The following is a 72,089-nucleotide window of genomic DNA, read 5'->3' on the forward strand; positions in this document are numbered from 1 at the left end:
TCAAAGTGATATTTTAACAGAAACATAAGTTAACGATGTATCTTAATAGACTTTACACAAAGCACAATATAAACTTTAGCTCAAATACAACCTCATTCAAACGGTTTTAGATGAATAAAAATATGGGTTTTCAAAACATACATTGCACATATTGTTACAAAATATATGCCAAATTGTCCCTTAAACCTGACTCCATTTGCACTAGTGAAGCCCATATGGGCATATTATTTTGACAGGTATAAGCATTCTGGGTAAAACTCCACCTTGCCTCCTTAGGTAAAGATACATCCAGATAGCTTGCACCTAACTACAAATAATCTCAGAAATCCACTAGTGCATATGAAGTAAGTTTTAAAACAAAGCTGTTTTTTAACCAGGAATTGACAATGTCTCTTCAGACTTCACCTGACAAAGAGCATCATGTAAATTGTAGCTCCTATACCATCTAGCAAGTACCTTTTCAGCTTACTGAGTAGGGTGTAGACCACAGTTTGAGTGGCCCTTTGAGAGTTCTCATAGATATCTTTAGATATCTCTGAAAACAAGTAACTTCATCTTTAGAGCTTGGACCCGTGGGGAGGTCCAGAGATCATCAAGTTCCAAGAATACTTTTTGGAACACCTCAAAGGTATATGTCAGTTCTAGATGAGGCCCAAAAGCAAGGTACATGACTGTAACACTGCAAATACCAGCCAGGACCTCTGCTCCTTCGATGCAGATCCCATGCTCTATATTCTGGTGCAGATCCTTCACAATGAACACTTGAACGAGGTTCTGAAGCTCGTTCTGAACGAGGTCCTCAAGCTCGTTCTGAACGAGGTCCTCTCGGATCAAGGTGTCGTCGGCATCCTGAGTGAAAAAATTAAGAAATAACAGACTAGGCTATTACATTAGTGCAACTTGAGGAGGAGAGGGAAACAAATGAAGATACCTCATTTAGAGATACATGAGGATACAAAAATAAAAATGTTTACCTTGTATTCTGTAATAAGGTCTTCAACCCTCTCACCAAGGTATAATCAGGCCACGGATCACACCGTCTCTTCTTTCCTGGATGGTGTTGCACTGTAATATGTTATACAAATAATTGCATTTAATACTAGCAACTAAATACATACAGTGTAAACGATATACTATTGTGAAGGTGTTACTCTTCATACCCCGTACAGAACTTCGAAGATTTTCTGCATTCCCACCTTTAAAGCACCTCCTTATGACTTAAACAATTCCAATAGTTTTGGTGTATATTAGTCCCGCTTCTGGATAAAGGTGGACTCAAGAGCAACAGTTGTAATTCTTCTGAATTCTTCCTTAATCTGAGAGAGAAGGGGGAGGAAACATCTTCTGAACAGATACATCGTGACGTGTCATGTGGTAACGTACAGCACGCATAAAGCAACTATTTCTGTCTTACAATCTCTCTCCACCAGGTGTAGCACTTCTATCATCCTTTAAAAACAAGAAATGGACAGTGACGGGGGTAAGGGGGGGATACCTCGTCATTTTTTGCGTCATCATTGCATGCGATCATCATTCTCAAAGCCGCTGTTTTACTTCTAAGATCACTTTAGCACCTCCCTAAAAACCCAATTAAAATTTGGTACAAACCTTCAAAAAGGTATGTAATGACACATTATATAAACTCTTTATAGTGTTTTATTTACATTTTAGAGGCAATAAGGTGATTAGTTGGACAGATCGAGTGAAAAAAAGCAATTTTCCCACACAACATCTCTCCTTCTCACTATCACACATTAGTTTCGCTTCCCCACCCGCCATTTTTAAAAAGACCCGACAGGGCTCATTGCCTGCTTGAATTATGTAGAAACGGGCAGCGTTTAGGTCATGTAATTGATTCTATTGGAAAGGGAAGTGCTTTACAATAGTATTGACATTACAGTTGATCTGGAAGTATTACATTTTTGGGGCGCTAAAATAAGGGCAATTGTACGGACCAAGGTGATGTACGAGTTCACGTCAGTTTACATTAGTTAGATACCTAGGTGTAGTTAGCTAGCTAGCTACATATTGTTCCTACCTTTCTCTTCCTGGGTAGCTTGCCTAGCAGGCAAACATTACCTTGCAGGGGCACATGTGTTCAGTTCTACTGTAATGTTTGCTGACAATGCATTTTTTTGGTAAGCTAGGTAGCTATTTCGGTCAATATAAAACTTACACAAAAATGACAAAGGTTATAAACAGCGCTGAGGCGAGTAAATGCACTGCTAACTTACTAGCTAGTAGCATGCCCACCACTAGCTAACTATACAGACATCATGGCCGTTAACTAGCTAGCTTATCAACGTGCAAATATATAACATACTCTGGCAAAGAGTTTTATTTGCAAATGCCAGTCTTTTCAACACATAAAAATTAAGTATTATTTTCAAAATTGTAAGTAAAACCAGAAACCTATTATTTTAAGTCATTGATTCATTGATTTTCTTTTGCAATATTTACTAAGCCCTTGGGTAATTTTTTACAGTGTGTGAACCTTTTCAAGGAAAGACACTTATGCTTTTGGGGCAAGTTAAAGCAAAATAGAGAGCGACCCCTTACTAGAAAGGAAGTGGTGGAGTCCATTTCTTTCAATGTCTTGCTGACAACTGGCTATTGAATGCTGGTGTCCTGGCTAAATTTCTAACCTGTGGCCCCTCATAGAACTAAGTGAAGTACTAAATCAACTTGTATTGTGACCTCAGGTGAGAGGCGGGTCCGGGAAGTCATCGGATGGTGGTCAGCCCAGGGTGACCAACTTCCTGGACAGCATGAAGTCGTCCAGCAAGAAGCCCACTGCCCCGTGGAGTAGGAAAACACAGTAAAACCCCTCTCCTCAAGCCTCTGGCTTCCAGACCCAAGACCAAGGTACAACACACTGGTCAGATGGAAGCTTAAGAAATGTCAGGATAGTGACTGTGAGTAAGCTAATGTCACCAACCCAATAAATGGATCTGAGTATGACAGCATTGACATGTGGTGCACTGCATTGGACGTTTGGTGATTTTAACACGCTGTTGTCTTTTTCAGACCCAGTAGCAGCCAATAGGAAACCAGCGGAGCACCGGGAGCCGGCAGCGAATAGGCTGAAACAGGCAGATGCACTGCCTCCAGCCTCTCCAGCAGACAACGTTGAGAACAAGAAGTGAGTAAATTAGCACTGTACAAAATTACAATCACAGATGAAAATCCATGAAAATCGTGGTGAGGCCATACAAAGTTAATTTACTGTTTAACTGATGCTCCTCTTCACATTTCTCCAAAGGAAATAAGAATTTGAACAGTTAATTTGATTCATATAATTGTTTTTTTACTAAATTTTACTAAACAATTCACTCCGACGTTTTAGTAGTTGGGAACAGTAATTTTAGGAACAAATATTTTGCTTTAGCCTTACTTTTAGATTGTGCGGTTGCAAAACCTGTTTTGTAGATACTTCAAGTTGACTTGGGCACACAATTTATGGGACATTGCAACGCAATAGATGAGTCAGCCTGCAAAGTAAATACTTCTAAGGTAAGATAAATAGGGGAGAGTAGGTTAAGTTGAGACACCCTTGTTTCTGGAAAACCACACACAAAATGTATAATTTGACAACATATTTAGGAAGGTGTCATCATTTCATGGAGCCTATAAAGGAAGAAGCCAAGTTGGGTCAAAAAATGTCAAATTAATTTAGCTGGACAGGCTTTCAATAATGCTATATAACTCCTGACACCAATGTAGTTAATTAGGGGGTACCCTGACCAGGACTCAGACGGTGGTCCCTTTGACTGTCATTCCAAAACCATTATTAGGGTGTTAGGTGTCAAAATTAAACTTTAGTTCTGATGTTATATTTTGTATTCCATCTCATGAAACAGCTTCTCATGAACACAGAACACTTAATTTCATTAGGATAGTACTTACTATTGCTTAGATCTTATTTTCAAGTGATCAGAAAAGGTCAAAAAGGTTGAGGACAGCTCAATGGTAATCCCTTGTCAATAAGGCACCAAATCACTTGCTTGGGAGAATAATAGGACCCGCATTTAAGAATAATAGTGAAGACATCAGAACTATGAAATAACACATGGAATCATGTCGTAAACAAAAAAGTGTTGGCAAAGTAGCCACCCTTTGCCTTGATGACAAGGCAGCTTCATGAGTTAGTCACCTGGAATGCATTTCAATTAACAGGTGTGCCTTATTAAAAGATAATTTCTTAATGAAGGAAATAACCTACCTTGTCACAACACAACTGAGACAATCAGCTAGAAAGATGTGTCGGCATCAAGTAATTGTCTCTGGCCCCCTCCCAGTTAGGGGGAGTGATGAGCTCTACAGCAGAGTCTCATAACTTAATAGCTGGTTGAAAACTGCTTTCTGCCCCTCCCAAAAGATAGAATTTGTTGATATTTGGCCCTCTTTCTGGGACTCACCCACAAACAGGACCAAGCCTGGCCTGTTGAGGAGTGACGGACTCCATCCTAGCTGGAGGGGTGCTCTCATCTTATCTACGAACATAGACAGGGCTCTAACTCCCCTAGCTCCACAATGAGAGAGTGTGCAGGCCAGGCAGCAGGCTGTTAGCCAGCTTAGTGGAGCCTGCCACTAGCACAGTCAGTGTAGTCAGCTCAGCTATCCCCATTGAGAACGTGTCTGGGCCTCGATCTAGGTTGGGCAAAACTAAACATGGTGGTGTTCACCTTAGCAATCTCATTGGAGTAAAGAACTCCTCCATTCCTGAAAGAGATTGTGATATCTGACATCTGAAAATATGGCTACTTAATGTTAGATCCCTCACTTTCAGGGCAGTTATAGTCAATGAAATAAATCACTGATCACAATCTTGATGTGATTGGCCTGACTGAAACATGGCTTAAGCTGATGAATTTACTGTGTTAAATGAGGCCTCACCTCCTGGTTACACTTTTTGACCATATCCCCCGCGCATCCCGCAAAAGGCGGAGGTGTTGCTAACATTTACGATAGCAAATTTCAATTTACAAAAAACCCCAGACGTTTCTGTCTTTTGAGCTTCTAGTCATGAAATCTATGCAACCTACTGAATCAGCATCTGCGTCATCTGACCACTTCTTTATTGACCGAGTCACTGGTGCTTCCTGCTTTAGTTCTGTCTTCTAAGCAGAAATCAGGAGGATAAAATTATGGTCAGATTTGCCAAATGGAGGGTGAGGGAGAGCTTTGTACGCGACTCTGTGTGTGGAGTAAAGGTGGCCTAGAGTTTTTTTCCCTCTGGTTTCACATTTAACATGCTGGTAGAAATTAGGTCAAATGGATTTGAGTTTCCCTGCATTACCCGGCTACTAGGAGCGTCGCCTCTGGATAGGCATTTTCCTGTTTGCTTATGGCCTTATACAGTTCATTGAGTGCAGACTCAGTGCCAGCATGGTTCTGTGGTGGTAAATAGACAGCTACGAAAAATATAGATGAAAACTCTCTTGGTATATCGTGTAGTCTACAGTTTATCATGAGATACTATACCTCAGGCGAGCAGAACCTTGAGACTTCCTTAATATTAGATTTTGTGCACCAACTGTTGTTTACAAATATACATAGACTGACACCCCTTGTCTTACTGGAGGCAGCTGTTCTATCTTGCCGATGCAGCGTAAAACCCACCAGCTGGATTTGATCCATGTCGTCATTCAGCCACAACGGTGAAACACTAGATATTACCATTTTTAATGTCCCGTTGGTCGGATATTTGTGATCGTAGCTCGTGTCTTTTGTCATCCAATGATTGTACGTTGGTTAATAGGACTGATGGTAGAGCAAGGGTGGGCAATTCCATTCCTTGAGGGTCTGATTGGTGACACAGTTTTGCCCCAGCCCCAGCTAACACATCTGACTCCAATAATCACCTAATTATGATCTTCAGTTTAGAATGCAATTTGATTAGTCAGCTGTGTTTGCAACGGATGGGGGAAAAGTGACACCAGTCAAGCCAATTGAGGACTGGAGTTGTCCACCCCTGTGGTAGAGGCAGATTACCCACTCGCCGTTGGATCCTTACAAGGCACCCCGACCTACGTCCACGATATCTCCTTCAAATGACGGGGATGTTGGCCTTGTCGGGTGTCAGAAGTAAACCCTTTGCGTCCGACTCATTAAACAAAAATCTTTCTTTAGTACGAGGGGAGTAATCACTGTCCTGATATCCAGAAGATCTTTTCGGTCATAATCTCTTATAATAATCTCTCTCTTGGTGGTTACAAATAATGCAACAAACAAAAAAACACACAATAGCACAATTGGTTAAGAGCCTGTAAAACGGCAGCCATCTCCTCCGGCGCCATCTGATGTTTAGCAACATGCACAACCATGAAGCAAAACAGATGGAGTTGGCTTTGAATCAAAGAATTGTTTACAACATGTTAACTTTATTTCCTCTCCAAATCTATTGAAAACATAAATACCTTTGCATCATGAGCACTTGTTGCCTCTCATGCATCGTTAGTTGTTGATTAGCTAGCTAGCAAATTTTTGCATCGACATGACACCTCAAAACAAGACATGTTATCAATAACAAGCTATAACGAGCTGAAATAAAGCCAACGTCGATTCCCCACATGGCTGCTTCTTGTCATTTTTGCTAGCTATCTGACCGTCCAGAATCATAACACACGGATGCGTGGGCTTTGTTTTTGTGACCTTGTCAGCTAACCCATCTTTTGGACGCCTCAGTAAAGCTGAGGGCCAGTGCTATTTTTACCTTCTGCAAGTCCATGCAGAGATATTTTGTTTGTGTTGGCCAACGGTCTCTTCCTCTTATGTGCAATAAGTCAAAAGATATTCACCGGGATATATTTTTGTGGTAGATCTGACTGGCTATTGCCTAGTTTGCCTTCAATTTTGGATTCTGCCCTGCCCAACTGCCCTCCTGACATTATCCCTGATATATAAAATCTAAAAGATAATGATATTTCTAGAGGCACTTTCACAGGCCAGCACTTGGGCACCAGCAGCCATCCCCATCTCCCCTTGCCCCCTGGCCACATACCCGAACCTCTGAAACCCCAGTATATTCTAAACTGATATTATATGACTTGCCTTTACCTTTGTGATAGAGTAACCTGCGAAAACACACTCTGCATTCACATCTGTGTTTGTGCCCCTGTGTTGAGCTCCCGTTCGTGACCCTGCACACACCAAGCCACTTAGCGGAAGGGTGGATGACACTCCACACAGCCTAAAGGAGGGGAAGAAGGGATGAGACAGAAAGGGAGGCTTTATTTGTCTGTTGCTTGGGAACCCAGTGTGTTGTGTTGTGGGCACAGTGCCTTGATCTTATGATAATGATCACTTAAGGGGGTGTGTGTGTGTGTGTGTTTGTGTGTGGTCGTAAATTAGCTAGTAAATATACAGCGGGCGACCTGGGGCACATTTTAAGGCTCGTATTCACTATTCAGTGAGTCGGGTGAAGAATAGTAATTGTAGGTTGTGAGAATGGGGAGATTGGGTCCTACCGCTCCGCTTGATGACTCATTATGGCTCCATTTACGTCCAGGGCTAGGTCTCAAATGGCACCCTTTGTCTCTGCCCAGAGAGCAACACAAGGAGAAAAAGGCTGCTGAACGAGAAGTGGTCCTGTCTGTCAATAGTGATTACACATAACAGGATGCAATTTAAAACTGCATGGCTGACCCGTGTGTTTCTGTCTGCGCTTGGTTGTCTTGCTGTGTACAAAACAAATGTCACATTTGGTTTGGAATTAAGTGCCATTTAATATGGTTTTGTGAAGAGGAATATTTTAAAAAATTCTATTGCATCTGTATTATGATTTTCAGATGTTTCCTCCCTCTTTTTTGTTTAGTCCTGGACAGAGTGGGCGAAAGGACAGTCTGGAGACATGGCAGATCTGAAGAAAGGAAAGAGTGGAGAAGCGGAGGACAGCGGACACGAGAACGGACCTTGCGAGGCAGAGAACAGTGCCAAAAAGAAAAAGCCTCTAGACACCTCAGCCAACCTCTCATCATTCGCCTTCAACACAAATGAAATATAAGGCTATATCATGGACCGATTTATACATTTTGCTCCCTATGTCTGTTTAGTTAGGGTCATAGGTCACAGTGAAATAATTCTAATTTGTGAGGTGTTTTCACGTTGTCATTGTGGGGTGTTGTGTGTGGATTGATGAGGAAGGTTTTTTATTTGGTCTGTTTTGGAGTGGGGGGTGCTTTCCGAGTGCATAGCATTATATTCATGTCTGTCAAGTTATTGTTTAATGCCAAATGTAATTCAATTGCTTTGTTATATCGTGACAGGAAACAATAAAAGCTATAATTACTCACAAAAATAGAATTTGTGGACTGGTGCTGAGTATGAGAACTTTTAAGATGTATTTGGTATAATATGTTATCATAATATATAGTCTCACAGGTGTCTAGAAATGCTCATTAGAACTGTTTTTTATGCCTGTTATGCAGCCATCGTCGATGTATAATTCTTTTTCCGATATATTCCCTGGGGTTGGAGGAATTTCATAGATGACATCAAAGCGAAATATCTCGAGCACTTGAAATAGCTGTGAAAATGTCATCGTTTTTAGCTTGTATTGTTTTTGTCAACAAAAAAATATGATATATTTACTGTGCTTGTATTGTACATAAAACCAGTCATAAAACCTTTGAGTGTTAGTTTCAGTATCATAACAACCTTCATAATGCATTATTCATAATTGTTTTATAAATAAAAGTCCTTTCAAAACAGAGGTGAAGCAAGGCCATTCCAGATTGAATATTGGCCCACCCAATCAGGCTAGCTGTAACATGTGCGCTGGGAGTTGGGAACCAAGTTCAGGGAGTGAATCATTTAATAAATAAATGAAAACATAATACAAAACAAGAAACACAAACAACGCACAGACATGAAACTGAAACAGTCAGTCAATAACACCTAAGGAAAGAACCAAGGGGAGTGACCGATATAGGGAAGATAATCAAGGAGGTGATGGTGTCCAGGTGAGTGTCATGAGGCACAGGTGCGCGAGACGAGGGTGACAGGTGTGCGGGATAATCAGCAGCCTGATGACCTAGTGGCCAGAGAGGGAGTATACGTGACAGTACCCCCTCCCCGACACGCAGCTCCAGCCGCAGGACGCCGTCAAAAGGGACAAACCCAGGGATCAGGAGCAGACCGGTCCCCCCCTGCTGATGCGCGAGAACCTGTCATGCCAGCTGAGGTACAGGAACCTGTCGAGTCAGCTGAGGCGTGGGAACCTGGCAGATCGGTTGAGGCAGGGGAGCCTGGCAATCTGACTGAGGCAGGAGAACCTGGCGAGCCAGTGGAAGCAGGGGAGCCTGGCAATCCGGCTGAGGCATGAAAGCCTGGCGATCCGGCTGAGGCATGAGAGCCTGTAGCAGTTCCCGGACAAGACGTCATTACTCTAAAATTTAAAAAAAAAAACACTCCCTGATGCTTCCCTTAGGTGAGGTGTAATTCTGTAATTCTGCTAGGAGTCGGGAAGCAAGTACAGGGAGTAAATCATTTAATTAATAAATGAAAACATAATATAAAACAAGAAACACGAACAACGCACAGACATGAAACTGAAACAGAGTCAGATGCTGACCTAGAGGCTGGAGACAGAGTATACGTGACACTGGCTGTTGTTTGTATTGTCTCTGACTAATCATAAATGTTCATAACTTCAATAGGAGGTTCCTGGGATCTAATTGGTTATATCGCAATATGGTCCCCACTTCCCCACACACATACAGTACCTCAAATTGTATTTGTCACATGCTACAAATACAACAGGTTGTAGACTTTACCATGAAATGCTTACTTCTGAGCTCTTTTAGAGTTAAAACGTTTTTAAAAATGGTTAATTTTTTTTTTTAAATAGTAACAAAATAACATGCAATATACATGTTACTGGAGCATTATTTCAGTGATGCTTGTAGTCATGGTAATAAAACAGAACAAATGACCAATTTGTATTTATTTAATCCTATTTATTCAATTGTTTTCTTGCGCTGCTTCTTTAAAATCAGCCATTTTACTGTTTTAAGCCATTCCCACTTCCCCCACCTGGGAAGTGCTTCATGACAGCATCTGTTGGGGGAAAGCAGCAAATATTTACATTTTAGTAATTTAGCAGACAGTCTTGTCCAGAGCGACTGACAAATGAAAATGTAAGCAGTCACTACTGTAAGATAAAGGGCAGTTAGGGGTTGGGTTTGGGGTCATAAATAAAAAATAAATTATGGAAGAACTTGTGAAAATTCAGATTCAATTTATTAAGAAATCCTTGACCTTTAATTCCCTATTTGCAATGATTGATTTGTAAATTCAATTAAGGGATAGTTAACTTTTTAAAGCTTATAGCCAGTCTGCTGGTTCCTTGCTCTGAAAGTAGTCTATGGGCCAGGAGAAACTGCAATCCATGGTTTAGGGTTGCTAAAAATAGCCACTATTAACTTGAGGGGATTTTGCCACTAACATTGAACTTTGTCTAATTGCCCCTACCACCCACAGTGGTTTTGTTAGCCATCTGACTATACGTTTTTAAAAAAGTGAACTAACCCTGTTATGGGGTATTCATTTTTAAAGGGATACTGAGAGTCAGATGAACTCACGAATACCATTTGAATGAATACCAGTCTCAGCGTGCAGTTTGGAGATGAATGAAGTCAACATGCCATGAGTCATAATATTATTTTTTAAATATCATGTCAAATGCTCATTTACAATCGGTGAACAAAAACCTACTCACCAGTTATTGCGGCCACTTTTTCAGGATCCAATCTTTATTTTTTCTCCCTATCATCTCCCCTTTTAGCTTTGCCACCTAGAATTGTTTAAATTAATTAAGTGTCATAAATACTTATCCAAAGTCATAATGACACAGCCAGATATTTACAATTTAGTTAGGTCTGAAGATATGCAAATCTTTCATCAAGGCAAAGGGTGGCTACTTTGAAGAATCTCAAATAACATTGATTTGTTTAACACTTCTTTTTTTGTCTCCACTATTATTCTACAATGTAGAAAATAGTCAAAATAAAGAAAAATCCTGTAATGAGTAAGTGTCCAATCTTTTGACTGGTACAGTACCACAGCCATTGTCGCATAGAATTAGAATGAGAAGAACGGACATTTCCATCCGAAACAGTGTACCAGCAAGTAACCTCTTTTCACAGGCAACGCATCTCCGACACAACGCCTGTTATCCTTATAGTATGTGCATTCTGAGATGAGACCTCCCAAAAATTATCCAGTGTTATTGGATCTTCTTCGAACTATTGAGCCTGAGAACGCTCCTCACACCCAAGGCAGAGCCCCATACTAGCCATGATCTAAGGGCCTATACCCCTTCTAGTAATTCTAAGGTCTATACGAATCTCTGTATATACACCAATCAGATTGTTTTTCAGCAACGTCGACATCTAAAGCATGGTTTTGCAAACTCGGTTCTGGGGCCCCCTCGCTGGGTGCACCTCCCAAGACAATTCTCTTCGGTTATAGTCACAGCCGACTATATTCCGCCTCAAGCCGATACCACGACGGACCTCAAGGAACTACACTGGACTTTGTGCAAACTGGAAACCACATCTCCTGAGGCCGCATTGATTGTAGCTGGGGATTTTAACAAAACAGATTTGAGGAAAATGCTTCCGAAGTTCTTTCAGATTGCCTGCAGTACTCACGCTTCATAAACTCTCGATCATTGTCACTCTCCTTTCTGGAATGGCTACAAGGCACTCCCCCACCCTCCCTTTCATAAATTCATGTCACGATTCCATCCTGCACCTCCCTTCCCATAGGCAGAAACTTAAAAAAACAGGAAGTACCCATCAGGAGGTGTATAGGAGATGTTCTAACTGACTGTTAAAACTTGCCCAAACCAAAAACCATGGCAACCTTCAGCAAACCTGAGAGTGCAAACCATCGCATTTAACCACAGCAAGGTGACGCAGAATAGGGTCGAATTCAAACAGTGTAGTCATTCACTCCGTAAGGCAATCAAACAGGCAAAGCATTAGTACAGAGACTAAGTGGTTTTGACCATTGCTTTGAGGATAACACAGTGCCACCGGCGCAGCCCACTCCCAAGGACTGTGGGCTCTCATTCTCCGTGGCCGACATGACTGTCATACAGAAAATGTCCCTGGTGGACGGAGCCGACATGACGGCTGGTTACACAAAGGGAAGAGGGTTGGGTTTGAGTGAAAGAGTGGGAAGACTAAGGAACAAAGGGAGAGGCTATGCTATCGTAAATACAGTATCTTATGCATTCTAAATTACTGCCCATTCGGAAAAGGAAAATGCAATAAATATTTACTCTGAGCTGCGCTTCGGTAGGTTGGTCATAGATGCTGGCCAACAGAGATCTTCCTGTCCTCGGAAGAATGTCTCTGGTGGTACATTGGATACATTGTAATATCGTCGTCGTGTGTTAGACTGGATACGTTGTCTGTCGTTTCCTAGCCCACGTTTACAGTGGCCGCTGCTAACTCAACGGCTAGGAGGTATCACTTCTGTAGTGAATAAGAGTTCAATGTTCATACCATTCGCAACCAAAGCTCACGCTGAGGTTGGCTTAGTTCTGTAGTTATCTGAATCCTGACATCGGATGGTCGCCCTAATGTACCTGGAACAGAAAGTTATTTGCCCTTTTAACGCAGAGGCTGCAGACCTTGCATACTTGGAACAGAAGGTTACATTTTCATCAAGGGCTTATATAGTGGAGGGAGAGAAGGGTGTGAAGGGTGGGTTTCATAGTTTATAACCCATGTCTCTACACATGGGCTGGCCACTGATTGAGCAGAGCTCTAACCTTACGAAAACCCAATTCTCTCATTTGGAAGCTAAAATTACATTTAATATTTTCACAAATGGTTTCATATTCAAACGTTTAAATTGCCCAACAATTCCATGTGAATCTGATAACTGGAATGTGTAGACTTTCCCCAGATACAGCTTATGTCATCCTGTCATCAGTCATAATGTCTCAGATGACAACCGAACTGACATCATATTCATTAAGTACCAACGCATATTTTCAACTGGTTCTATTACCGAAATATGGAAGCATTTGTAAATTGGGATGAAATGCATGCCCAAATTAAACTGCCTGCTACTCAGGCCCAGAAGCTAGGATATGCATATAATTGGTAGATATGGATAGAAAATGCAAAAGTTTCCAAAACCATTAAAGTAATGTCTGTGAGTATAACAGAATGGATATGGCAGGGAAAAACCTGAGGAAAATCCATCCAGGAAGTACTATTATTTTGAAAGGCTGTTTTTCCATTGAAAGCCTATCCACCATACAACGACTTAGGACCCAGTTGACAGTCTCTATGGCTTCTTCTACATGTGACAAGTCTTTAGGCATTGTTTCAGGCTTTTACTCTGAAAAATGAGGGAGAGAGCACTTTCAATGAGTGGACAGTGGAAATTTCCAGACATGAGCCCAGCGTGGGATCGGGAGCACGCCTTTCTTGGTTTCTCCTTTTCTATTGACAAAGCTTTTGTCCGGTTGAAATTTTAATCATTTATGACAAACTACCTAAGGATTGATTTAAACAGTTTGACATGTTTCTACAAACTTTTACTGTACTTTTTTGACTTTGGATGTTGAGAGCGCGCTTTGTGCCTTTGGATTACTGAACTAAACGCACCAACAAAAGAGGTTTTTGGACAGAGGGACATTATCATACATTTATTGTGTAACATGGAGTCCTGGGAGTTCCATCAGATGAAGATCAAAGGTAAGTGATTACTTTAATCACCATTTCTGACTTTTGTGAGTCCTCCTTGGCTGGAAAATGTCTGTATGGTGTTTTGAGGCTAGGCGCTGTCCTAACATAATCGCATGGTGTGCTTTCACTGTAAAGCCTTTTTGAAATCCGACAGTGGTTGGATTACCAAGAAGTTTCTTTAAAATTGTGTATAACTTATGTTTATGTTTGAGGAATTTTAATTACGGGATTTCTGTTTAAATTTGGCGCCCTGCAATGTCACTGGCTGTTGTCGAGGTGGGATGCTAGCGTCCCAATGATACCAGAGAGGTTAAAGAGCAACCAGGCATCCTCTGACGGGATGATGTCAATATCTTTCCAGGACACCTGGGCCAGGTCGATTAGAAAGGCCTGCTCGCTGAAGTGTTTTAGGGAGCATTTGACAGTGATGAGGGGTGGTCGTTTGATCGCGGACCCATTACGGATGCAGGCAATGATCGCTGATATCCTGGTTGAAGACAGCAGAGGTGTATTTAGAAGGCAAGTTGGTCAGGATGATATCTAAGCGGGTGCCCATGGTTACAGATTTGGGGTTGTACCTGGTAGGTTCCTTGATAATTTGTGAGATTGAGGGCATCTAGTTTAGATTGTAGGGTGGATGGGGTGTTAAGCAGGGGGGGGTCAATCAATTCACATATGGTGTCCATGGCACAGCTGGGGGTTGGGAGGGGGGGGGTCTATAACAAGCGGCAACGGTATCACGTCGAGACCCAAATGCAGACACAGGAGGCAGAAGTTTAGAGTCTTACGATGTTTATTAATCGAAAGGGGTAGGTAAGAGAATGGTCGTGGACAGGCCATCTGATCTGGTCAAAAGCAGATCAGAGTCCACTAGGTACAGAGTGGCAGACAGGCTCATGGTCAAGGCAGGTAAAGTCCAGAAACGGGCAATGGTCAAAACCAGGAGGACTAGAAAAAGGAGAACGCAAACAGCAGGAGAACGGGATAACCACTGGTTGACTTGGAAACATGCAGGACGAACTGGCACAGAGAGACAGGAAACATAAATACACTGGGGAAACATTAGCAACACCTGGAGGGGGTGGAGACAATCACAAGGACAGGTGAAACAGATCAGGGCATGACAAACAGTGAGATACTGGTTTCTGGAAAGGTGGATTGTTAAAAGTAGAAGCTCAAATTGTTTGGGCACAGACCTGGATTGGACAGAACTCTGCAGGCTCTCTGCAGTAGATTGCAACTCCGCCCCCTTTGGGCAGTTCTATCTTGTCGGAAAATGTTGTAGCTGGGGATGGAAATGTCAGAATTTTTGGTGGCCTTCCTAAGGCAGGGTTCAGAAACTCCGTGGGATGTTCAAAGTTTCAGATATTTTTTTACATCCCAACCCTGATTTGTACTTCTCCACAACTTCGTCCCTGACCTGTTTGGAGGGCTCCTTGGTCTTCATGCCGCTCGTGCCGCTTGCTTGGTGGTGCCTCTCGCTTAGAGGTGTTGCAGACTCTGGGGCCTTTTAGAACAGGTGTATATATATACTGAGATCATGTGACATATCATTTGACACTTAGATTGCACACAGGTGGACTTTATTTAACTAATTATGTGACTTCTGAAGGTAATTGGTTGTACCAGATCTTATTTAGGGGCTTCATAGCAAAGGGTGTGAATACATATGCACTCACCACTTTTCCATTTTTTGTTTTGTAGAATTTTTAGAAACAAGTTATTTTTTTCATTTCACTTCACCAATTTGGATTATTTTGTGTATGTCCATTACATGAAATCGAAATAAAAATCAATTTAAATTACAGGTTGTAAAGCAACAAAATAGGAAAAACTCCAAGGGGGATGAATACTTTTGCAAGGCACTGTATATGTTTTCTGATTCAAGTGAGCTAGTGTATTCAAAACCGCTTTGGTATTATTTATGATTTCAAGACTTCACACCTGAATGCCTATACATTAATTAACTTGTAGAAAAAAAGAGGATGAAGTGAAGGCTGCTAAGGTACACAATAGTAGATTTGGGGAAACAGAAGGTGCTCTTTGGTAAAATGGGTACATTTGTCATCAAAAAGAAAGGAGGACCAATGCACTCCTAATATGATTAATTAAAATGTCTTTATTTGTATGGCATGTTCAATGGAAACAAAGTTTTAAAACTTGCGCGTTTTGCCTGCATGGCTTTTGTCAGGGAGTACAAAGAAATTATAATGCAATATCCTCTTTTGAACAGCTTTTTCCAATCAGACCTGATTTGAAGAGGGAGTGGTTACAGAAGTCATTGGACAATACCTAGGAAGCGATACTATACACATTAAAAAGTGAAGTACTGTAGATATGTTATCAAAAAAGTCAACTCAAAGATAGAAGCATCAGAACACCTAGAAAGGTAGTTCTAACCTTAAATATGACTGGGAAAAGTGCCAAGAATGAGAAAGCAATCTATTCCATAGTACACTAGAACACAACAAACATGGACAACAACAGTCCAAACATAGCTGAGGCAATAGAGCAAAATGTCCACTAGATGACAGCAAATTGACCTATCGCGATCCCTAAACCAGGGTACTTAGTAACCTGTAGTTTGTAAATCCAAAAACGTTCCCTTTGGTTTAGCTGTTGAAGATGGTCCCCTTTTCTAATTGAGGCTGGAACATGATCAATAACCATAGCTTGTAGGGAGGCAGGGTTGTCATAGTGTAAGAACTTGTAGTGCCTTGCCATGGGGTAGTCTTCATTGCCTACCTGTATGGCGTACTTGTGTTCTGCTAAGCGGTCTTGAAGGCATCTCTTTGTCCGTCCAATGTAGAACACCTTGCACTGTGGACATTCCATGTGACGTACTGACTTCAAACAAGGTTCAGAATGTACACTCAGTTGACCTACACATTGCACACCCTTTAGTTTGTCCATTTTCATCTTACGTGTTTTTATATGAATGTTTCTAACTTTCTCATTTCAAAAGGTCCTTGGTCATGTGACCTACTGACTTCAAACAAGGTTCAAATTGTACACTCAGTGGGCCTACACATCACACACCCCTTTGTTTGTCCATTTTCATCTCACACAATTTTACAAGAATTTTCTATATTTTTCAATAGCTCCTTGGTCATGTGACCTACTGACCTCAAGGGTCCGAATGTCCACTGACTACCCTTCTATATTGCATACCCTTTAGTTTGTCCCCTTCCCCCGGGATCTGTCGCGTTACCACACTGGATGCCTCGCAGCGCCCGTCTCCAGTCCGTGGACATTCTGAAATGAGAAAATTAGAAAAATTAATGTAAAAATGTGTGAGATGAAAATGGACAAACTAAAGTGTGTGCAATGTGTAAGCCCTCTGATTGTACATTCTGAACCTTGTTTGAGGTCAGTATGTCACATGACCAAGGAGCTATTGAAATTGGATTGTATTTTTTTTTTTTAAATACAAAATTCTGCTCACATTTACACATGTTTATTAGCTTTGCAAAGCAAAATAATGTCCAAATCATGAAAATAAGTCCTGTGCATGCAATGTTGTGCGCAATTTTTCCAACATCATCACACTTATTTGGAGTCTGTGGCTCAAGTGGTTTGAAAGCTATTTGCGGTTTGAAAGTGCGAATATCCGTTGAATATCCAACCTGAAACTGTTTTTACCTCAGTGTTGGTCAGAGGAGCTAGTCAACAACACAACTAAGACAATAACTTCAAACTGAAGCAGGAAAGACTGTAAACTAGCTGCACTTCGGTTCATTTGACCTTTTTTCAATTGACATTTCTTTATATATATCCATAAAAATGATGCCAGTTGATTCATGATTTTGACTGGCTAAGAAATGTTACCTACCTGTCTGTCTAGTCCCGACTCCCGACCCCTACAAGTTGAGAACATATCTAGATGCTTTTTACAGTGGAGATGAAGTTTATGAATTGCCTGGCTGGGCTGATGAGAGTGGATTGTGCAGTCAGATGGAACAGAGTAAATAGATTTAGCTGGTGGTAACTTGTGGAATAGACACTGGCTGGAATGTACTTTAACCAATCAGCATTCAGGATTAGACCCACCCCTTGTATAATTGGCATTAGAAACTGTGTGGTTCGAGCCCTGAATGATGATTGGCTGCAACATTGTTTTTACTGTTCTAATAATGTTGGTAACCAGTTTATAATAACAATAAGGCACCTTGGGGGTTTGTGGTATATGGCCAATATACCACGACTAAGGGCTGTATCCAGGCATTGCGTCGTGCATAAGAACATCCCTTAGCCATGGTATATTGGCCATATACCACACCCACTCGTACCTTATTACATAAATAATAACAGGCTTGTTTTTCAATGGAAATTGGTGGTGTTTTTTGGTCAAATTTGTCCTGTGTTATGTGTTAAATGATGCAATGTGATTGTACACATTTTCATTTAAACATGTCGGTATTTTTGCTGGAAAATGTTGGCCCAGTCACTTTTACTTATTCCCAACAATACAGCAATTTCTTCCTACACCTCTGCCTTCGTAAATATATTTATTGATCTGTTGTACAACAGAGCTGTTTGTCACCCTAAAAACACAAATTCGTTTGCACCTTTTGTCAGAGTGCAACAACTAAAGTGTGTGGTAGCCTGTGATTCACTGTGGTCAATTCTGATTATTTTTAGAAAAACACACTGCAATATTGAAATATACACAATTTCCAAAGATTGACGTGTGAATCGTTGACAGTGTTGTTTATTATATGAATACATGATGGCTTATATTTTACTTTGTGAATATCATGGCTACCTGTGGCATGGGAATATGGGAATATTCGGATCCATACAGAATTAGAGCAGTGCATGTTCTCCATCTGTTTACCACTGACAGAACGTGACGTACTTAAAATGCTCGACCAATAGAAATGCACAAGGATTATATATTTATTAAGCCAGTGGGTACTACCAACGCGTGCTTGTTTCAAATAATTTTACACGTTCAGCTGCCGGCAGGGTACTCGGTAGGTGCGCCCTAAACAAAGCTGAGTTTGCGAAGCGAGAACACTGGAAAGCGCATCTTCCAATACGGAGAAAAGGTGAACGTGAAAAGACCTCTCGTCAATTCTGAACTATGGAGCGCTCAAAACAGAGTCACGACCATCAAGCTGACAGTAGACCGACTACAAACGAAAGTTCTCTAAACGGACACTTTGAAGGCTTGGTAAAAAAAGACACCCGGAATGTGGGATGTCAAGGGACGGGGACCGCCGGTGAGTCGAGTTCGCACACAGGGTCGTCAGTCGTGGAAAACTGGAAGCATGAGCGCACCCGAAGTATAGAAGACAACGAGATGAGCTTGCCTAGTCTGGCAGCTGCTTATACCACTATTATCCGGGGACTCGGCGAAGACCCGCAAAGACAGGGACTTCTCAAAACTCCTTGGAGAGCCGCAACTGCGATGCAGTTCTTCACCAAGGGATACCAGGAGAAAATAATAGGTGAGTCAGTTCGGAATGCCCTTTGTCTAAACTAAAATATTGTCAACAATCTTCTATGTTGTCAAAAAAGTGACAACTCACCTTTTAATTTACCTGAGATTTACATGTGGTATTTAGATTTGGTTATATCTAACTCTCATCTAAGACCTATGCAATATGCAAATATGACATTTATGGTGCTGATCTGACCATTACCCATCTATATACAGTACCAGACAAAAGTATGGACACACCTTCTCATTCCTGTGTTTTTCTGTATTTGTACTATTTTCTACATTGTAGAATAATAGTGAAGACATCAAAACTAGGAAATAACACATATGGAATCATGTCGTAACCAATTTTTTTTTAAACAAATCAAAATATATTTGAGATTCGTCAAAGTAGCCACCCTTTGCCTTGATGACAGATTCTCTCAACCAGCTTCATGAATGCATTTCAATTAACAGATGTGCCAAGTTAATTTGTGGAATTTCTTTCCTTCTTAATGCGTTTGAGCCAATCAGTTAGGGAGGGGTATTATACAGAAGGGAGGGTTATTATACAAAAGATAGCCCTATTTGGTAAAAAACCAAGTCCATATTATGGCAAGAACAGCTTAAATAAGCAAAGAGAATCGACAATCCCATCATTACTTTAAGACATGAAGGTCAGTCAATCCGGAAAATGTCAAGAACTTTGTTTTTGCGACTGCACTTGAAGAAATGTTCAGTCAAGTGCTATGATGAAACTGTCTCTCATGAGGACCGCCACAGGAAAGGAAGACCCAGAGTTACCTCTGCTGCAGAGGATAAGTTCATTAGAGTTACCAGCCTCAGAAATTGCAGCCCAAATAAATGCTTCAAAGAGTTCAAGTAACAACACATCTCAACATCAACTGTTCAGAGGAGACTGCGTGAATCAGGCCTTCATGGTCGAATTGCTGCAAAGAACCCACTACTAAAAGACACCAATAATAATAAGAAGTCACTTGCTTGGACCAAGAAACACGAGCAATGGACATTAGACCGGTGGAAATCTGTCCTTAGGTCCAAATTTGAGATTTTTGGTTCGAACCACCATGTCTTTGTGAGGCGCGGAGTAGGTGAACGGATAATCTCCGCATGTGTGGTTCCCACCGTGAAGTATGGAGGAGCAGGTGTGATGGTGTAGAGTAGAGGTCGACCAATTAATCGGAATGGCTGATTAATTAGGGCCGATTTCAAGTTTTCATAACAATCGGAAATCGGTATTTTTGGACTCCGATTTTGCCGATAAAAAAAAATAGAGGCAAGTCAGTTAAGAACATATTCTTATTTTCAATGATGGCCTAGGAACGGTGAGTTAACTGCCTGTTCAGGGGCAGAACGACAGATTTTTACCTTGTCAGCTCAGGGATTCAATCTTGCAACCTTATGGTTAGCTAGTCAAACGCTCTAACCACCTGCCTCACGAGGAGCCTGCCTGTTACGCGAATGCAGTAAGAAGCCAAGGTAAGTTGCTAGCTAGCATTAAACTTATCTTATAAAAAAAATCTATCAATCATAATCACTAGTTATAACTACACATGGTTGATGATATTACTAGTTTATCTAGCGTGTCCTGCGTTGCATATAATCAATGCGGTGCGTATTCGCGAAAAAGGACTGTCGTTGCTCCAACGTGTACCTAACCCTAAACAATCAATGCCTTTCTTAAAATCAATACACAGAAGTATACATTTTTACACCTGCATATTTAGCGAAAAGAAAGGTTAGCAGGCAATATTAACCAGGTGAAATTGTATCACTTCTCTTTCTTTCTTTGCACGCAGAGTCAGGGTATATGCAACAGTTTGGGCCGCCTGGCTCATTGCGAACTAATTTGCCAGAATTTTACGTAATTATGACATAACATTGAAGGTTGTGCAATGTAACAGCAATATTTAGACTTAGGGATGCCACCCGTTAGATAAAATACGGAACGGTTCCATATTTCACTGAAAGAATAAACGTTTTGTTTAGGAAATGATAGTTTCCGGATTCGACCATATTAATGACCTAAGGCTCGTATTTCTGTGTGTTATTATGTGGAGGGTGCTTTGCTGGTGACACTGTCAGTGATTTATTTAGAGTTCAAGGCACAGTTAACCAGCATGGCTACCACAGCATTCTGCAGTGATATGCCATCCCATCTTGGGATAGCTTAGTGAGACGATCACTAACAATGACCCAAAACACCTCCAGGCTGTGTAAGTGCTATTTGACCAAGAAGGAGAGTGATGGAGTGCTGAATATAGATGACCTGGCCTCCACAATCACCCTACCTCAACCCAATTGAGATGGTTTTGGATGAGTCAGACTGCAGAATGAAGGAAAAGCAGCCAACAAGTGCTCAGCATATGTTGGAACTCCTTCAAGATGATTGGAAAAGCATTCCAGGTGAAGCTGGTTGAGAGAATGCCAAGAGTGTGTAAAGCTGTCATCAAGGCAAAGGGTTTCTACTTTGAAGAATCTAAATTATATTTAGATTTATTTAACACTTTTTTGGTTACTACTTGATTCCTTATGTGTTATTTCATGGTGTTGATGCCTTCGCAATTATTCTACCATGTGGAAAATAGTAAATATAAAGAAAAACCCTTGAATGAGTAGGTGTGTCCAAACTTTTCGCTGGTACCTTATATAAACACTCACAGGACAAAACTTTATACATTCAATTAAATGTGTTGTTTTTGTGAAGCTATACAATAATCAGTATTAGAGCTACAGATTCATATTTAGTGCTGAGCTGTACAAAATAGTAAATCATTATTGCCACTGGAGAGACCGCATTCACTCAAATAATAATAATAATAAATATTAAATTGACCAATGTCAATTTGACCAATTCAAGTAGAAAAAGAGTACATCAAGAAGGAAGGATGCACAATGTATTATGTTCATCATACATTTATAGACAAGTAACCTAACCCTACTAGAAATATGGTGTTGTATCTCAGATTCTCAATTGATGTACTTTCCCCCGATCCATCTGTGAAATCCCCCTTTCTACACAATACCACCATCCCTCCATAAATCACATGCACATCCAGGCTCAACAAATCCCCTGACCAGACCATATTGGTTCTCTTTTCCACAGTTGGGACTGTTTTAGTGGTGGAGCCGGGGAGCTGCCCCTCACAATATTAGCACCCCTCACCCTACCCTCCTCCTCCTCCTCCCCCTCTCATCTGGAATTGGTTTCATGTGGAGCACTTTGAGGCTCTGTGTATTACATTTTGAGAGAGAGAGACACACACAAGGAATGTGTTAGTTGCTCTCTCTGGCTCTCCGGAGCATACAAACATGCATCTGGAATAGCTTGAGAATGCTTGGAACCTGCCTGGTTTGTATGTATGTACTCAATGCTCTTTCCCCCCTGTTTGAGGTATGTGTGGTTTGGGAACATGAGGGGACGAACCAAACTGTAAACCCTGCAAAAAGTGAAGAGTCATGATGATATAATGTGTGTGTTCAGCACAGACCTCAGTGGTGGTCTTCTCTCCCTTTTTGGATTGGCTCTTATTTTGCATCACCCCTTTGTTTAAACGCGCAATGCGGGACTAGCACATGCCGTGTGTGTGTGCCGTCCGTGTGTATCTGTGTGTGCATATGTGTCTTCAATAGGGACAGGACTATACCAGTATAGCGATACGGGTTAGTATCGTGGCAGGGAAACAGAACAGTGTAATGGGGAAACAAACCTCATTATCTTGTCATCCAGAGTCACATTTATTTATTTTCCAAGCACTCAATATTTTACATATAGCAGGTTTTTAAAGGAGCGAAGACTTTGGTCTGCTTCTTGTCATTGAATTTTTTTTGCGATACTGGTATCGTCCCGGCCCTAGTCTTCATGTGTGTCTTTGTGTGTGCTCATATGAGTGACTCATTGAGTGCCCAGGGAATATAGGAAGTGAGTTTGAATGATGCAGGACTGGATCTTTTACTCCAACAGTGGACTCTCACTTAGTCACAGAATTTTCATTAAAATCCCTTTTTGCTGACCAAGACTTTGTCATTTCCATGTGCTAATAAAAACATTCACTCATGTTTGATGTGCAAGACAGACTGTGCCAAAAAGGGTGTGTAAAGGAATGAAAATCAATCCCTATGATGCTCTCTGTTCTTATTATTTTCATATAGTGCATTATACAGTTTGGTTTATAAGGTCTGGTCATAATGCCCTATGAATCTAGTTGCTAATTCATTGTTTATTTATATGCTATTGGGCAGTTATTAGCACCTATGTCATGCATGAAGACTAGCTCGTAAGGTGTTATAAATGTGCTTATAATACATTGTGAAGTGGGTATTCATAGGAAGTGTTACTGTTCATATTTGTATATGATCCTATGCGCTTATAATGCATTATGAAGATGGTATTCATGTGTTAGGGTTAATGTTTATGTATGATGCTATGCGCTTATAAAGCATTATTTAGGAATTATTTGTAGGAAGTGTTACCGTTCGTGTATGATGCTATCAACACACATGACCTTCCAAGAAAAATCTGAATGACAGATCCTTCAGAACTGCATTTGAACAGAGGCCTGTAAGCAATATGCATGGTCTCTCCTTTCACCAAATTAGGTATCCTTCCATGTCGACTCCTCTTTTATAAAGAAAGAAAAGCCCACACTAGGAGCCATTCATTGAGATTGATGGAGGAGTGGGAGGATGTAATACTGTCATTATCCTTGTCACTTGGGAAGACTGGCCTCAGGCTTTAATGTCGTCATTAGGTGTTGAAGGAGCAGGGGGAGGACATCACTCCTTCAGGGGGTTGAGAGAGAGTGGGAGACGAGGGAGAGAAAGGGATAGAGAGGAGAGGGCAAAGACTGGGAAAGGGAGAGACTGTGAAATGGGTAGGGAGAGGAGAGAAGAGGATGAGAGGGAAAGGGAGAGCGTGAGAGCACTGAGTATGAGCCAACACGGCCACCAGCCCTCTCAATCCCTCTGCTTGACATTGAACAATTTGAGGTGTAACCATAGAGACTCATTGTGTGTATGAGGTTGTTTGTGTTGGTGTCATAATGTTTGTGATTGTGTGTTTGTCTGCGATGACTTGGGGAGATGCTGATTTGGTTTTCTGTTCTTTTCCTGTGTGTGTGTGTGTGTGCATCAGAATAGCGGTGGCTGCGTCATGTTATGGGTATGCTTATAATTGTTAAGGACTGGAGAGTTTTTCAGGATACAAAATCAATATAATGGAGCTAAGCACAGGCAAAATCCTAGAGGAAAACCTGGTTCAATCTGGTTTCCACCAGACACTGGGAGAGGAATTCACCTTTCAGCAGGACTATAACTGAAAGGCCAAATCTACACTGGAGTTGCTTACAAAGAAGACAGTGAACGATCCTGACTGGCCGAGTTAGAATTTTGACATAAATCTACTTGAAAATCTATGGCAAGACCTGAAAATGGTTGTCTAGCAATCATCAACAACACATTTGACAGAGCTTGAAGAATTGTAATAAAATAATCAGCATATGTTCCACAATCCAGGTGTAGAAAGCTCTTTGAGACTTAGAGAAAGACTCACAGCTGTCATTGCTGCCAAAGGTGCTTCTACACAGTATTGACGGGGGTATGAATACTTATGTAAATGAGAAATTTCTGTATTTCATGTTCAATAAATTTGCAAAAATGTTAAAAAATATATAGATTTTCACTTTGTCGTTATGGGGTAATTGTGTGTAGATGGGTGAGATTTTTATTTATTTAAACCATTTTGAATTCAGAATGTAGCACAAAAAAATGTAAAATAAGTCAAGGTATATGAAGACTTTCTGAAGGCATAGGTCTAAACATGCATAGTCCGTCATCTAAACTTGGTTAGATGGTGATGACTGACTTATCACACCCTACGACGTATGGAGAAGCTATTACATTTTAATTTTGTTGTTGTTAGCCATGATTTCATCATCATGGCACCCAAACCTGGCAGCTGCTGCTCATTCAGGCAACAAGACGACAACACTGCAACAACCCCGCAGGGCCCTGAAGCAACAAGTCAGACAGTTGGCTTACCACAAAAACGTTCCTCCCACCCCAACCTCCGTAGATAGGCGGCCAGGAAATTAAAAACCTCAGTCAGGGAGAAAGGAGGGCGCGTCCCCACAAACCGATATAACCGTTAGATTTGAACAATCATATGAGCTCCGCTACGAGGGAAAACAAAACAAAGATTGGTAGGCCTATATGGGGTCAAGACTCGAGACATAATTACAGTGTTTGCCAGAGAGAAACAACAAGCATACATTGCCTTGAAAATGTATTTGCCCCCTTTCTGATGTTCTCTATTTTTGCATATTTCTGACACTGAATGTTATCAGATCTTCAACCAAAACCTAATATTAGATCATTGGAACCCGTGTGAACAAATAAGACAATGTTGAGATTTATTTAAATTATGTAACACCCAATGCCACTGTGAAAAAGCAATTGTCCTCTTGTCACGATCGTCGTAAGAAGCAGACCAAAATGCAGCTTGGTATGTGTTCATGATGATACTTTAAAGAAAGCACCAAATACAAAACAATAAACAAATAACGACCGTGAAGCTATAATAAGAACTGTGCTGACACAAGCAACTAACATAGACAATCACCCACAACCCACAATGACAAAACAGGCTACCTAAATATGGTTCCCAATCAGAGACAACAACTAACACCTGCCTCTGATTGAGAACCATATCAGGCCAAACACAGAAACTGGACTGAGGGTCAGCTCCGGACTGAGGGTCAGCTCCGGACTGAGGGGCAGCTCCGGACTGAGGGGCAGCTCCGGACTGGCTGACGGCTCTGGCAGGTCCTGGCTGACTGACGGCTCTGGCAGGTCCTGGCTGACTGACGGCTCTGGCAGGTCTTGGCTGACTGACGGCTCTGGCAGGTCCTGGCTGACTGACGGCTCAGGACAGACTGGCGGCTCTAGCAGCTCAGGACAGACGGGCGGCTCTAGTAGCTCTGGACAGACGGGCGGCTCTAGCAGCTCTGGACAGACGGGAGACTCTAGCAGCTCTGGACAGACGGGAGACTCTAGCAGCTCTGGACAGACGGGAGACTCTAGCAGCTCTGGACAGACGGGAGACTCTAGCAGCTCTGGACTGACGGGAGACTCTAGAAGCTCTGGACAGACGGGAGACTCTGGCAGCTCTGGACAGACGGGAGATTCTGGCAGCTCTGGACAGACGGGAGATTCTGGCAGCTCTGGACAGACGGGAGACTCTGGCAGCGCTGGAGAGGAGGAAGGCTCTGGCAGCACTGGAGAGGAGGAAGCACCTGTAGGCAGAAGATGGAGAGACAGCCTGGTGCGGGGGGCTGCCACCGGAGGGCTGGTGCGTGGAGTTGGCACTGGATAGACCGGACCGTGCAGGCGCACTGGAGCTCTTGAGCACCGAGCCTGCCCAACCTTACCTGGTTGAATGCTCCCCGTAGCCCGACCAGTGCGGCGAGGTGGAATAGGACGCACTGGGCTGTGCTGGCGAACCGGGGACACCATGCGTAAGGCTGGTGCCATGTATGCCGGCCCAAGGAGATGCACTGGAGACCAGATGCGTAGAGCCGGCTTCATGGCACCTGGCTCGATACCCACTCTAGCCCGGCCGATACGAGGAGCTGGAATGTACCGCACCGGGCTATGCACCCGCACCGGGGACACCGTGCGCTCCACAGCATAACACGGTGCCTGCCCGGTCTCTCTCGCTATCCGGTAAGCACAGGAAGTTGGCGCAGGTCTCCTACCTGGCTTCGCCACACTCCCTGTATGCCTCAATACATTTTGGGGGATGCCTCTCGGGCTTCCTACTGTACCGCCATACTGACTCCATTCGCCGGTATCCCTCCTCACACTGCTCCAGAGAATCCCAGGCGGGCTCCGGCACTCTCCCTGCGTCAACCGCCCACCTGTCTATCTCCTCCCAAGTAGTGACACAGTCCAGATCTCGCTCCCATGTCCAGAAATCCTGACATCGCTGCTGCTGCTGCTGCTGCCCATTACCACGCCGCTTGGTCCTTTTGTGGTGGGTGATTCTGTCACGATCGTAGTAAGAAGCGGACCAAAATGCAGTGTGGTATGGTTTCATGATGATACTTTAATTAAAGAAAGCACTGAACACTGAATACAAAACAATAAACAAATAATGACCGTGAAGCTATAATAAGAACTGTGCTAACACAAGCAACTAACATAGACAATCACCCACAACCCACAATGACAACGACTAACACCTGCCTCTGATTGAGAACCATATCAGGCCAAACACAGAAACAGACAAACTAGGCATACAACATAGAATGCCCACTCAGATCACACCCTGACCAAACAAAACCTATAAACATACAAAGCAAACTAAGGTCAGGGCGTGACACCCCTTACACTCAATAACTGGTTGTGCCACCTTCAAATCAAATCAAATCAAATCAAATCAAATTTTATTTGTCACATACACATGGTTAGCAGATGTTAATGCGAGTGTAGCGAAATGCTTGTGCTTCTAGTTCCGACAATGCAGTAATAACGAGCAAGTAATCTAACTAACAATTCCAAAAAAAACTACTGTCATACACAGTGTAAGGGGATAAAGAATATGTACATAAGGATATATGAATGAGTGATGGTACAGAGCAGCATAGGCAAGATACAGTAGATGATATCGAGTACAGTATATACATATGAGATAAGTATGTAAACCAAGTGGCATAGTTAAAGTGGCAAGTGATACATGTATTACATAAGGATGCAGTCGATGATATAGAGTACAGTATCAACGTATGCATATGAGATGAACAATGTAGGGTAAGTAACATTATATAAGGTAGCATTGTTTAAAGTGGCTAGTGATATATTTACATCATTTCCCATCAATTCCCATGATTAAAGTGGCTGGAGTAGAGTCAGTGTCATTGACAGTGTGTTGGCAGTAGCCACTCAATGTTAGTGGTGGCTGTTTAACAGTCTGATGGCCTTGAGATAGAAGCTGTTTTTCAGTCTCTCGGTCCCAGCTTTGATGCACCTGTACTGACCTCGCCTTCTGGATGGCCTTTAGCTGCAATGACTGCAACCAAACGCTTCCTGTAGTTGTTGTTCAGTCTCTCACATCCCTGTGGAGGAATTTTGGCCCACTCTTCCATGCAGCACTGCTTTCACTCAGCGACATTTGTGGGTTTTTGAGCATGAACCACTCATTTCAGGAAGTCCAACATCTCAGTTTGATTTAGGTCTAGACATTGACTTGGCCATTCCAGAACCTTGAATTTGTTGCTTTTCAGCCATTGTAATGTAGACTTTCTTGTGTGTTTTGGTCATTGTCTTGCTGCATGTCCCAGCTGGCTTCAGCTTCAGCTCACGGATGGGTGGCCTGACATTCTCCCTGGATGGGAGACCAGATGCTGTTGGAAGTGGTGTTGGAGGGCCAATAGGAGGTACTCTTATTAAATCCCAATGCCCCAGGATATTACCCTGTGTATGGGTGCCGTCTTTCGGATGGGATGTTAAACGGATGTCCTAACTCTCTGTGGTCACTAAAGATCCCATGGCACTTGTAGGGGTGTTAACCCCGGTGTCCTGGCTAAATTCCCAATCTGGCCCTTATCCCATCATGGCCACCTAATCATCCCCAGCTTTCAAATCTCTTATTCCCCAACATGGGTACAATTGGGGGTTTTGCCTTGTGAAAGCCTAACACTGTAAGACCATATTTTATAACTTAACCAGTCATCTTGGCAGTAGAACAAGCTTTCAAATCATTCCCACCTGACCCTGATTGCGATTTATAATAGACCATTTTGGATTGCGTAATTGTGTGAGGGCAGGGTTGTGTTCCAAATGAAACAACTACAAGTGTAGTTGCTCTAGTTCCCCAATGGCACAGCTAGGAGATTTAAAAAAAAAGTAGATTTTATAGTTGAAGACTTTTCTTTGACTCACACTTTGGAGAGGTGTGTGGCCACTTGGGACACCAGTTAGTCCTCTCACTCAAACCCTTGTAAAGGTTTTGGTCTTCTGTTGCACCTACTCCACATCTTCCAGGAATAGTCTTATCATAGTACTGAATATATCCAGAGTATTTTCAGATTTCTTTATCAACAAATGCTTCAAAAAGTACATTAAATGTGAAATGCACATAAAATCAACAGTGTAATGTTTGGATTCAGTCTTGTCAGGTGAACTGTTTTTGTACTCACCTTTTGGTCTAATAATTTCCCCATTATCTCCAAACTGTTCCCTTTCAAATGCTACCATGGTCATGCATATGCTTTTCATATTTCGTCTGTAGAAGAACAATTTCAATTTAGCCCTATCCATATGAGCCAATTCCCACGAGTGTAAAGGGTTAAAGAAGTTCTTCAGGGCTATACGCTGACCTTGAAAAATAGAGGTGGACACAAAGATATTAAGGAGCACAATAAAAATAGATTTGCAATATTAATTTCTTAATTTTTCTAGGCACCACTGGTGCTCCTAAACTAAAATTCCAGGTTGCACAGTAAAATATTTAGGAACATATGCGAGTAAAATGGTCACACTGTAGAGCTCTGTTCTGCATGGAAGTGTGGGCCAAAATTCTTCCACAGTGATGTGAGAGACTGAGTAACAACTTCAGGAAGCGTTTGGTTGCAGTCATTGCACCTACAGATGTCGGATCTTAACTTCATCACTCTTTTGTCGCAGAGAATTTTCTTGCTGCATCAGGAAATTCAAATGAGTCCCTGAAAAAGAGCAGTTATTTTTCTCTCCATGCGGGGGGCTGTCGAGTAATTGGGATCGGGGCTTGCTATCCAAATAATTTTGTCTCTCGCTCACTCAAATGGTAGGCAATACTGTATGTCCTATTTCTGCAACATTCAAATGTACAAAGATTATTGATTTTTATTTTAGCGTGTATTGATGATTTAACGAGACATCAGCTGGTGATAATATAGTGCCATCAATAGTTGTAATAGGTCCCTTGTTATTTGATTACATTCCAATTGGTTAAATTCTGTAGTCTACCCAATGAAGGGTGAAAGGTGTGAAAACCGATAATAGGCATCTGTGTACCCATGGCTGAGTTGATGAGCTGATTTGGTCCCTCAGTTGATTGACAGATTTAGGCCTACTGTAAAACAACCCCCCCAGTGTGGATGCTCGTCCACATTTGATAGTTAGGCTACAGTATGTATAATTTGTCAATATAGTTTTGGTCTTTGGTGTGATTGAAAGCCGGCTGCGGGGCCAGATGGATTACCAGGATGTGTGCTCCGGGCATTTGCTGACAAATTGGCAGGTGGTCTTCACTGACATTTTCAACATGTCCCTGATTGAGTCTGTAATACCAACATGCTTCAAGCAGACCACCATAGTCCCTGTGCCCAAGAACACAAAGGCAACCTGCCTAAATGACTACAGACCCGTAGCACTCACGTACGACTCACATCAACACCATTATCCCAGAAACCCTAGTCCCACTCCAATTTGCATACCGCCCAAACAGATCCACAGATGATGCAATCTCTATTGCACTCCACACCTGGACAAAAGGAACACCTATGTGAGAATGATGTTCATTGACTACAGCTCAGCGTTCAACACCATAGTACCCTCAAAGCTCATCACCAAGCTAAGGATCCTGGGACTAAACACATCCCTCTGCAACTGGATCCTGGACTTCCTGACAGGCCGCCCCCAGGTAGTGAGGGTAGGTAGCAACACATCTGCCACGCTGATCCTCAACACTGGATCTCCCCAGGGGTGCATGCTCAGTCCCCTCCTGTACTCCCTGTTCACCCACAACTGCATGGCCAGGCACGACTCCAACACCATCATTAAGTTTGCTGACGACACAACAGTGTAGGCCTGATTACCGACAACGACGAGACAGCCTATAGGGAGGAGGTCAGAGACCTGTCCGGGTGGTGCCAGAATAACAACCTATCCCTCAACGTAACCAAGACTAAGGAGATGATTGTGGACTACAGGAAAAGGAGCACTGAGCACGTCCCCATTCTCATCGACGGGGCTGTAATGGAGCAGGTTGAGAGCTTCAAATTCCTTGGTGACCACATCAACAACAAACTAGAATGGTCCAAACACACCAAGACAATCGTGAATAGGGCACGACCCAGTACATCGGCCCAGTACATCACTGGGGCAAAGCTGCCTGCCATCCAGGACCTCTACACCAGCCGGTGTCAGAGGAAGGCCCTAAATATTGTCAAAGACCCCAGCCACCCCAGTCATAGACTGTTCTCTCTACTACCGCATGGCAAGCGGTACCGGAGTGCCAAGTCTAGGACAAAAAGGCTACTCAACAGTTTTTACCCCCAAGCTATAAGAATCCTGAACATAGTCACTTAACTATACATTCATGTACATACTACCTAAATTGGCCAGACCAACCAGTGCTCCCGCACATTGGCTAATCAGGCTATCTGCATTGTGTCCCACCACCCGCCAACCCCTCTTTTTACGCTTCTGCTACTTCCTGTTCATCATATATGCATAGTCACTTTAACGATACCTACTACCTCAATAAGCCTGACTAACAGGTGTCTGTATATAGCCTTGTTACTCTTTTTTTCAAATGTCTTTTTACAGTTTTATTTCTTTACTTACCTATTGTTCACCTAACACCTTTTTTGCACTACTGGTTAGAGCCTGTAAGTAAGCATTTCACTGTAAGGTCTACTACACCTGTTGTATTCGGCGCGTGTGACAAATAAACTTTGATTTGATTTGAATGACGGGGATGAGGACCTTGTCGGGCATCTGAAGTAAATCCTTCCCGTCCGACTCGTTGAAGAAAAGGTATTACTCCGGTACGGTGTGAGTATTCACTGTCCTGATATCTAGAAGCTCTGTTTCGTCATAAGACATGGTCGCAGAAACATTATGTACAAAATAAGTTACAAATAACTAAAAAAAACATACAAAATAGCACAATTGGTTACGGGATCGTAAAACGGCAGCCATCTCCTTCTGCACCATTCTCAAGAATGGATTCTCACTTTCTACAGTTTTCCACTTTAGCTAACACTATCGACTTTTTCACTCTACTGTGGAAATTCGGATCAAATAAACGCAATATTAGCCACTCAATGTAATATACTGAAACAAAACAAACAAGATTGCAAGATTTAGTATGCTAAACTAACTGTGCAAGAGATTTTCTTCTAGGCAGAGCGCATTGGAGTAGGATTCTATTGCATTGACAAGCACGACTAGACTCAGGCACATACTCTACACAGACCTGTGCGCCATAACCAATCAGAGCTGCAGTAGTCCTATATGCAAATAGTCATTGGCATTTATGGATCTGTGCCATTGTCTTTGAACTGGACTGTGTTTAGGCTACAGTAGTCATGAGTAGATGTGCTTGTTTTGAGATCTGTGTGTAGCCACCTGTGCACAGTTGTTCATATTCTTTGCTAGTTAGTGAGTTATTAGCCCAGTTTTAGCTAATTTCTAAACAGTGGGGGAAGTGTTTGCCTCCAACAAGTGCACAAAATGTGTGTTTAAAAGGGCAAGTGTATTTTGAGACGTCTTGAATAAGCTAAGTAGCCAATAGGCAGAGTGTAGCATAATTTGTCTGATTCTCTGTAATAATGGTATGGGAATAATAATGAATTTTATTTTGTTAACATTTTAACATGTTAAAATGTTATGGAGTGTGTTTTTTCTCCATTGTTTTTGATGGTAGGCCACCCTGGTAGGCCTATATTATGATCAAATAGCCACAGTTGTCTACTTGGCCACTGTGAAAACTTTAATTTAAAGAGGGTACAGCCTCAATGTTCACAGTAAATGTGTGCTGGAAGTTTTCACAAAGTTCAAGTTTGCACTCTGCAGACCTGAAATTTACTCAGTGCCGACATTTATTTTAGGGAACATTGGTTATGACACCTACATAAGTGTCAAAATCCACAAAACCTACCACACAAGGCAAAACATTCCATTACTGTAATTGCACACACATTGATGTCAGACATGCACCTACCCCAATGCTCTGTATGTGATGACTGGGATGAATGCAGGAGCAGAGTTCAGGAGCAGGACAAGACACCCTCTTTTTGATTGATGGCTGATTTAAGGGCCTGTACCTGATAGGCCTATCTAGCTTATATGATTATGTTGGTCATCATGCTTCTTGACAGTGTCACAAAGTTTATTTTCTACATGTTATTTAAAACATGATGAAAAAAACATGAATGTAAAGAATTTATTACAACAAAAACTAGAAAGGATTTAATGAGCAAACTTTAAAATGAACCTTCTTGGCAGGGAAATAACTAATTTGAATAAATGTGGGTTTTGACACTTATGTAGGTGTCATAACCAGCCATAAAAATAACGCAATATATGTCACAACAGGTGTAAATATATGTGTCATGACAGTGTTATAATCATATTATGACAGGTTATTTCAAGTTATGACACGTTATGACATGGTTATGACCTTGTCATCTCATCTTATGACACTTGTCGAGTAATGTGTTACCCTATTTGGTATAATAAGACAATATAAAAAAAATATTCTTCCTATTGCTTCCCTTCAACATAAAAAAAAATGATGAAACATACAGTACCAGTCAAAAGTATGGACACACCTACTCATTCAAGGGTTTTTCTTTAGTTTGACTATTTTCTACATTGTAGAATAATAGTGAAGAAGACATCAAAACGATGAAATAACACATGGAATCATGTAGTAACCAAAAAAGTGTTTAACAAATCAAAATATATTTGGGATTTTAGATTCGTCAAAGTAGCCACCCTTTGTTTTGATGACAGCTTTGCACGCTGTTGGCATTCTTTGTTGGCATTCTCTCAACCAGCTTCACCTGGAATGCTTTTCCAACAGTCTTGAAGGAGTTCCCACATATGTTGGGGACTTGTTGGCTGCTTTTCCTTCACCCTGCAGTCCAACTCATCCCAAACCATCTCAATTGTGTTGAGGTCGGGTGATTGTGGAGGCCAGGCCATCTGATGCAGCACTCCAACACTCTTCTTGGTCAAATAGCCCTGTTGAAAAACAAATGACAGTCCCACTAAGCGCAAACCAGATGAGATGGCGTATCGCTGCAGAATGCTGTTGTAGCCATGCTGGTTAAGTGTGCCTTGAATTCTAAATAAATCACTGACAGTGTCACCAGCAAAGCACCATCACACTTCCTCCTCCATGTTTCACGGTGGGAACCCCACATGCAGAAATCATCCGTTCACCTATTCTGCGTCTCACAAAGACACAGCAGTTGGAACCAAAAATTTGGACTCATCAGACTAAAGGACATATATATGTTCAGATATTCAAATTTCCCCCTGCAACAAAGGTTGGCACAACCAGTTATTGAGTGTAAGGGGGCAATTACTGTTTCACGCTGCGGCCATTGGGTGTTGCGTAACTTTGTTTAGTAAGTAAATTAAAGCAGTATCAATATGTTGTGTTATTTGTTCACTCAGGTTCCCTTCATCTAATATTAGGTTTTGGTTGAATATCTGATAACATTTAGTGTCAGAAGTATATGCAAAAATAGAGAATCAGAAAGGTGGCAAATACTTTATCACGGCACTGTATGTCATATGGGATGGATGGAGAGTGATTAGGTTGGGGGGGCTGTCTCATTTGAGTGTCTCGTCAAGGGTCTCGGAGCTTTATGGCGTCGACTCGATGGCCCTCGCACTCATCCGTCTCGCTCTCATTTTCTTTTGCTTCCGCAGATGTGCTGAACGATGCCATCTTCGACGAGGACCACGATGAGATGGTTATCGTGAAGGACATCGACATGTTCTCCATGTGCGAGCACCACCTGGTGCCCATCTTTGGCAGGGTAATATCACACACACACACGCACGCACGCACGCACGCACGCACACACACACACACACACACACCCCTATCAGCACCACACCAGTCCAAAGGTGTACAATTTAATCACCAGTTATGGAGAATCTCTTCCAGAGGTGAGACCAAGTCATTGTTTTACAAGTCACAAGTAAGTCTCAAGTCTTAGCGCTCAAGTCAAGTCTCAAGTCAAGACTCAAGTATCAAGTCAAGTCTCAAGTCCTAAACTTTGAGTTTTGAGTCCTAAACAAGTCATAATGTGCTCTTCACCAAATGTAATACCATTTTATATTTTTAACAAGAGTACATTAACGCAAACCATGAATGCTTTTAAAAATATCTATATTTATTATTTTCCAAATAAACGTTATATTCCCATGGAACTACATGGTTAGCCATGAGAAAGATACCCCCCCCCCCCAAATAGTGATTGACTATCGAGGATTGTTATGGGGCGCAATCGGGCGATGTAGGCTTGTACACAATCACCCAACCTTAACACACACACACTCTGTGTGGTTACAGTAGGCTAACATATGTCAATGGTTTTAGGAACAGCAGTAACATCAGCCAGGATTTAGGCTACCAAATGCCTAGCCTGTTGTAGCTCAATCTTGGGTGCAATGATCACGTTCCCGCACTGACTGACTGTGTGGAGGCTCATTGATTTTAACGTTACGTTAGCCTACATGTAACACCAGTAAAGTAATCAAATATATAGCTGTCGACTATATTAGCCACGACTTACCATTCTTTGTGCAGCTTCAAATGTCGAACAAAGTTGGAAATTGTTGCGCCTCCGTCTGTAATTTTCTTCCCGCATGTTTTGCAAGTTGCAATCCATTTTTTGTTGATACAGCGTAGTCTTTATATCCAAAAATAATAATTTGGGGTATCATCTTTCCAAGGGCTCCATCTGAATTCACCCGCCGACGATCCTCTGCACTGCCACGCACAACTTTTTCTCAGCTGGCACAATTTGATTGACCTCTGTCCGATTCAAACTGTAATCCGCACTGCACACTTTTTTTAATAGCATCAGTTTTAATATTTGGGCTTGGGGAGGGTATCAAGTCAGGTCGAATCATAAGGCTCAAGTCCAAGTCAAGTCACGAGTCATTGGTGTTAAAGTCAAAGTCGAGTTGCAAGTCATCATATTTGTGACTTGAGTCTGACTTGAGTCCAAGTCATGTGACTCGAGTCCACAACTCTGATGATCTCTTCTACTTTGGATTCATCACACATAACCCAGAAGGTACATTACTCAGTGGCAGACATTTGGCACATTACATTATTTTCTGATCACAGTTTTTATGTATCTCTTTGGTAATATTTTCACGTATGTGGTACATTTTCACAACTCTTAGTACAAAACTCCAAACTGGTCACACTTATAATGTAAGGAGAACATTGGTTTAATCACCAAAACACAACATAATGATATCTTTTCAATGTAGTCGTTTTAACTACCAGTTAATCCAATAACAAACAATGTAAGATATGTCTTTCAAATCGCCCTTAGAAGTGCTGAAAGTGGGCCTCCCGAGTGGCGTAGCGGTCTAAGACACTGCAGTGCTCGAGGCGTCACTACAGATCCGGGTTCAAACACGGCCGTGACCGGAAGACCCACGAGGCGACAATACTGTAAATTACAATAGATTACACACTTAGGCAATACACTTATTAGGCAATACACTTACATTACCAAGAAAATTACCAAGTATAATTTCCATAATATCTATACAATGTGTGATCAATGAAGACATCCTCTAAAATCATTGTAATCAAATGTAATTTTTCTTTTTCGGATATAATTGCAACATAGGTATACTGTCTGTAATCAAATGAAAAAAATGAAAATGAATTAAAATAAAACAATGTTCAGCACGCATTCATTTGCATCAAGCCTGTCTTAATCATTTGGCCATAAATTCTCATCCCCTTCACCTTGACAGGCCTGATCAATTTCATTGAGTATCACAATGAGGTGTGCAGCGTTTTAGGATCCAAGTAATGGCCTACGTCCTACCACACCATCTTCAGAGATAGCTGCGCACATGGAGATGTTTCCCCCAAATTGTCCTTGCACTTGGACGGTCGCCCACTTCGTCAACAAAGATATGCTTGTTATGGTTCACAGCAGTATCAAGCACCATCACCCTCTAAAAATATATTTTGGTTAGTTATTTTTACAGTAGTTCCAACATGAAATTGTGAAGTAGCATGTGCATTAAATAGTTACAGTAATACAGTATATAGTGTGGTACCTGAAAATACTCGGCCTGCAGTTGTTTCACCCGGTCGTTGTTTCTCTCAAAGGGCATCAGGTAAATGTGTTTCATAGATACCTGGTTCCTCTTCAAAAGGCGTGTGACTGTTGGTAGGCTGATGGATGCCACATTGGCAAAGGTGTCATCTTTCTCTTCAATGACCTGCTTTATTTCAGACAGCCGTATGTCATTCCTGGCCCTTACCATTTCCACCACTGCCCACTCCTGCTGATCGGTCAGCACACTGTCACGGCCACCACCATGGGGTCTTCTGTCAATTCCGAGGGTAGAACAGATATACTGTCAATATATCATACTGTAAGAATACTGTGAAATGTTTTGTGAATTTACATGCATTACAATATGTCATTTAGTGTATATGTAATGGTAACGCATAGTGCATATCCTGTAGATTTATCTGTTTTTTTGTTCTCATGATCGAATTGACAATTGATCTTTTCAGATTGGGGTAAATTAATCTGGCAGCCTCTGCTATGGTAAGGTCTCTGTTTATTAGACCCAACAGTTCCAAGCCGTCTGCCTCCCTCTCTCTGATGTCCACCTCTTTGACAGTGCCCATGCCTACTTCTTTGACCTTTTTGATGGGGCCCATGCCCACCTCTTTGATGGGGCCCATGCCCACCTCTTTGACCTTTTTGATGGGGCCCATGCACACCTCTTTGATGGGGCCCATGCCCACCTCTTTGTGACCTCTTTGATGGTGTCCATTCTCAAAATCCATATATAGTAGACAAACCAGTTTAAAATCTATTGTGAAAGGCAATTACTTTATATGAAAGGTGTTTATAGATGTAGGTTTGGTGAAAACGTTACTGTGTGATTTTGTGTGTTGTACTTGTGAAAGTAGTACCAAAGCGATAAAAAAACTAAAAGAAGACGTCTTATAACAAGATTACAACCTCACGTTCTCTGCTACAACCAGATAAAAATATATTTTGAATTCCTTTTACAACCAGTAAACAACCTGACCATGATGTCATAAAAGTCCTTTGAACCTGTTTTTCCTGCTGGGTAATACTGTATGTTAAATCACTGAAAGAAGGCTCAAGGTCAAAGTCACCCTGTGTTGTACTCCACTAGCTTCGAATAGTCCCTGCAATATGCAACTGTTCAGGGAAGCCAGGAACCAATACACACAGTCAGTTAGGAAAGCAAAGGCTAGCTTTTTCAAACAGAAATTTGCATCCTGCAGCACCAATTCCAAAAAGTTTTGGGACACTGTAAAGTCTATGGAGAATAAAAGTACCTCTTCACAGCTGCCCACTGAGACTAGGAATCACTCTCACCACTGATAAATCCATGATAATCGAGAATTTCAAAAAGCATTTCTCTACGGCTGGCCATGCTTTCCACCTGGCTACCCCAAACCCAACCAACCTGCTCTGCACCCCCCACAGCAACAAAATGTCCCGCAGCACTGACCAAGGATGTGTTCGAAATGGCACCCTATTGCACTACTTTTGACCAGGGCCCATAGGACTCTTAAGAAAATGTAGTGGACTATATTGGGAAAAGGGTGACATTTGGAACTCCACGCAAATCAGATGAAATCCCATTAGCAGGGATTCAAGTGAGACACGCTTGCCTCTGGAAATTCTCCTGTTTGACATTTAGTACCGTAGACCTAGCATTCTGCCCTCTATTCTCCCCTCATCTTACCCTGCAGGTGTTTGCCATTTAAGACAAAGAGGGAGGCAATTTATACTTTCACATCCCTTTCACGCCTGCAAAAGGGCCATGATGATAGAGGGAGCAAGCGTTACACATACACACAAAGAGACACACACACAGACTGTGACTTTTTCTCTTTGTGCTGTGTGTGTGTGTTTGTTTGTCAGCAGCTGGCTGTCAGAAGGCCACTTTGTTTCCGTTCATCTCCTTCCCCCGCTGATAGCTCCCTGTCGTCGTCACAAGCGCTAGTCGCCTCTTATCCACGCACTCATCTATTTCCCTGCACGTCTATCCATGCTGCCCGCTGAGTGCTATAATGACTCACCGATTTCTCCCCGCCAACTGAAATATGGAGCCGTTTGGTGCTCTCTTTTTTTTCATTTTCGTCACGCCTCCAGTCAGTCAGTTGTCTTTTAATAACGCTTTTAGTGTTTGTCATCACCTCGCGACAACTTGATATTGTTTTTCATTGTGTTTGGCTTTAATGTATACCTTTACACCGCATACCTTTGAAAAACCACGAAACCCATCTCTGAACCCTACTTTTAATCAAACTTGAATCCCGTCTTTCGAAGTGAAGTGAAAGTGTTGTTTATTTACCCAGTTCAGAAATTCGCTTTTTAAACGTGCAGCAGTGAGCCGAAAGGAAGAAGCTGAAGAGCTTGGACGAAGATAGTTAAATGACGCCGTCTTTATCACAACCAACCAGAAAGAGAGAGGGGAGGGGGACAGGAGAGGAGGATAAGTCCTTGCATGCATGCCCTTTCTCTCAGCCTGTTTCATCAAATTGCTGCTGACATTTGAATGGAGGATGGAGGGTGAGGGGTGCCACTTAGCCTCCCAGTCATACGCAGAAGCAGGCTCAACCAGTTGGATGGGGAGGAGAGTCTAGATCTCGATCCGCTTCTAATCTTTTATCTGCTGCTTATTTATCCACGGGCAGACGTGACTCCCTTACCTCCCCTGTACTCCTCCGATGGCCTTTAGATAATGTTGCCTTTTGTCTTGGCGTCTTATGATTCATGTCTTTACCACGCCTGTCATGGTGAAACACAAATGTTTAGCTTGCCTACTTCATACTGTATGATGCAGTGGTGGTCAGTGCCGTTTATGATGAGGGAGGATTATTTTATTTTTTCATGAGCAAGGCCTTATTTCTATTACAGCATGTTGGATGACTGCCATTCATATTACATTCACCCAGTTCAACGTAACATCGATAGGTTTAGGCTACTACATGATACTCTAATTTCCCCTATAACCATCATGAGGTTGAACCTAGCCTATGAATGAAAGTTTACAACGTAGGTGCACACAGGTTGGGAGAAGAATTTGAGATGACAGACAGTGACACATGGACAGACCGTGACACAAGTCAGTACCGCCTTGCACACTTGCCTGCACCTAGCTTATCTAGGGCGTAACCATTAGTCCTACAGTATATTGGACAAATTCAAGTATTTCTATCTATGTTTTGTTTGCTTCCTTTTTAAGATTTTTTTTGTTGTTGACAGAATCAGCGGTTGTTTTCATTCTAGCCTCTATTCACTCTCCTCTCACCTTTTCCCTTGGTTTGTGGACTTGAATGAACAACACATCAGCTGTATGTGACCAGGTGAAAAAACCTTTCCAAGCCCAAACCATGTCATAACCGCCACACACAGCCTACATCGTTGTCCCCATATTAGCTAAAGTAACGTTCTAGTCAACATAGCTAATAGAACTAATGTGTTAGTAAACCTGCTACAATCATGCAGTAACGTTAGTGTATAGTCAGTAAGCAGATAGACCGACGGGCCCCGGTGGCAATAAATTAGTTAAACCAAAAGCTTACCTTGACTTGGAAGAGTTCCAGTGTTGTGTTGGATAGTCATAGCCAGCTAGCTAACATAGCATCCCCCTGTTTGAATGTTTGGGTGTTTGAGTAACTAAACTAGCCAGCTGCATTGGCTAGCTAAATAAGTGAAACTGAAAGTTTGTCATTTTTTAAATCTTTCTCTCTCTCTCTCTCTCTTGCTTCTCCTTCATTTTTGAAGCAATTAATTAGTTGAAAACTGTTCAACTATTGTCTTTCTCTCTCTCTTTGAGTGAACTACTCACCACATGTTATGCACTGCAGCGCTAGCTAGCTGTAGCTTATGCTTTCAGTACTAGATTAATTCTCTGATCCTTTCATTGGGTGGACGACATGTCAGTTCATGCTGCAAGAGCTATAATAGGTTGGAGGACTATATTGGGAAAAGGGTGACATTTCCTCTGGAAGTTGTCATAATTACTGTGTAAGTCTATGAAAGAGGGTGAGAACCAAGAGCCTCCTAGGTTTTGTATTGAAGTCAATGTACCAAGAGGAGAACGGAAGCCAGCTGTCCTCCGGCTACACCATGGTGCTACCCTACAGAGTGCTGTTGAGGCTACTGTAGACCTTTATTTTGCGAAACAGTGCGTTTTAATAAATTATTTGGTGACATGTGAATATATTTAGTATAGTTTTATCTAAATAGGATAGCCTTTTCAATGTTTTTTACAATTTTCATTTATATGTAATTCACTGAGTAGGATGGTCCTCCCCTTCCTCCTCTGAGGAGCCTCCACTGGTATGATGGGTCCCCAATATAATAAACATGTTTGTGTAATGAGTAACCTTGCCTGAGACCTGAAGGCTTGTGTTGCCTAGGCTTTAGCTTAGCGAGCTAACACAGTCAACCACTGAGATTCATTGAGTGTACAAAACATTAAGAACACCTGATTTTTCTATGACATAGACTGACCAGGTGAATTGAGGTGAAAGCTATAATCCCCTATTGATTTCCCTTGTTAAATCCACTTCAATCAGTGTACATGAAGGGAGGACACAGGTTTAAGAAGCCTTGAGACAATTAAGACATTAATTGTGTATGTGTGCCATTCAGAGGGTGAATGGGCAAGACAAAAGATTGATGTGCCTTTAAACGGGGTATGGTAGTAGGTGCCATGCGCACCGGTTTGTGTCAAGAACTGCAACGCTGCTGTGTTTTTCACGCTCAACAGTTTCCTGTGTGTATCAAGAATGGTCCACCACCCGAAGGACATCCAGCCAACTTGACACAACTGTGGGAAGCATTGGAGTCAACATGGGCACTTTGAAGAGTTCATGCCCCGACAAAATGAGTCTGTTCTGGTGACAAAATGGGGGGTGCAACTCAATATTAGGAAGGTGTTCTTAATGTTTTGTACACTGAGTGTATACTGTACATTGACATACCAGTTAGGTCTGTCTGGGGAATTGCAGAATTTGGGGCAACATGATTTGCTGTCTGTGGTTGTGGATATGCTATAGTAAGGATCTTGGACATCACTAATGACAGACATGGTCTCTCTTTTTTCCCCCAGGTCCACATAGGCTATCTCCCCAATAAAAGGGTGCTGGGCCTCAGCAAGCTGGCCAGGTAAGAGAGTATGGACAGTTTAACAGTTTGTGTGCTATTGTTGCCAAAGATATAACAAAACATTTAATGGGTCAGCACTCTGCACACAAAAAGATGTCGCAAAAAACATACTTAATGTTTCGTTTTTCTAAATAATGTTGACTGGTTCAGGGATAGCATAACCAAATGTTTAGACTTAATAAGGATCCGCTCCCTTTTTTCAATTTTTGTCTAAATTGACATACCCAAATCTAACTGCCTGTAGCTCTGGACCTGAAGCAAGGATATGCATATTATTGATACCATTTGAAAGGAAACACTTTGAAGTTTGTGGAAATGTGAAATGAATGTAGGAGAATATAAAACATTGGTAAAAGATAATACACATTATTATTATTTTTTTGTACCATCATTTTTGAAATGCAAGAGAGAGGCCATAATGAATTATTCTAGCCCAGGCACAGTTTCAACTTTGGCCACTAGATGGCAGCAGTGTATGTGCAAATTTTAGACTGATCCAATGAACTATTGCAGATCTATTCAAAATGTTGTATCCATACTGCCCAAATGTGCCTAAATGGTTTATTCATACATTTTCAAGTTCATAATTGTGCACTCTCCTCAAACAATAGCATGATATTCTTTCACTGTAATAGCTACTGTAAATTGGAAAGTGCAGTTAGATTAACAAGAATTTAAGCTTGCTGCCCATATCAGAAATGTCTGTGTCCTGGAATTGTTTTTGTTTCTTATAACCTCATGCTAATTACATTAGCCTACGTTAGCTCAACCGTCCCGAGGTCGGGACACCGATCCTGTAGAGGCTTTAATATCCTTCTTCAGTGTGTAGGTATCGTTAGCTATTTAAATTCTTGTCAATATACCAGGGAAAATAAATAACAGATAAATAATAACAGGAAGGTTGAATATTGTGATATTGGAGGGATTGGGATTACCTAGACTCGTGCAGTATCGTCATGCGTGAATATGTAATCTGTTCTTTGTGAGTCCTTCAGACAGTACAGTACGGTCACTTATTAAATAATAGGAACTAGAACACTTAGCGATGATGAGTCTGAACTAAGAACCTGACTCATGTTTTAACTCGGAGTAAGCTGGTCCTGGGTTTAGTGGGTTAGCGGTACATTAGCTTCTACAATGTAGCATTCAGATAACATAGTTTTAGCATAGCGCTAGTATTTACGGTAGGGCTGTTTAAGTGGAGAGGCTGCTCATGGTGGAGCTGTAAGCTGATTAGGAGTGTGTAAGTGACAAGCGAGGACTCTGATCCCACCTGACCCCAATACCTGAGCCCCTTTCACTAACACCTATTCTTACTTCCCTTCCCTGGCCTGGAGTCTCACTCACGGACATCTCACCAGGCACGCACGCAGACAGTTACGCATGCAAACTTTAAGCACATGGTCTTATACACTCTGGTAGCACACAAGCTGATACTCCAGTGCTTACACAAACACACAGACACCACACAACACAATATATATCCAAAACCACAAAGATACCTCCAAGTGATGTGATTTACAATACCTGTAAAGTGGAGTAATATTTGTATATAATGTGCATATTATATATTGCCTTCAGAAAGTATTCAAACCAATTGACTTTTTCTACATTTTGTTGTGTTACAGCCTGCATTTTTACTTGGTTAAATTTAGATTTTGTGTCACTGTCTTACACACAATACCCCATAATGTCAAAATGGAATGTTTAGAAATTAATTCAAATGTAATAGCTGAAATGTCTTGAGTCAATCATTATTAAACCCCTTTGTTATGGCAAGCCTAAATAAGTTCAGGTGTAAACATGTGCTTAATGAATCACATAATACGTTGCCTGGACTCACTCTGTGTGCAGTAAGTGTTTTTTAAATTACTACCTCATCTCTGTACCCCCACACATGCAATTATCTGGAAGGTCCCTCAGTCGATCAGTGAATTTCAAACACAGATTCAACCATAGAGACCAGGGAGGTTTTCCAATGCCTCACAAAGAAGGGTACCTACTGGTACATGGGTAAAAATAATAAATCAGACATCGAATATCCCATAAAGCATGCTGAAGCTATTAATTACACTTTGGCTGATGTATCAATACACCCATACACCTTTACAACTAAGATATTTTTCTACTAACTAAAGCATCCCGCCAACTTTTTGCCTACTTTTACCAGCGTCAAAGCCTCTATTTTTATTTCTGCCAACCGCCCTAGTCGTGATTGTGGTAAAGTTCTGCGAACGGCTTCGTATGAAATGTAGCTGTAATGCTGATGCGGCATTGGCACGCACTACACTCTTGAAAGTTGCTAGGCAGTACCCGTTACTACTATCCTCCTGCCAGTTGTAAACTTAGCGAGTGTAACGATGCGGCATTGGCACGCATTACACTCTGGAAAGTTGCTAGGCAGTGCCCGTTACTACTATCCTCCTGCCAGTTGTAAACTTTGCGAGTGTAACGATTGTCGTCGGGAGAAGGAGAAGAGGACCAAAGTGCAGCGTGGTACGTATTCATAATAATTTGAATAAAGATGAATACTGAACAAAAACAACAAACCGACAAACAAACAGTTCTGTAAGGTGCAACAAAAACACTAAACAGAAAATAACTACCCACAAATCATAGTGGGAAAACAGGCTGCCTAAGTATGGTTCTCAATCAGAGACAACGATAAACAGTTGCCTCTGATTGGGAACCATAACAGGCCAAACACAGAAATACAAAAACATAGAACAACACATAGAATGCCCACCTCAACTCACGTCCTGACCAAACTAAAATAGAGACATAAAAAAAGGAACTAAGATCAGGACGTGACAGCGAGGCATGTCACTTCACCCATCTCTTTGCATAGCCCACCCCATGCACTGTTTTCTTAACCGCAACAGGGTGGACCCATAAATAAATTATTAATAAATATCACTCAATGACGAAAATATTGGAATAGAGTAGGCTAATGCAATTGAAGGCATCAAATGATTGCTTACTGAAACTCCAAAAGTCATCCAATTGTCATGATACATTTGAAGCAGTAGCTTACCCGCGTGTGTTCATCTATTTCAGCACCGTTTCACGCTGCTTTGAGACAAGCGTGGGGACTCGTCTTGATACATCAACCAATGTCAGATTTTTGTTTTCATTGAATCTCCATTTGGATATTGGTTAGGTTACATTTAGGCTGGAGAAATGTTAGCTAAATTGAAGTGAGTACTGCTAATGGTCCTCTTTACTTGGCTCATGTATTATCACTGATCAGAACATTTTGCCAGCATGTTATGTAGTTTAGCAAGTGGATTGTTTTGCTCTTCACTCTCAGTCGCTGAGTAGCCTAGGTCTACTTCCAACCAAAAGCCTGTGACTCATATTAGTCAATCAATGTGATTTTGTTTCACTGAATCTCCGTTTGTATATTTGGTTAATTCTCTGGCTGGGCAAATAAGTGGAGGTGGTATAGCTCATCTTATTTGTTTGCTCATGTATCACTGATCAGAAAGATTTTCCATGCAACAATGTTGCCTAAATCAAGTGTACAGTTGAAGTCGGAAGTTTACATACACTTAGGTTGGAGTCATTAAAACTTGTTTTTCAACCGCTTCACAAATTTCTTGTTAACAAAACTATAGTTTTGGCAAGTCGGTTAGGACATCTACTTTGTGCATGACACAAGTAAGTGGCATGCACAAACATGACAATTGTTTACAGAAAATTGTTTACAGACAGTTTATTTAACTTATAATTCACTTATAATTCACTGTATTAAAACTCCAGAAAATGATGACATGGCTTTAGAAACTTCTGATAGGCTAATTGACATCATGTGAATCAATTGGAGGTGTACCTGTGGATGTATTTCAAGGCCTACCTTGAAACTCAGTGCCTCCTTGCTTGACATCATGGGACAATCAAAAGAAATCAGCCAAGACCTTTAAAAAAATTGTAGACCTCCATAAGTCTGGTTCATCCTTGGGAGCACTTTCCAAATGCCTGAAGGTACCACGTTCATCTGTACAAACAATAGTACGCAAGTATAAACACCGTGGAACCACGCAGCCGTCATCCCGCTCAGGAAGGAGACGCGTTCTGTCTCCTAGAGATGAATGTACTTGGTGCGAAAAGTGCAAATCAATCCCAGAACAACAGCAAAGGACCTTGTGAAGATGCTGCAGGAAACAGGTACAAAAGTATCTATATCCACAGTAAAATTAGTCCTATATCGACATAACCTGAAAGGCCGCTCGGCAAGGAAGAAGCCGCTGCTCCAAAACCGCCATAAAAAATATGTAAAAGTAAATAACCAGCCATTCCGTTCCCAATCCGATCTCTAGCTTTGTGCTCGTGGGTGTGTGTGTGTGTGTGGTGTCTGGTGTGGGTGGTGTGTGTGCTCGCGCATGTTAGGCTACATTGTGAGCTAACTTCTAGATAGTATCGCTACTTCAATCATAGATGGTATGAGGATTACAAATGGGTGGAATATTCTACAGTATTTCAAAGGACCGTGCTTTGTGCTTTGCCTGCTGCCACTTTCAACATCCAGGAAACCATGGTGGAGAGAAGGTGGCATTTACCCATGATGGTTACCAGAACTGGAAGCAAGCAACAAGTTCATTCAAGACACACAATGCTAGTGTGGAGCATAAATATGCAATGACCGCGTGGAATGTGTGGACTATTCAGAAAGGGTCTGGCTCAACAACATGCAAAGCTCTAAGTGATGGACATTCGAAAATAGTCAGAGAGAAAGCAGTTCGACACATACAACAACACAGAGTTACACATGGAATAAACAAACATACAATCAATAATACAGTAGAAAACCAATATACCCCATGTGCAAATGAGGTAGGATAAGAGAGGTAAGGCAATAAATAGGCCATGGTGGCGAAGTAATTACAATATAGCAATTAAGACTGGAATGGTAGGGTGTGCAGAAGATGAATGGGCAAGTAGAGATACTGGGGTGCAAAGGAGCATGATAAATAAATAAATGAATACAGTATGGGGATGAGGTAGATAGATGGTCTATTTATAGATGAGCTATGTACAGGTGCAGTGATCTGTGAGCTGCTCTGACAGCTGGTGCTTAAAGTTAGTGAGGGAGGTAAGAGTCTCCAGCTTCAGAGATTTTTGCAGTTCGTTCCAGTCATTGGCAGCAGAGAACTGGAAGGAGAGGCGGCCAAATGAGGAACTGGCTTTGGGAGTGACCAATGAGATGTACCTGCTGGAGCGTGTGCTACGGGTGGGTGCTGCTATGGTGACCAGTGAGCTGAGATAAGGCGGGGCTTTACCTAGCAGAGACTTGTAGATGACCTGGAGCCAGTGGGTTTGGGGACGAGTATGAAGCGAGTGCCAGCCAACGAGAGCATACAGGTCGCAGTGGTGGGTAGTAATATGGGGCTTTGGTGACAAAACGGATGGCACTGTGATAGACTGCATCCAATTGGTTGAGTAGAGTGTTGGAGGCTATTTTGTAAATGACATCGCCGACGTCGAGGATCGGTAGGATGGTCAGTTTTACGAGGGTATGTTTGGCAGCATGAGTGAAGGATGCTTTGATGCGAAATAGGAAGCCGATTCTAGATTTAATTTTGGATTTGAGATGTTTAATGTGAGCCTGGAAGGAGTGTTTACAGTCTAACCAGACACCTAGGTATTTCTAGTTGTCCACATATTCTAAGTTAGAACCGTCCAGGGTAGTGATGCTGGACGGGCGGGCAGGTGCGGGCAGTGAATGGTTGAAGAGCATGCATTTAGTTTTACTTGCATTTAAGAGCAGTTGGAGACCACGGAAGGAGAGTTGCATGGCATTTGAAGCTCATCTGGGGGTTAGTTAACACAGTGTCCAAAGAAGGGCCAGAGTTATACAGAATGGTGTCGTCTACGTAGAGGTGGATCAGAGAATCACCAGCAGCGAGAGCGACATCATTGATGTATACAGAGAAGAGAGTCTTCCCGAGAATTGAACCCTGTGGCACCCCCATAGAGACTGCCAGAGGTCTGGACAACAGGCCCTCCGATTTGACACACTGAATTCTGTCTGAGAAGTAGTTGGTGAACCAAGCGAGGCAATCATTTGAGAAACCTAGGCTGTTGAGTCTGCCAATAAGAATGCTGTGATTGACAGAGTCGAAAGCCTTAGCCAGGTTGATGAATATGGCTGCACAGTAATGTCTCTTATCGGTGACGGTTATGATATCGTTTAGGACCTTGAGCGTGGCTGAGGTGCACCCATAACCAGCTCGGAAACCAGATTGCATAGCGGAGAAGGTACAGTGAGATTCGAATTGGTTGGTAATCTGTTTAACTTGGCTTTCAAAGACCTTAGAAAGGCAGGATAGAATAGATATAGGTCTGTAGCAGTTTGGGTCTAGAGTGTCTCCCACTTTGAAGAGGGGGATGACCGCGGCAGCTTTCCAATCAGACAATACGAAAGAGAGGTTGAACAGGCTAGTAATAGGGGTTGCAATAATTTCGCAGATCATTTTAGAAAGAGAGGGTCCAGATTGTCTAGGCCGGCTGATTTGTCGGGGTCCAGATTTTGCAGCTCTTTCAGAACATCAGCTATCTGGATTTGGGTGAAGGAGAAGTGGGGGAAGTTTGGGCGAGTTGCTGTGGGGAGCGCTGTGCAGTTGACTGGGGTTGGGGTAGCCAGGTGGAAAGCACGGCTAGCCGTAGAAAAATGCTTGTTGAAATTCTCAATTATTGTGGATTTATCGGTAGTGACAGTGTTTCCTAGCCTCAGTGCATTGAGCAGCGGGGAGGAGGTGCTCTTATTCTCCATGGACTTTACAGTGTCCCAGAACCTTTTTGAGTTTGTACTACAGGATGCAAATTTCAGTTAAAAAAGTTAGTATCAGCTTTCCTAACTGCCTGTGTTTTACAGAGAGGAGACATACAGTAGAAAGCGACATGGCTGTCAACAAGGGAAACTTCCTTGAACTTTTACAGGTCATAGGCAAATTCGACAAAACAGTTGCACAGAAAATCTCAGATAATCCTAGAAATGCTAAATACACACATCAGGCATGATATACAGAATGAAATACTGGGCAAACCCTCAACTTTACAACCTTGCCTGCCTGTCCATATAAGCAGAAAGAACCAAGGCCCTGGATGTCCAGTAGATTATAGACTCATGTGCACTGAACCACAACAACATCGTCCTTCTATAAAACAACACTTGGTGAGTAACTGAAAGGTCTTTTATTTATTGACAGAGTGTGCCTGTCCGGTCGTGAGAACGTTATTCAATCTCGCTGATCTGGATCTAAATGGAACAAGAAGATGCATGCATATTGTCGGCCTACAAGTATTTTTGCAATATAAATATGATCGCTAAGATTGTGATGATAGCCAGCTCGTTATACACCATGTGTACACAGTTGACAGGCATTGGGTAAATACACTTCTCGTTGTGGCTGCACTGTGGATCTTATTCCTTTAATTTCTGACATTAGACATTTAATCCGTAACATTATAACCAATGCACAGCAGGATGCATGTATATCGTCGACCTACGAGTTATTTTTGTTTGCAGTAGAAATATAATCACTAAGATTGGGCATGATGTGGCTGCACTTTGGATATTATTCATTTCAATTCTGACGTAGCCATTTCACCCGAAACATTATTACCAATGCACAGTTGTCTGATTATGCATATGGAATAAATGCACTTGAAAATAGTCATGAAAATGTACTATTTTCTTAGCACCCCCACGTATTGGTCAAGCCCCACCGTATCACCCGGAGAGAGAAAATCCTGGCGCCGTGCCTGGAGTGTAATGTTTACTGTTAATTTTTGTTTATTTCACTTTGGTTTATTATCTACTCCACTTGCTTTGGAAATGTTAACATATGTTTCCCATGCCAATAAAGCCCCTTGAATTGAATTGATACTCTCAATGTAAGACCCTGTAGGCTATGCCTGCTCCTTAGTAGGATCGAAAAAGTATGGGCCTGCCTTGGGCTCTGTTTCAAAATATAACTTTTTTATATGACAGCAGTTCCACACGTTGCCGTGACGCAAGTTGTGTGAGAAAAATACAATTTGTATTTTATTCTGTTATGTTTTATTATATTCTTAGAATACTATAAAATATATGTGTGTTGACTGTGGTCAGGGTAGCCTAAGTGTGTCTTGTCTGTTTAATGAACATAATAACTATTGATTTCATGTGCATGACGCTGCCATGTAGCATATAGGCTGTACAAGCCAATAACATAATTCAACTCACAATATGCCAGTCTATTCTTTTGAAAATAGATTTTATTAGTCTTATAATGTTTCTGAAGACCTGCCTAAAACCAATTAATAATGGGTTTATTAGTGATTCAATGGATCTATTAAAATAGAAGCCTTCCCACATTGCCCCACGTCTGCTCCCACTCCTGCACTTGCTGGCATGTGCACAGGAGATACAAAAGGCTTATCCCGGTAAGAATGTGGTAAAAATGGGACTGTATGAATTAGGCTCTAAAAAACATATATATATATTTTTTACAAGCCAAATACAGTAAACTCTGCCTGTAAAGGTACCAGTCACTACAAAGATACAGGCGTCCTTCCTAACTCAGTTGCCAGAGAGCGAGGAAACCGCTTAGCGATTTCACCATGAGGCCAATGGTGACTTTAAAACAGTTAGAGTTTAATGGCTGTGATAGGAGAAAACTGAGGTTGGATCAACAATATTGTAGTTACTCCACAATACTAGCCTAATTGACAGAGTGAAAAGAAGGAAACCTGTACAGAAATAAAAATGTTCCAAAACATGCATCCTTTTTGCAATAAGGCAGAAAAGTAATACTGCAACAAATGTGGCAAAGCATATTGAATACAAAGTGTATGTTTGGGCAAATCCAAAACAACACATTACTGAGTACCACTCTTCACATTTTCAAGCATAGTGGTAGCTGCATCATGTTATGGATATGCTTGAAAACCTTAAGGACTGGATAGTTCAGGATAAAAAATAAACGGAACGGAGCTAAGCACTGGCAAAATCCTAAAGGAAAAACTGGTTCAGTCAGTTTTCCACTAGACACTGGAAGATGAATGAATTCACCTTTCAGCAGGACAATAACCTAAAACACAAGGCCAAATCTACACTGGAGTTGCTAACCAAGAAAAGAGTGGATGTTCCTGAGTAGCCGATTTACAGTTTTGACCTAAATCTGCTTGAAAATATATGTGAAGACCTGAAAATGGTTGTCTAGCAATGATCAACAAGCAATTTCACAGAGCTTGAGGAATTTTAAAAATAATAATGGGCAAATGTTGTACAATCCAGGTGTGCAAAGTTTTTAGAGACTTACCATAAAAAGACTCACGGCTGTAATCGCTGCCAAAGATGGTTCTAACATGTATTGACTCAGGGGGTTGAATACTTATCTAATCAAGATATATTACATTTATTTATTTATTTACAAATGTTGGAATATTTCTTCCACTTTGACATTAGTGTTTTGTGTTGATTGCTGGCAAAAAATGACACCTAAATCAATTTTAAACACACAAAATGTGGAATAACTCGAGGTGTGAATACTTTCTGAAGGTACTGTATATACCTCATATGCGACCCATGATAAGACTATACAATCAGCCTATTAAAATGTTTATCGGAGAGAGAAAGAAAGAGTGTATTTTACCAGTACATGTCAGGAACGAAAAAGAGAAAGAGACAAGGAATCTGAGAACCCTTTAGAACATCTGACTAGTTGACCAATAGCGTTACTGTTGAGTTAACTTCTAATCAGTTATCAGACCTACAGGATGTAAAGACAACAGAAGTTCTCCTTCTTGTTTATCTGCGTTGTTTGTAACTTTTTGTTACTCTTTTTGTACATAATGTTGCTGCTACCGTCTCTTATGACTGAAAATAACTTCTAGACATCAGGACTGCGATTACTCACCAAGCAAAGGCAGAATCCATTTTCTTCTTTCACGACTCTGACGAGCTCGAGGCGAAGGATATACGGCTCCCTCGGGAACAGGCCCCGACCCCCAGTGATCTGCATGAAGAGGAAAAAGAGAGGCCGGAGAGCAGGCTGCCTTCTGACAAGTCGGAGGCGATCGAATAAACCCCCACTCCCCTCAATTCTGCTAGCAAACATGCAATCTTTGTACAATAAAATGGACAAGTTATTGGGAAGATTAAACTACCAACGGGACATTAAAAACTGTAACATCTTATGCTTCACGGAGTCGTGGCTGAACAACGACAATATCAACATACAGGTGGCTGGTTATACGATGTACCGGCAGGATAGAACAGCGGTGTCTGGTAAGACAAGGGTTGGCAGTCTATGTATTTTTGTAAACAACAGCTGGTGCACAATATCTAAGGAAGTCTCAAGCAATTGCTCACCTGAGGTAGAGTTTCTCATGATAAACTGCAGACCACACTACCTACCGAAAGAGTTTAAAAAAATCATCTTTCTAGCCGTTTACATACCACCACAGGCAGAGGCTGGCACTAAGATAGCATTGAATGAGCTGTATTCCGCCATAAGCGAACAAGAAAACGCTCACCCAGAGGCGGCGCTCCTAGTAGAAACGGAATGCAGGGAAACTTAAATCAGTTTTACCAAACCTGGACCACCTAGAGTCCACACACAGAGATGCATACAAAGCTCTCCCTCTCCCTCCATTTGGCAAATCTGACCATAATTCCATCATCCTGATTCCTGCTTACAAGAAAAAATGAAAGCAGAAAGCACCAGTGATTAGATCAATAAAAAAGTGGTCAGATGAAGCAGATGCTAAGCTACAGGACTGTTTTGCTAGCACAGACTGGAATATGTTCCGAGATTCCTCTAATAGCATTGAGGAGTACACCACATCTGTCATGGGCTTCATCAATAATTGCATCAATGACGTCATCCCCACAGTGACCGTACGTACATACACCAACCAGAAGTCATGGATTACAGGCAGCATCCACACTGAGTTAAAGGCAAGAGCTGGCGCTTTCAAGGAGCGCTATTCTAACCCGGAAGTTTTTAAGAAATCCCGCTATGCCCTCCGACGAACCATCAAACAGGCAAAGCATCAATACAGGACTGAGATCGAGTCATTATACACCGGCTCTGACGCTCATCGGATGTGGCAGGGCCTGCAAACCATTACTGACTACAAAGAGCAGCACAGCCGTGAGCTGCACAGTGACACGAGCCTACCGACGACCTTAACTACTTCTATGCTCGTTTTGAGGCAAATAACACTGAAACATGCATGAAAGCACCAGCTGTACTGGAAGACTGTGTGATCACACTCCCCGCAGCCGATATGAGTAAGACCTTTAGACAGATCAACATTCACAAGGCCGCAGGGCCAGACGGATTACCAGGACATGTACTGCGAGCATGCGCTGACCAACTAGCAAGTGTCTTCACTGACATTTTCAACCTCTCCCTGTCTTTAATACCAACATGTTTTAAGCAGACCACCATAGAGCCTGTGCCCAAAAACACTAAGGTAAACTGCATAAATGACTACTGACCTGTAGCACTCACGTCTGTAGCCATAAAGTGCTTTGAAAGGTCATGGCTCACACCAACACCATCATCCCAGAAACCCTAGACCCACTCCAATTTGCATCCCGCCCCAACAGCTACACAGATGATGCAGTCTCTATTGCACTCCACACTGCCCTTTCCCACCTGGACAAAAGGAACACGTGAGAATACTATTCATTGACTACAGCTCAGCGTTCAATACCATAGTACCCTCAAAGCTCATCAATAAGCTAAGGACTCTGGGACTAAACACCTCTCTCTGCAACTGGATCCTGGACTTCCTTACGGGCTGCACTCAGGTGGTAAGGGTAGGTAACAACACATAGGCCATGCTGATCCTCAACACAGGGGCCCCTCAGAGGTGCGTGCTCAGCCCCTTCCTGTGTTCCCTGTTCACTCATGACTGCACAGCCAGGCACGACTCCAACACCATCATTACATTTGCCGATGACAGAACAGTGGTAGGCCTGATTACCGACAACAACGAGACAGCCTATAGGGAGGTGGTTAGAGACCTGGCCGTGTGGTGCCAGGACAACAACCTCTCCCTCAACGTGATCAAGACAAAGGAGATGATTGTGGACGACAGGAAAAAGGGGACCGAGCACACCCCCATTCTCATCGAGGCTGCAGTGGAGCAGGTTGAGAGCTTCAAGTTCCTTGGTGACCACATCACCGACAAACTAACATGGTCCAAGCACAACATGACAGTTGTGAAGTGTGCACAACAAAACCTATTCCCCCTCAGGAGACTGAAAAGATTTGGCATGGGTCCTCAGATCCTCAAAAGGTTCTACAGCTGCACCATTGAGAGGTAACTGATTGGCCTCCGACCACAAGGCCCAATACATCACTGGGGTGAAGCTTCTTGCCATCCAGGACCTCTATACCAGGTGGTGTCAGAGGAAGGCCCTAAAAATGGTCAAAGACTCCAGCCACTCACATTATTGTGTGATAATATCATAATTTAATACAATTATGAAACTATTCAGATCTTTGTAACACTTTGTAACTAAACTCTGCTTCAAACGGTCTCAAAGAATGTGGTATCTTAGTCTGTGGTTCAAGGAAGAAGTTAGCATTCACTCTTAGTGCTCTCTCTGCTACCACCCCACGGCAAGCGGTAACCGGAGCACCAATTCTAGGTCCAAGAGGCTTCTAACAGCTTCGCCATAAGACTCCTGAACATCTACTCAAATGGCTACCCAGACTATTTACATTACCCCCCCCCTCATCTTCACACCACTGCCACTCTCTGTTGTCATCTATGCATAGTCACTTTAATTTACTCTACCTACCTAAGTTTTGAGAATGACACAAATATTAATTTTCACAAAGTCTGCTGCCTCAGTTTGTATGATGGCAATTTGCAAATACTCCAGAATGTTATGAAGAGTGATCAGATGAATTGCAATTCATTGCAAAGTCCCTATTTGCCATGCAAATGAACTGAATCCCCCAAAAAACATTTCCACTGCATTTCAGCCCTGCCACAAATGGACCAGCTGACATCATGTCAGTGATTCTCTCGTTAACACAGGTGTGAGTGTTGATGAGGACAAGGCTGGAGTTCACTCTGTCATGCTGATTGAGTTTGAATAACAGACTGGAAGCTTCAAAAGGAGGGTGGTGCTTGGAATCATTGTTCTTCCTCTATCAACCATGGTTACCTGCAAGGAAACACATGCCGTCATCATTGCTTTGGACAAAAAAAGGGCTTCACAGGCAAGGATATTGCTGCCAGTCACATTGCACCTAAATCAACCATTTATCGGATCATCAAGAACTTCAAGGAGAGCGGTTCAATTCTTGTGAAGAAGGCTTCAGGGCACCCAAGAAAGTCCAGCAAGCGCCAGGACCGTCTCCTAAAGTTGATTCGGCTGCGGGATCGGGGCACCACCAGTACGGCGCTTGCTCAGGAATGGCAGCAGGCAGTTGTGAGTGCATCTGCACGCACAGTGAGGCAAAGACTTTTGGAAGATGGCCTGGTGTCAAGAAGGGCAGCAAAGAAGCCACTTCTCTCCAGGAAAAACATCAGGGACAGACTGATATTCTGCAGAAGGTACAGGGATTGGACTGCTGAGGACTGGGGTAAAGTCATTTTCTCTGATGAATCCCTTTTCCAGTTGTTTGGGGCATCCGGAAAAAAGCTTGTCCGGAGAAGACAAGGTGAGCGCTACCATCAGTCCTGTGTCATGCCAACATTAAAGCATCCTGAGACCATTCATGTGTGGGGTTGTTTCTCAGCCAAGGGAGTGGGCTCACTCACAATTTTGCCTAAGAACACAGCCATGAATAAAGAATGGTACCAACACATCCTCCGAGAGTAACTTCTCCCAACCATCCAGGAACAGTTTGGTGACAAACAATGCCTTTTCCAGCATGATGGAGCACCTTGCCATAAGGGAAAAGTGATAACTAACATCTGAGTTGTTTGGATTCAAAATTGGAGTTGTTGACCAGTAGCATTACTGTTGACTTAATTTCCAATCAGATGTCAGACCTACAGGGTATCAAGACAGCAGAACCTCTGCTTCTTAGAGGTGAGACAAGAGGGGGTTGGTGAGATTATGCAGAGAAGACAGACTTCCTAAGACAACACTAGGGAATTATTGCATACAGTGTAAAGAGTCACTTTGGGGGTTGGGCTGTCCTACACCTGCAGTACTTTTTTTGTAGAGTACACTTGAGGTATCGGCCTCTATGAAGTGAACTCAGAGTTTGGCTTTGCATCCCCCCCCAAAAAACCAATGAGCCTCTTTGAGATGGATGCATCTGCCCATTTGAAAGTCTTCGTAATCCTCTTGTTCTGTGGCATTTTGCTGCGCAGAGTGACAGAGCTACAGCGATAGGAGAGGTCATGTTTGGAAAAGAGCACTGGTGCAAAGTGGAAGGGATGTCAGACTATAACGAGTCTAGTATGACCCGCCGCTCTCCTACTCACGTTGACTCACTGGTGGTTGGAACGTGCAGCTGGTTATCAGTATTAGTAGCTAAGTTTCGATCCAATTGGCGAAAGATTTTCATGCAAATATAAAAAAATCTACATAAAAACAATATGCGCATTTTCCCACCAGAGATGTTTTCATCAAATTGACTTGTTGCAGATAAAAGGCTGTGCGTGATGATGTGGCACACATAAAAAGAAAAAGGGAAAAAGTAAGAATAATGTCTGCACTCACTACTGTAAGTCAATCTGGATAAGAGTGTCTGCTAAATGACTCAAATGTAAAATGTAAAAAAAGTATAACAATAACTTTTGCTGTTAAATAGCCATGTACTGAATAAAAAAATTGAATATATTCTGTACTGTATAGCAATTGTGCCTGCTCAGGTTTTGGCACATGTGCTCCAGCCAACAGCTTCATCACAGATACAGTAGGGTGTAGCCTATATGATGCGATTATTATGGACAAAAGAGCAAGATTATTTTTATTTGTCAAACGGCAGCCAAGCATCAATCATGTCATCAGAATAAAACCCTTGATAGTTATTGGAAATGAGCATCACGCTCATCACTGTGCACTTTCAACCCCCAGTGAAGTATTTCATCTGTAGCCTAAAACTGCATATTTTCCTGAGTCATAGTATGAGGACCACACATACATACCATCTCATGACTCCAAGTTCACGTCGATATAATGGTTATTGTATCAATATTGGCTCATAAATATCATTTTACAGACACAAAAAGATCCCACCATGTCTAATATATTTTGTTTTGTCGACATTTGGAAAGTTTACCGACAGGCCTGTGGTGATGTTGACTTGGGGCTTATTTAAATCAAAGACTAATTGCAGAATATTTTCAATAAAATGTCAAAAGCAGTTTTTACCACCATATACATTTTAAAAAATCAAAGTTATTATTGGATCTGAAGAATATGGGTTTTGAAGAAACACTGTAGCAGATAAACTCCTATTGTTGATAGATCATCCAATTTCACAGTCATTGTATATGCACAAATTCTGCATAATCATTGCTGTGATGAATTGGATGTCTACTCTTTAAACACACAAATTACAACAGCATACCAACCCACTTGTAAAAGCGTAATCTCTTAGGAACTTCAACCTGTCCGAACCAGTACAAAACAACCTATTTGACTGACACTGTAAAATGCGACCTCTGTTGTGAAGAGCTCCCATGTCTCTCTCAAGTCTCCACTCTGTCCCTGAAGAATGTGTAATCCCTCTTTGTCTATGTAAGCCTCTCTGTGCCACTCATTGTAAATCCTGCCACTTGGGTTTTCCCATGTAATGGAAGTATTTCATCCTGCCTTTTCCCCTCATCTCTCCCCAGGATTGTTGAAATCTACAGCCGTCGACTGCAAGGTACTTCCATACTTTTTAATAATCAATTTATACACTTGATAGTTGACGGACAATAAAATGAGCTGCACCTAGAGCTTTTGTGTATTTGTGTATTTTTATTGTTGTTTTATGTAACATTTTACATTAAGTTGTTCTTATACCTGTACACTTACACTGTAATTACTACAGTAACAACATTTGAGTAATTCCATTAAAATTCTATTACTTTTTGGAGATGGTCAGTTGGTTGACTGGTAACAGTGTTGTTGTTGGAACCTAGAACAAACCTTACCAATAACCTGCCATGAACCTACCATGTCATAGGCGATGATGTCAGAGGTTTGACTTTGCTCTTTGACGTTTTCTGACTTTGACCTTGTTTATCCGTCTGTTCTCTTTCAGTTCAAGAGCGGTTGACCAAACAAATCGCTGTGGCAATCACTGAAGCTCTGCAGCCTGCTGGGGTGGGCGTCGTCATCGAGGCAACGTATGTCTCTTTCTCCCTTTTTGTTTTTTACACTCACCACTGATACTAACAGGCCCATACAGACAGACATTAAAGATACACTATGGAAATTTAGTTGCTAATCGTTTGTCAATTTTTTTCTGGAATGTAGGCTGGATGGTGCATACACACAAATTAATATTAATACATAATCTCACAAATCCTTAGGAAAACCATATGCTTTTGCTCACAAGGTGTGCTCTTTCTGTTCAATATGTTCATTTCTGGACAATATTTCTGTCCATTTAGGTGTACCCCATTAGGTAAAAGTACCTTATTGACTTTTTAAAATGATGCTATCATGGCAGTCAAAACACAAACACGCACAAATGAAACCAAAGATAAAGGGAGAGGCCACATCTGGACAATCTTCAATGTGTCATTAACCGAACATTTCCCATACACCCAAATCTAATAACTATAACAATCATGGATAATGATGCCTTTCTTCCTCCCTTCTTCCTGCATGCAGTCACATGTGCATGGTGATGAGGGGGGTGCAGAAGATGAACAGCAAGACTGTGACCAGCACCATGCTGGGAGTGTTCCGGGAGGACCCGAAGACACGGGACGAGTTCCTCACCCTAATCAGGAACTGAGAGGGACGGCTGGCCTACAAACCTGCTGCCCAGCCCAGCACAGACCCCTCTCCCTGTCGCCTGCCTGGAGCTAGAGCAGTCCACACAGCAGTTTTGGTACGAAGCCTAGAGTCCGGGCTTGCAGAGTGTATGTGAGTTGTGTGTATGTATGTGTCTATTCCTCCACCCCCTTCCAAATAATCACACACATCACATGGTCGCATGACATAGCTGTCTTGTGTGTGTACATGACAGTCTTACTAAACGGTGTCTGTCAGCTGGCTTAACCTAAAAATTAATCGTTTGGATCAATGATTAGTGTTTCTTATGGTTACTTAATTTAAAGGACTTTGATCCTGTTAAAAACATTTTTTTGTTGTTGTAACTTTTCATTAGATTGAACCTCCAAGTACGGTAAAGATACTAACACCTACGTAGAAACATCCTAACATTAAAATCAATATCTTTATCCAAAGTAAGCTAGGCCCAGTAGGACCATATGTCAGTTTAACTTTTTGATTTATTTTATTGAACCTTTATTTAACTTGGCAAGTCAGTTAAGAACAAATTCTTATTCACAATGACGGCCTACCAAAAGGCAAAAGACCTCCTGCGGAGACGGGGGCTTGGATTAAAATGAAAATATATATATAAACATAAGACAAAACACACATCACGACAAGAGAGACAACACAACACTACATGAACTTGCCTTGAGCCAAACCTATTCAAAAGTGCCAAGTGCCCTTTTCACATGGCATCATATTCCTGCTCAAGCCAAATGCATCAAACCCATTCGTCAAACAATCAACACTTTGGTCAATCTGTCAGCTGGTTACAAGGCTCAGTCCTGGTCTATTGTAATTATCTTTAACTAGTAAAGGAAGGAGAGCAAAATGCTCGCTTTCAAATTTGGTAGCCACTGCTTTAAATACAGTATACTGCACCCTGCAACTTCAGGGAACTAACAATGATGGCTTTTCGAGGGTTAACTGAATAAATCCTATACAGGATCGGTGTCCCCCCGGGGAACGGTTGAGCTGACGTAGGCTAATGTGATTCGCATGAGGTTGTAAGTAACAAGAACATTTCCCAGGACATAGACATATCTGATATGGGCAGAAAGCTTAAATTATTGTTAATCTAACCGCACTGTCCAATTTACAGTAGCTATTACAGTGAAAGAATACCATGCTATTGTTTGAGGAGATTGCACAGTTATGAACTTGAAAATGTATTAATAAACCAATTAGGCACATTTGAGCGGACTTGACACAACATTTTGAACAGAAACGCAATGGTTGACTGAATCAGTCTAAAACTTTGCACATACACTGCTGCCAAAATCTAAATTGCGCCTAGATATATATTGGCCTTTTTATTGCATTTCAAAGATGATGGAACAAAAAAACAAACATTTTTTTTCTTTGTATTATCTTTTACCAGATCTAATGTGTTATATTCTCATACATTAATTTCACATTTCCACAAACTTCAAAGTGTTTCCTTTCAAATGGTATCAAGAATATGCATATTCTTGCTTCAGGTCCTGAGCTACAGGTAGTTAGATTTGGGTATGTCATTTTAGGTGGAAATTGAAAAAAAAAAAGGGTCCGATGCTTAATTAACTGTGGTGTTCAAATTATGTGAGGTAATGTCACTGTTAGTTTTGCATTTGTTCTATAACCAAAGGACCAAGGTTTCCAAGGGTGCAGTTAAAGTGACTGGACGATAACTGGCAAGTGCAATGAAGGATGATCAGACGGGACTAAAAAGTGTCCATTTTAGGTCACCCTGTCTTAATATGGACACCCTAGATTATTCGCTAATAGTCTCACTCACTATTGTAGTTATTTGTTGAAAATGTCACAATAGTACAGATTCACAGACGTGTGACTGATATAGTCTGCTTTCTCTGTATCCCCCAAGTGGGCATTTCACCATTCAGAGAGGATTTCTATTGGGCACCCCTTTGTATCTCTCTGTAAGTCGTATAGGCCTATGTGCATGTGTATTTGTTTGTGTGCGTTGAAGGCCAGTATATATTCTGCTGTCCTTCTGCCTTACTGATTTTTCACTTGATAAGTAGAGTTCACTTCCGACGATGAATTTGAAGAGACTAGACGCAAAGGAATCGGCTGTCTCCACTCATCTCTTGGAAAAGAAACACGTTTTACTCTCTTACCCTTCTAATGTCAATTCTGTTACACTTCTAAATATCTACGTATGTCTGTGTATAAATGTTTCAGAATTGTAGTTATCTTTTTAAATGTTAAAAATATTCTGCAGTTTACAGAGTACAGTACATCCCTCTTTGCTACATCACATATATTGTATGTATGCAATTTCATGTATTATCTCAGCAAATTAGGGATATTAAAATATAGTAACCTACATGAAAATGACATACAGTGTTAGGATAAATAGGTTTAGTAGCAAGGAACATGTATGCTGATGAGCGGTATACTTCTTTATTTATTGGAAATATATAACACTCATAATATTGAAATGGAGAGGTTTTAACCAATGTGATTTGATCATTGGGGTTCTGTGTGTTTGGAGTAGATGAGCGCTATAGCCAGTCAGACAGCTCCTGCATCATCTCTGTGGCCTTCTTTAGGAGGATTTGTTCTTTGGGTTCCTTCACTACCGTCGTTTACATTACACTTCTTACTGTGTTCATTTGAAAGAGTTTTTCAACAAAGGAAAATAAATCTGTATGTGTGAACTAGGAACATGGGTACTGTGCTCTTATTTGTAAAGCCCCGTTTATACCTGGTGGTGACATGCCTGTCCTGATCTTGTCCACATTCTGATTGGGCTCATTTTTAGACCGGTCTAAATAATTAAAATAACTGGTTGTGATCACAGGATGCTAGCATAATATAACCGGTACTTAATGCTGTGTTAGTAACCAAGTGGGAATTTACAAAATACGACTGGGAAAAATCCACTTGAATAATTTACTAATGGGGAACTCGTCTATCATCCTGTGCTCCCACATGCTGACCTCTGACTTCACCTACTAAGGAAATCACCTCTTACACAAGTTTCGGCAGTTAAATGCAACAAAACATTATTTATGAAAAGCAATATTTATTTTATTTAACCTTTATTAAACTTGGCAAGTCAGTTAAGAACAAATTCTTACTTACAATGACAGCCTACCCCGGCCATTTGTGCATCGCCCTATGGACCTGGCTCCCAAGTGGGTGGACCTATGCCCACCCATGGCTGCATCCCTGCCATGTGAAATCCATAGATTAGGACCTAATGAATTTATTTCAATTGACTGAAATCCTTATATGAACTGTCACTCACTAAAATCTTTGAGCATATTGCGTTTATTTTTTGTTCAGTATAGCAATATGGTTTTTGAACACAAATTCTAAGTTCCTGTCAAAACCACTATGCAGATGTCGGCTACAGCGGATCTGATTGAGTAGAGCCCTTAGTTTATGCAGCTTGTTGGCCATTAGCCAATCAGCGTTTCTCACCGAGTTCAAAGCACACGTATGCATCCAACTCGTAAATTCCCACCTCCCACTTGGTTACAAACACAGCATAAGACAGACACCCAGATAAATTAACATTCTCTCAACCCGTCTCTTGGCAACAGGTTTTATGAATGTGCTTCAGTTCCTCTGATTCGTGGAATTTTTGGATGAGCAGCCAGTAGAATCATCTCCTGCTATGGTGTGACCTCCCAGAATGCAAGACGTATCACTTTCATTAGAAATTGAATTGAGTGAAAAAAAAATTAAAAATGATCCAGACAATTTTACAAGTTATTCTTTAATCTTTTTTTTTGTCTGTGGTTATCACAAAGACGTCAAGCATTTTAACACAGACCCCACAAAACATTCAGTATCTTTCACTCACACACTTAACAGCTCTCCCATTCTGACTACATGGCAATTTACACAGGAGTCTCCATAGGTCCATGTAGAACAGGACAGATGACCATCTACACTTCCTCTCACTAGCCAAACCCTGCCCGACGCAAGTAGCCAAGTTACAGGAACACAGAACCTGAGACAGGCTTTTGGCCGGGCATCAGGGCCGAATACAGCAGCCTCCATTGGACCGGGCCATGTCATGTCGCAGCATTTCTGGCACATTTGACAAGATGTATTTTACAGTTACAGCATGATGCGCAAGCACACTCTCTCACACACAACATATACATCTGTTTGTTGTACAGACAGGTACAATTCATAACTTCATATCAGCATTGAAAAGTACCTACAGAGTACAGAAACCAAAAAAATCTGCTGACAACACAAGGCCAGCCAGAAGAAGACGAGTGTTCCATATTGTTTTCGTCTGAAAACGTGACACCAACAAGACAAGTTTCAAAGTGTCCTAGAGGAGCTCGTATGCAGTTTGGAGGATGCCACCATGTAACTGTCAACATAGCTCTAACTGGGTTGCTTCATGTAATAATATTACAGTTTTCTAACGTCCATAGAAAATTATTTACATTTGGGGTAAATGTCTAGAGTACAAAAAAGGCACTGCCATTTGTTTTTCAAAATATGACTTCCCAGCCTTGTGCATGCATTTCTAAAATTACTCCCCCCTTTCCTTTCTTGTTTTTTTTTTGGGGGCTTTTGAGTTTTATTCTTAAACATAAACATTATTTTTTTTTAAATATATATGTAAGCCTGCAGTCAATACAGGATATTGGCTCTTCGATAACAAAAACAAAACAAATGAAAAGTACAGTAACGTGGTAGAACCTTTGTTACAGTATGGATGATTTCGAGATCACCCCCCCCCCAAAAATAAAAATAAAAATCTCGACATCGAATAATTAAGCGATATTTAACTAATGTGCAGAGTCTATGACAAAAAAACAGAGTTAAAAAAATAAAAAAAAGCGTCAAGTCTTCATTTACACTAAAAGAAAAAGAATATATTTGGAATATTATCATCTAACTGTTAATACTGCAGTGTGTTCAGCAGCTCTCTCTCATCTCAGAGGGGAGGAGCCCTATAGAGTTTGGATGCACTTTGGAAAATAAAAAAATAAACCCTTTGAGGAGTCGAAGTCTGATCCACAGCTGCAGCAATATATGAACGACACAGACTCCTCTTCTGTTTACTGCCTCATCACTCTCTCATAGGCACATACTGTAGCGTACACTACATGCAAACACACAACCTCATGGGCACTAGTGAGTGTGTACATCCCCACCCTAGCATGCTCTATCCCCTGCCCTGCAGTTGTTGACAATCTTATGGATGGGCTACTTTGCTTAGCCTTCCACTGTGATGTCATCAAGAACCACACAGGTGGTGGTTAGCTTAGTAGGCACTGGTTGACCATTCCCATATGGCTAGCCCTGAACCTTTAATACGCATAGCAAAAGTCTATTAGCTGACAAAGTAGGAAGGGCCTTATCCAAACAAATAACCCCAGATGAACCACGTCTCTTGGCAATGTGTCAAAAGGGTTGTCACCCTCTATCCAGTTTGTTTTGCTGGTGGCTGGATCAAAAAGTGAACTTTGCGAACAGAGCATCGAGGGGGTAAACATTTCTATCAAAGAGCACACGCAGTATTCAGTCATTTGGCCAACCAGGATATGATAAGCATTCACAAAGCGTCAGAAAAAACACACAAATCCCAAGAAGACACTTGTTGCGTGTCTATCCTCCACTATCAAAAACAGCAATTTGCGATTATAATGTAGTTCAAAACAAAAATAACTATTATTTGAGATGTGCTTATGGTCACCAGCCATAGTAAGTTAATACATATGGTACTTTAAATAATACATCTAAATGAATACAATAAATCAACTCTGCAACAGTAATAGAAAAAAATAAATAATGATTTGAATCTGCTAATAATAGTATTGATTTATATGGCAGTGGCAAGTGGCTCTAACTACCATGTACTGTGTATCCACTGATGCACGTTGCATCGGTGTAACAATACATACTGTAATGCTGCCACTAAATATTTTCCAAAGCCATGCCACAAAAGGGTCCATGCCAATTCATGCATTATGCACCATTCGCCGTCCCAGTTAAGGCCATGCGTTTTTAGTGAGCGCACTTCCTGAAGCGGTGACGTATGGCTGACTGAAAAGGCCGGTGACATTTTGCCAATAACAGGTTACAGGTTTGACTGGGCGAGGTTGTCAGTTGTCAACCCTACCTTTTGACAATATGGTTCAGTCCAAGAACTTCAGTTCAATGTGCACTAAGGGAGTGGGCTGTAGTTCTTGTGGCAGAGAAAGGGGGGTTCTCCGCCGGCGAGAAAGGATGCATTTGGCATGAAGCTTGTTTCATTTCACGACTCGAGGTCACCTCCCTTTCTCTGAACTGCAAAACCCTGAACTTTCCCTTTCCAAACCCTTTGCTTCTCCCCACTGATGAAGGTCTATGGCACATACTTGGCATTTCTATTGCTGCACCTATTGGAATTGTTATTGATGGATTAGCTGTAGTAAAATATCATGGCACCAAGTGCAGAACAAGAAAACAAGACTCTTTTTAAGAATAAAAAAAATACAAAATAACCCTCACAAAAACACAATTTTGAATCGCTCCAAATTGATTCCAACTTGGGAAAAACCAACCAGGATGCCCATTCAGGCAAAAAACATCAGCATGACCTTCCATGCACAAAAAACCCATACATAGCCAAACTGTTATAAACAAAATTTTAAGAGCTTATTTTAACATTAACCTACCCTTATAGTCAGTCATGCAGATAACAACGAACAGAGGATACATAGAAAGACTAATAAAACAATAAGAAATCAAAGTGCCTGGATGTCGGTAACTGCTTTTGGCCACCAGGTGGAGGTAAGTACTAAAAAAAGAGCAATCTTGGGGAGTAAAACTACTTTTAAACCCTTGCTATGCTGCTTGAGGGAAAGGAAACCGTCGCAGCAACCTTCTCATTCACTATGGCTACTTCCTGATTCTCCTCTGTGTACATCACTGGTTAGCATTCTCTCCTTCCTCCTTGATTCGTCTCTTACCTCCTAGTAAGATTGGGAGCGTATAGCATGAAACATGCAGCGCTATATCATCTACCCTGGACTGAAAACAAACAAGTAATCCTCATTCTAGTTCACAACAAGACCCATTGAAAATACTCCAGACCCACACTGAGTAGCCCTAATTATAGACTAGGTCACACAACATTGTGCACCTGTTACAGGAACTTCGCTCCAGACAAAGCCCAAGCAAATGAACAGTAACTTTCAATGCATAGTCTGCAGGTACAAAGGCTAAAATAAAAATATTTAAAAATATATATATACACATACATACACACTACCGTTCAAAAGTTTGGGGTCACGTAGAAATGTCCTCGTTTTTGAAAGAAAAGCACATTTCTTGTCCATTAAAATAACATCAATTTGATCAGAAATACAGTGCCGACATTGTTAATGTTGTAAATGACTATTGTAGCTGGAAACGCCTCACAAGTTCTCAACTGACAGCTTCTTTAAATAGTACCCACAAAACCCCAGTGAAGAGGCGACTCCGGGATGCTGGCCTTCTAGGCAGAGTTGCGAAGAAAAAGCCATCTCTCAGGCTGGCCAATAAAAATAATAGATTAAGATGGGCAAAAGAACAGAAACTGGGCAGAGGAACTTTGCCTAGAAGGCCAGCATCCCGGAGTCGCCTCTTCACTGATGACGTTGAGACCGGTGTATGCGGGTACTATTTAATGAAGCTGCCAGTTGAGGACTTGTGAGGCGTCTATTTCTCAAACTAGACACTCTAATGTACTTGTTCTCTTGCTCAGTTGTGCATCGGGGCCCCCAATCCTTTTTCTATTCTGGTTAGAGCCAGTTTGAGCTGTTCTGTGAAGGGAGTAGTACACAGCGTTGTATGAGATTTTCAGCTTCTTGGCAATTTCTCACATGGAATAGCCCTCATTTCTCAGAACAAGAATAGACCAAAGAGTTTCAGAAGAAAGGTCTTTGTTTCTGGCCATTTTGAGCCTGTAATCGAACCCACAAATGCTGATGCTCCAGATACTCAATTAGTCTAAAGGCCAGTTTTATTGCTTCTTTAACCAGGACAACAGTTTTCAGCTGTGCTAACAAATTGCAAAAGGGTTTTCTAATGATCAATTAGCCTTTTAAAATGATAAACTTGGATTAGCTAACACAACGTGCCATTGGAACAGGAGTGATGGTCCTGATAACAGGAGTGCTGATAATGGGCCTCTGTACGCCTATGTAGATATTCCATTAAAAATCAGCTTTTTTCCAGCTACAATAGTCATTTACAACATTATCATCATCTACACAGTTTTGTATATAGTTTTGTATATAGATGTGTGTATATATATATATATATATATATATATATATATATATATATATATATATATATATATATATATATATATATATATATATAGATAAACATATACATATACATATATACACACACACACGTGTATATATAATATGTCATTGGCTGGTGTATAAGATGAGTTTACCCTGAACTTTACCACAACTCTGCGAGGCTATTTTCTTTTGTCTCGGTTCAAATCAAAGTCCCTGCCCCTGACATGAATCCATCATCGCTAAAGTCCTCTTCTCCTTCCAAATCACTTGGCAGAGACCATCCTGTGTTTCTCCACTTTCATTTCCCCTCCTCCCATCCCCTCCTCATGCCTCTCTTTTCCTTCTACACACCTCCGCCGCATCCCTTTCTCTTTTTAGCGTTCTCATTTTCACACACGTTGGCCCTTGGTAAAGGAACAAAAGCAAAAAAAACAAAACAATGAATAAGTCCGTGGTAATAATGATAGCTACTGTGGGACGTTAGTCTATAAAGCGACTAGTACGGGTAGTATGTCACCGCCTTCCAAAAAGTTATTAAAAAAATTCAAGAGATAACATTCATACCTGAAATGTATAAATGTTTCGGTACCCTTGATAGTAGCATCTTGTGTAAACAATACATGTAGAAATGCTTTTTTTCTGTCACCTATACAGAGCATAGGGTTCTCCCAAGCCTTTTGAAAAATGGCCTCCCTAAAACTCTCCCAAACAGTGGGAGGAAAAGCCAAGGCTTCTCTCACAAAGTGTCCCACATTGTTTACTTGGCTTGTTTGTTTTTGGCTCAGTGACACCGGGAGAAATGCTGACTGGTGTGAACTGGTGTGTGGATTGTGTTACTGGTCTGTAACTGGGACTGTGGGTGAGGGTAGAGAAGGGAACAGAGTCTGAAACTCTGTAGCATGATGTTCTACAATACCCATAATGCACAACCCCCCCCATTTCAACAGAGCCATTCGGTTGTTGGCTGAGGCCGACCCCAGTGATGCTACAGTATATCTCCCATAGCCCGGCAGAGGGCACTCCTCAGACACTGTTGTGGGTAGTTATACTGGGTGCGACACTGTGAGGAGGGGAGTCTATACTGCCTTATCTGTCACTGAAGCCCAGATTCTTATGAGGGTGCTGGGGCATAGCTGTGTTTTGTCGAGATGGTAACATGCCAATTTGCTGCTGTGTTAGCAGTTTTTCACAGTCTGGCTAATCGTGGCGTGATTTGGAGCTCGCCCACCTCCCCGGTTGACCTCTCCCATTGGCTATGGGGGTGCCTGATGGGCAGGTGGGGTGGGTGGGGTGTGGGGGGCTTTGGGTGTTCGGCGAGCCTCCTGGGACCAGCTCAGTCTCTCCTGGTCTCCTTCAGGTCCTCCTCTCAGATGGTGGATGTGCGGTCGACTCCATCTAGACACACAGAATCGAGGGACATGGGACAAACCATCACATCGGAATGAGAATAACACAACTGGAAATATAGATGGAATGTTTCAAAGACAAAAAACAACTGTTGCATCTTGCTTGGCTGGACAAACAGAGAAGACCAAATGTTTGTCCCGGGTTGTGTCCCAAATGGCACCCTATACCCTAAATAGTGCACTACTTTTGACCAGGTCAATGGTCAAAAGTTTTGCACTATAATGACAATAGGGGGCCATTTGGGACATGGTCCCAGTGGTTCAGACAGAGTGAGCGATGAGTCAGCTGAAAACCCTGCATTACTACATTCATCGGAGGTATGTGCTTTGCTGTACTGTAGCACTAGTTGAGCTGGGTATACATGCTGGATGTGCTTCTACACAGCAAATGTGTGTGTGACCAGCAGTACCGGAAACCAGAGGCAGTCATTGGGGGAGGTTAGAGACTCACGATGGACTTTCTTTGGGTCTTCGGGCTTTAGAAATGCAGTAAATATCATAATGCACCCTATAGACCAGGGTGCATTACCTACAAGCGGTTTCATAAAGACTTGCTATTACTGGAGTTCCTGTGTGGCCCAGGGTCTCATGACATGGGTTGCATCCCAAATGGCACCCTATATAGTACACTGCACTGGTCAAAAGTAATGCACTATAAAAGGAATAGACTTCCATTAAAGTCATATATAGGCACAGTTTCAAATGCACCCCTAGCCCTTACACTCTGCGCAAGTAAGCAAAATGCTAATTACTCCACCTTTCCCTCTGATAGGCTAGATGAAACTTTCACCGTATTGGATATACATCCTTTCAGATCTACAGAACAGCCTAGAAGGTTTGGGGCTGGAAGCATGCCAATTAGGGAAATTACATGGCAACTTCCTGTCAAATTGGTCAAAAGAAGAGAGAGAGTTTGATCATTATTAGAGCTGGACGTGGTATTGCTGTATTTGAGCATGCCAGAGCTTTCTATTGGACATCACTTACTCTATTTGTAAAGAACGGCTCAGGGGCATTCCATTCACCATGAGTACTTTCCTTCTAATTTCTATTCTGTCCATTCAGTATGTTTCAGAGAGAAGGGGCGTAGGGGTACAGCAGAGAGGAAGGGTCCTGTCGGAGACTGGCATTCCTCAGCTTCCCACCTCTACTCTGGGGCTGTGTGTGTGGGCGTGTCCAGTCCACGCAAAAATATACACACACACACACACAGCGCTGCTTGTCCACCCCAGCTCCGTGCCGAGCACTGAGGGCTACTGTCTCTGCGCTGGTGAGGCCAGGGAGAGAAAAAAAAACAGCCCCTTTATTCAAAGCTAAACTCCACTTATAATGGGAACGGTTACTGCGTTTATCCATCTCCCTTCCCGTCTCCTCCTCTCCTCGCAATACGTGTGGATTCATTGTGAAGTCACACCCTGGCTACAGGCAAACGATGGTTCAAATATTATTTGATTAGCTGGAATTCCAGTTGTCTGTTTTTTTCTGTGCATGTGTATATGCTGTGTAGTAGTAGTATATGCTGTGTAAACAAAGTAGTAAAATACTGGAGTGTAGTGAAGGAGTGTATGTGTGTGTGTCTGTGTGAGAGAGAAAGAGCGACAGAGAAAGTGTGTGTGAATCTATCTCTATGTTTGTGTGTGTGCGAGCGCACGTTTTTATAAACCAAGGGGTACAGTAGATTTATACAGTAGTGTGTGTGTGTGTGAGTATTAACAAAGTCCAGTAGTAACTGGAGTGTATGTGTTCATGGTAGTTGTGGTGCTCTAACCTCCCAGAGCGTGCTCCGTCATACTCAGACACAGAGACTCCAGCCGGTTGTTGATGTCTGGTTCAGTCACCGGCACCTGGAGATCTGGAGATCATCACAACGTTACAACAACATACACACAACCAACTACCTGGAGAACACCACCACAATGTTACAACAACATACACACAACCAACTACCTGGAGAACACCATCACAATGTTACAACAACATACACACAACCAACTACCTGGAGAACACCACCACAATGTTACAACAACATACACACAACCAACTACCTGGAGAACACCACCACAATGTTACAACAACATACACACAACCAAGAACACCACCACAATGTTACAACAACATACACACAACCAACTACCTGGAGAACACCACCACAACGTTACAACACACAACCAACTACCTGGAGAACACCACCACAACACACAACCAACTACCTGGAGAACACCACCACAACACACAAAAAACTACTTGGAGAACACCACCACAATGTTACAACAACATACACACAACCAACTACATGGAGAACACCAATGTTACAACATACACACACAACCAACTACCTGGAGAACAACACCAATGTTACAACAACATACACACAACCAACTACCTGGAGAACACCACCACAGTGTTACAACATACACACAACCAACTACTTGGAGAACACAACATACACACGACCAACTACCTGGAGAACACCACCACAACGTTACAACAACATACACACAACCAACTACCTGGAGAACAGCACCACAACGTTACAACAACATACACACAACCAACTACCTGGAGAACAGCACCACAATGTTACAACAACATACACACAATGAACTACTTGGAGAACACCACAACATACACACAACCATCTACCTGGAGAACAACGTTACAACATACACACAACCAACTACTTGGAGAACAACAAAACCAACTACCTGGAGAACAGCACCACAACGTTACAACAACATACACACAACCAACTACCTGGAGAACACCGCAACGTTACAACAACATACACACAACCAACTACCTGGAGAACACCACAACAATGTTAAAACACACAACCAACTACCTGGAGTACAACACCACAATGTTACAACAACCAACGTTCACACAATTTACCACAGAGGGGTATATTACAAACAGAATCAATGAGTTAGCCAGATAACTTTGATCAACTATTGATTTTCTGGTTCATTAAGAAAGTGGAAGAACTTGACTGGCCTGCAGAGCCCTGACATCAACCCCATCGAACACCTTTGGGATGAATTGGAACGCCGACTGCGAGCCAGGCCTAATCGCC

At 41.8% G+C, this 72,089-nt stretch overlaps 2 protein-coding genes and 1 long non-coding RNA gene across 3 annotated transcripts in view; 1 reads left to right on the forward strand and 2 right to left on the reverse strand.

Moving 5' to 3' along the window:
- Positions 1 to 18,635: 18,635 nt before the first annotated feature.
- Positions 18,636 to 59,710, forward strand: LOC112256419 (GTP cyclohydrolase 1). The gene is made up of 6 exons (XM_024429677.2): positions 18,636 to 19,165; positions 34,867 to 34,976; positions 42,322 to 42,377; positions 58,188 to 58,219; positions 58,601 to 58,685; positions 59,176 to 59,710. Exons 1-6 carry the CDS (start codon positions 18,799 to 18,801, stop codon positions 59,300 to 59,302), a joined length of 777 nt encoding a protein of 258 aa, XP_024285445.1. The 5' UTR covers positions 18,636 to 18,798; the 3' UTR covers positions 59,303 to 59,710.
- LOC112256420 lies at positions 36,390 to 41,000 on the reverse strand. The gene is made up of 3 exons (XR_002954405.2): positions 40,787 to 41,000; positions 37,258 to 37,531; positions 36,390 to 37,152 (listed from the first exon to the last, which is right to left on the reverse strand). It is a non-coding gene; the product is annotated as an uncharacterized LOC112256420 (long non-coding RNA).
- Positions 59,711 to 67,663: 7,953 nt separating the features above from the next.
- LOC121846904 (protein Smaug homolog 1-like) overlaps positions 67,664 to 72,089 on the reverse strand; it is a gene marked incomplete at its 5' end in the record, with an annotated part of 9,949 nt that continues 5,523 nt past the window's right edge. Inside the window, 2 exon segments of the mRNA XM_042325578.1 lie at positions 67,664 to 69,005; positions 70,785 to 70,868. Coding sequence (XP_042181512.1) covers positions 68,977 to 69,005; positions 70,785 to 70,868 — 113 coding nt within the window.

Source organism: Oncorhynchus tshawytscha, linkage group LG08 (assembly GCF_018296145.1).
Source record: "Oncorhynchus tshawytscha isolate Ot180627B linkage group LG08, Otsh_v2.0, whole genome shotgun sequence".
Lineage (NCBI taxonomy): Eukaryota > Metazoa > Chordata > Actinopteri > Salmoniformes > Salmonidae > Oncorhynchus > Oncorhynchus tshawytscha.

Excerpts from the sequence above, each read along its gene's own strand:
- LOC112256419 (XM_024429677.2), top strand. The coding sequence starts at position 18,799 with ATGGAGCGCTCAAAACAGAGTCACGACCATCAAGCTGACAGTAGACCG. Across the intron at positions 58,220-58,600 it reads CTACAGCCGTCGACTGCAAG|TTCAAGAGCGGTTGACCAAA; the intron begins GTACTTCCATAC and ends GTTCTCTTTCAG. Across the intron at positions 58,686-59,175 it reads GGCGTCGTCATCGAGGCAAC|TCACATGTGCATGGTGATGA; the intron begins GTATGTCTCTTT and ends TCCTGCATGCAG.